This window comes from Cottoperca gobio, chromosome 8 (assembly GCF_900634415.1).
Source record: "Cottoperca gobio chromosome 8, fCotGob3.1, whole genome shotgun sequence".
NCBI lineage: Eukaryota > Metazoa > Chordata > Actinopteri > Perciformes > Bovichtidae > Cottoperca > Cottoperca gobio.
In genome coordinates, this window is record NC_041362.1 from 19714581 (window position 1) to 19786669 (window position 72089).

Below are 72089 nucleotides of genomic sequence, written 5' to 3' on the forward strand. Positions count from 1 at the left end.
CTCTCTTCTCCATCCTCCTCGATCCTCCCAGCCCCCACCTCCTTCTTCCCTCCTACCGTCCCACTACTTTAGAAAAAAAGATAGATGATATACGCTCTACATTTTCTGACTAACCGATTAACATCAACTATTCACCATCCACATCACTTCCCCCCACTCTTACTTCTTTCCCCCCCTCTCTTCAAATTAAGTTATATCTCTCGTTACCTCTGCCCTCTACCTACCACCTATCTCCTCTCACCTTCTCCAGTCTATTGCTCCTGACCTCCTACCTTTTCTCACCCATCTCATCAACACTTCCTTAACAACTGGTTGCTTTCCTAACATACATTAAGAAGGCAAGAGTGAACCCTCTCTTAAAGAAACCCTCACTCGACCCCTCTGAAGTTAACAACTACAGACCTGTCTCTCTTCTTTCTTTTCTTTCCAAAACACTTGAGCGTGCAGTCTTTAACCAACTCTCGTCTTACCTTCACCAGAACAACTTTCTCGATCCGCACCAATCTGGTTTCAAGGCAGGCCACTCAACTGAGACTGCCCCCGTCGCTGTCACTGAGGAACTTCACGCTGCTAGAGCAGCCTCCCTCTCCTCTGTTGTCATCTGATAGGAAAATACAGGTAATACTGATTACAGCCTGGTAAGTTAGCACGTGAGTTTTATTGATCATCCTTTGTATGAAATAAAACTCGGCTTCTTCTTATAAGAATATTGATCAAGACTTTTATTTGATTTGAATCCTGACTTTGTGGCGTTATTAAGAATATTTTTCTAACATATTGGTCCTTCGAGCCGGATCTCAACACCTCTGTCTGCTCTTCATCGGAAGCCTGAAACCGTACAGGGGAAGTCTGAGACTTCCTGATCAAAAGCCCTCTGCCTCGGTATGTTACTTTAGATCGATTTGGACAATTGAGAGGCCAGTTTATCCCTGAAGAGTGGACAGAGTGACGAGATCTGAAAAAGAATGAATCAGTGATCAACTCAAATAACAGGTGAAGTAGGTTAACCGTTAATTGTTTGTTTTGTTTGTTTTTATATGTGCATATATATGTGTTATGTTGATGTTCGTATTATCGATGATATTTGCAAGTGGTAGACTCATATATGTGTATGTAACGAGGGCAGTAAGTTAGTTTCTAAATGAGAACTGTTGCTTTATCAGAGACAATTATGAATAGTTGATTCATATATGTGGGACGTTTGTAATATCAGGGATATTAACAAATAGTCGGGTTTGTTTTGCAATATCAGAGATATTGTAAACTGTCGAATTTAATTTGGATTTGCAATACAAGATATTGGCAAATAGTCGAATTTGCAATATCAGAGGTATTGGCAAATAGTCGAATTGTATTATGTGTGACGTTTGTAATATTAAGAATATTAACAAATAGTTGAGGGCGTTTGCAATAGATTGTGTGCATGTGACATCACACTTACGTCCCAACCCGTAAATCAGCCATGTTGGTTGGATTACACAACCAAGACGCCGCCCGTTCACGTGGGAGTTGCTGCAACGCTTCCTAATTTTCTTTGTATTTAAACGTCTAAGATTGAAAGAAAATGCCAATCGTGTGCGCAGTGTATAATTGTGGTCATAACGCTACTCGTGACCCAGAGAAACGGTTCTTTAGATTTCCTACAATCATCACAAACAACGATCCACAAAAGAGGGATGAACTGCTGTCTACCGAACGCCATAAGCTGGTTTAGCAACATAACTCGTGAGGATTTAACAGAAGAAAAAGCACAATTCACCCGTGTGTGTGGCGTCCACTTTATATCTGGTAAGAGCTCATGCTAAAGCTATGTTTTCAATGTTTACGTTAAACATTTGTGTTTATGATATACCCGAACACTGTAAGACCTTACTTCTCCATATCGCTAACTGGTAAATAAGGCACTATCTTTACATGTGATGGCAGCCATTTGCTCTTTTCTTCTGTGCATGTTTTTGTTTGGCTTATTCTTGAGACTACTTCACTTGCGAAAAGCAAAGCACCAATGTGAGAACATGCTTCGCTTAATCCAGCCATACAATCACAGTGTGCGAGGATAACATCGCCGCTCTTCTCACTCACAAACCACGGCTTGAGCGATGTATCTCGAGCCCTTTGAGAGTGATTTACACGGGCATGGACGAGCACCCTGTCATCTTTCACTGGTTTGGTAAGAAGACTACCAACCCAGCCAGAAACAAAGACATTATAAGCATCTAAGCTCTTGTATGCCTTCATTTGTGCGTTGGTTGCCCACGACGTTTGTAGCACAAGGTAGTTCACAATATCCGGATATTCAATCGGTGGTAATGACTCTAAATCCTCAATATAATCCGACGGCTTTAGCGTGTACGGGTCACGGCTGCAAATTTGGACTTTGTACTCTGAATCTTGCCTTTGCAGAGGACTCCAGAGAGTCGGAATACTTTGAAGAAGTCGGAGTTGTATTGCTGTTGTTGTTCGCTTTAGACGCCATTGTTGATTTGTTATCCATCCAACATGGCGTCGCACGCATACGTCACACAGTTTTGTCACGTATCTACATCAGGTATATTTTCAAATAGTCGGGGGCGTTTGCAATATCAGAGGAATATTGACAAATAGTCGATTGTATAATCAGAGATAATACGGAGTACTCCTAGAATTTTATCTAAGCTGAGATAATAACAAGGAGTCCCAAAGGACTTAATTTAATTCATAGACATGGGAAGCCAAGGCAATAAGAAGGTTTGTGACGACAAATCAGAAAATGTGGAACATTTGAAGTACATGAGAGGAAAAGATATATGGGAAAATGTATGAGAGAGAAGAATGAGTTAAAATATTATTTAAAGATGAATAATTTGCAGTTACAAAAGTGCAGAGCCAACAGGGCACAGTTGGAGATGCTGCAGCTGCTGCATGCATTTCTCCCCCTCCCTAGGAGAGGTGTGAAAGAGGTGTGAAAGAGATTTACAAGTCTCACACAAGCAATCCTTATCAGGACAAACAAGTCTGAAGACAAACAGTCTGAGAGATAAGAGACATGTTTAAGTTTAAGTTTAGAAGTGTTGAATATCAATATAGAGCAGGAGAAGTTAATAATTAATAATGCCACAGAATATATAATAGGCAATACTCCACAGCAAGATATAGGAGTATTTGAGAGAAGCATTAGATAGATAGATAGATAGATAGATACTTTATTAAACCCGAGGGAAATTCAGGTCAATTAAGTCAAGATGTAAAAAGAAAAAGAGCGAGGATCCATTAGGGGGCAGCACCCCGCAGCAGAGACATTTTATGACGGGAGCAGTGAAACCAGAAGAAGCCAGGATAGACGGAATCGGAGTTTCGGGCTTCCAGTGGAATCGCATTGCATGCTGGTGTGGCAAGCCTAGAAAAGTGAGCTCCAACTCTACAAGGGCTGCCATATTGGATTTCTTCTCTACGTGTTTACATTGTATTTAGCTTATTCTTCAAGCGTGTTTACATTGTATTTGGCTAGTTTTTAGTGTGTAATCATCGCTCTTCTAGTTATGGGATTTGGACACCGACATTGTGTGGTGAAAGGATGTTCAAACAGTGGGAGAAAGCTAAATAAATGGGCATAATCTCATTGTGAGCTTCACGATTGCAAAAATTGCGACTACAAGCCCCCGTTCAAACTATTTCCATTTCTAACAGCACTAAAGAACAATGATAGAAGGCTAGCATGGACCAAAGCTGTAAAGAGACAGGATTACAATGGGAAGTCTTGGGAGCCCAAGAAATCTTCGCGGATTTGCAGTGAGCATTTCATGCAAGGAAAACCAACAAATGAATTCCCTGATCCTGAACTCGACCTGGGGTATGTAGTCTATCTACTTGATTTATATATTGACAAATGTACTTTCTATATATTGAGTTTTATAATAATTAATAAACACAAATTAGGTATATATTTATAATAGCTTACCCTGCAACACAACTGCAATAAGCACTTATGATATCGCCAGTGTTCTTGACTGCGCAAATCCGTGCCGAATGTGGCGTATGGGAAATTTTCATTGAATGAGTACATTTTGCTGCGAGAGGATTGAAAGATATTTGTTTCAACCAGCCAGAGTCAAACAGTCTAAATGCTTTGCCTTCTTTGTATTCGTTCAAAGTGTGTTTATGAAACTCGACATCGTTCCCTGGGTGGTCAGACATTAAAAATAATGTTATATCGCTGAGGTATATTTTGTTCCTGAAACCTTCGAATTCTGCTTGCGGCAAAATACTTAGCTTCGACTTTCCACATCTGAACCTCATCATAAGAAAGGAGTTCAGAACTCATTGTAGAGTAGTAGGTTTGTTTTCAACACGCTTGAAGAATAAGCTAAATACAATGTAGAGAAGAAATCCAATATGGCGGCCCTTGTAGAGTTGGTGCTCACTTTTCTAGGCTTGCCACACCAGCATGCATTGCGATTCCACCGGAAGCCCGAAACTCCGATTTCGTCTATAAGAGTAGAAGGAAAGGTCAAGACAGAAGCAGAGTGGGATGTTTTAGGGACAGAACAGGTAGAGGTGTCAGATCAGGCAGAGAGAGAGAGTGTCATAACTGTGGTAAACCAGGACACTGGGCAAGAGAGTGCAGATCCAGACGTCAGAGAAATGATGGACAGGAAGACCGTAGTCGAGTGAGGAGCTACGAAAACAATAGATTCCCAGCATGATGACCCACTCCACCGGAATCAGGTCCTATAATTTCACCCATACACTTACACACTTACAGAACCCATAGAAGAGGAGACAGAACTGTTATAACTGAAAATTGTAGAACTATGTTTCCTACTTGAAGAGAAACCATGGTTCACTGTGCGTGTGGTTGACAGATATGTAGACATTTTGTGTGATTCCGGAGCCTGTAGAACAGTGAATATAGCAGATACATACCATAGAATAATCAGAATAAGGAGCGTAAAATAAAACAATAGAATAAGTTTAGAGAAAATTGTAAGAAGACATTAGCAACGGACCATATTAGAGCGTGTCTAATTGTCTGAGGAAATTAGACCAATAGGCTGTAATTGAGTCAGGAGTAATAATTTAATGTCCTGACTTACCTTACAATATTATTTCCATTAGGGAAAACAGCGCCATCTATAGGATGGAGAATGGTACAAAGATTTACAAACAGTAAATAAGGCAGTAGTACCAAGAGCATCCACAGTCCCAGACACATTTACGTTTTTAAAAAGACATGGCTCCAGAGAGAAAATTCTTTTTAGTGAAATGAACTGACTTAGCAAACGCATTATTTTCCATTCCAGTGGAAAAGAAAAAGTCAGTTTTAGTTTGATTTCCAATATGAGGGAAAGTAGAACAGTTACACAAGAATCCCATAAGGATATTGTAAGAGCACCTACTATATTTTCACAGACAGATAGCAGTTAATTTAGCTAAATTTGACCCTCCAAGAAATAGTGATATATTATTGTATGTAGATGACATTTTGATTTGTTCAAAAATAGAACAAGATTGTAAGGAAGATACACATGCATTGTTAACATGTTTTTATGTCAGCAAGGACACAAAGTTAGACCAACAGAAAAGACGGAGAACCACATGACTGTGACAGAGACGGACAAGAAGACTTAGATCATGTCTCAACAGGAGGGAAGGTTACATTGATAGAAAGTATATTCATAGCAGTTGGCTTTACAAACTAAATACATTTTTTTTGTTTAACGATAATAGACATAGATAAATTGGGTTGAAGTAGTTTCAACACATACAGTAGATGCTATGACAGTAGAGAAAGTGTTTACAGATAAATGAACTGTGAAATAAGGTAATGTTAGGAATAAGGATAAGAATAAGAATAAGCTTTATTTAAGAGCTTCACTGCAAAAACGTATAAATTAGACAGAATAAGAGCATCTACAACACAGTAATCACAGTGTTGATGTAAATTAATGTGAAATAGCATTAATAATAGTATAAAACAGCATAAACTGGATGAAGTGCTTAACACCAATATTATTAAAAATGCACATTGTGCAAGAGGTTTATCGCCATTTGAGTTGTATTATATTCTAGCTATGAGAGAACTTATGCAAAAACAACACTTTCTAAAGAACAGGCTCTCAGCCTGGTAAATTAGCATGTCTGATAGCGGAGACTATTGAATTAGCAAGTCTGAGACCTGGTCCTGTGAATATGTATAAATACGGAGGCTGGGACAGTTGCTTCTCTGAGCAGCACAGCAGATCATCCTTTGTATGAAATAAAACTTGGCTTCTTATAAGAATATTGATCAAGACTTTTATTTGATTTGAATCCTGACTTCGTGGCGTTATTAAGAATATTAACATCATCCTTCTGGACCTTTCTGCTGCGTTTGACACAGTGAACCACCAAATCAAATGTATTTATATAGCCCAATATCACAAATTATACATTTGTCTCAGTGTGCTTTACATACTGTACAGGTTACGACACCCTCTGTCCTTAGACCCTCACATCGCACAAGGAAAAACTTCCTAAAAGAAACCCCATAATTAAACGGGGAAAAATGGAAGAAACCTCGGGGAGAGCAACTGAGGAGGGATCCCTCTCCCAGGACGGACAGACGTGCAATAGATGTCGTGTGTACAGAATAAACAACATAGTAAAAATACAACATTTGACAGAAATTATGTTGTGTTGAAAAAGAGAAATTATGGATGAATCCAGGAAAATGTCAAAAAGGCTTCCCGGTGTCCAGCAGGACCAGGTCAGCAGGCGCAGCCACAATTCCTGATCCTGACGTAAACTTTATCAGTGGCAACCTGCCACATGAGAGACACAGAAACTCCGGGGATGATACCCCGGATGATGAGTTAGTAACATACATTTACATAAATGCATACTGATAGAGAGGGAGGGGAGGAGAGAGGAAGAGAATGAGAGCAGGGAGGTGTCCCCCTGTTGTAACGGTACGATCAAGACAGAAGGGAGGTGGGACTCAATTGCACGACACAGAGGCAAATAAATGTTGAATGGAACTGGTCTTTACTGAAAACTTTGCAGTTGCTATGGTACACGCATAGACAGTTGAACATACAAAGTATCAAGGGGTAATCCAGGAGCAGAGTCAGGTCACGGAAACAGGTTTGGTACACGGGCAGATACTCAGCGTAACAGCACAGCAGACAAGGATCAGGCAAGGGCAGAATCGAGTCACGGAAACAAGGTTGAGGAAGCCAGGGAATCAAACGCTTGGGAAACAGGAAACAGGAAGACGGGACTAAAGGGCTCTCCCATCCAAGACCTTACCATCAACATCTGCACCTCTGTTGTTTCCCCGACTGAGACTACAAGGAATCTGGGTGTGACACTGGACAACCAACTGTCCTTCGGTGCCAACATTGCTGCAACAACCCGCTCCTGCAGACACACTCTGTACAACATCAGGAGGATACATCCACTACTGATTCATGTTGTCCAGGCTCTTGTCATCTCACGCCTTGACTACTGCAACTCCCTGCTCGCTGGACTGTGTGTATGTGCCATTCGACCTCTACAGCTCATCCAGAATGCAGCAGACCGACTGGTCTTCAATCTTCTACAAGTTCTCCCACACTACACTGCTTCTCCGCTCACTGCACTGGCTACCAGTGGTGGCCCAAATCTGCTTCAAGACTCTGGTTCTGGCCTACCGTGCCGTGAATGGATCAGCCCGATCCTACATCCAGGCCATGGTTGAACCATACACTCCAGCACGTTCACTTCGCTCTGTATCGGCCAATCAGCTCGCCACTCCCTCACTGCGAGTGGGACCCAGATTCCCTTCAAACAACACCCGCCTGTTTACTATCCTGGCTCCAAAATGGTGGAACGACCTCCCCATTGATGTCAGGACAGCAGATAGTCTTCACACCTTCCGTCGCAGACTGAAAACTCACCTGTTTCCACTATTCTATTATTTCTGTATGTTGCACTCTATTTTGGCTTATTTTAAGCTATTGTTCTGCACTTAAAGGATTGTACCTATTTGAAGCTAATGTACTTGCAAGATTCTTGCTCTTCGGGGTTGTATCCTCATGATGATTGTTTGCACTTATTGTCGCTTAAGTCGCTTTGGACAAAAGCGTCAGCTAAATGAACTGTAATGTAATGTAATCAAATCAGTCTATTGATTTTGGTCTTTGCATTGGACTTGGTAACAGACACAGAATCGTCATAACCGACTTGAGTGGACAAATGCTCACCTTCGATGGCATCTGGCACCGAGAGGTGTTCTCTTCACGGATGAATCCCGGTTTTCCATGTACAGAGCAGATGACAGGCAGCGTGTATGGTGTCATGTGGGTGAGCGGTTTGCTGATGTCAACATTGTAAATTGAGTGGCCCATGGTGGTGGTGGGTTTATGGTATGGGCAGGCATATGTTATGGACAACGTACACAGGTGCATTTTATTTATACCAATTTGAGATACCGTGATGAGATCCTGAGGCCCATTGTTGTGCCATTCATCCACCGCCATCACCTCATGTTACAGCATGATGATACACGGCCCCATGTTGAAAGGATCTGTACACAATTTCCGGAAGCTGAAAACATCCCAGTTATTGCATGGCCTGCATAATCACTGGACATGTCAGCCATTGAGCATGTTTATGATGCTCTGGATCGGCGTATACGACAGCGTGTTCCAGTTCCTGCCAATATCCAGCAACTTCGCACAGCCATTGAAGAGGAGTGGACCAACATTCCACAGGCCACAATCAACAACCTCATCAACTCTATGCGAAGGAGATGTGTTGCACAGCGTGAGGAAAAGTCACACCATTTACTGACTGATTTTCTTTTGTGTACGTAGAACAAGTCTTAGATCTTGGATTTGAGCAAATGAAAAATGGGAGCAAAAACAAAAGTGTTGCGTCTATATTTTTGGTCAGTGTATATACCTGTCTATCCCATTGTTCCATGTCAGTTCGTAAACTTTGTTACATGGTGTATCGTCCTATGGCCCTTGTGCTCCCTCGTGTCATCCTGGTTTGTTCTTTCAGTTTTACTTTTTACCTTTGTGTATTTGTTAAGCTTTATTGATTAAAGCTCTCTTTGTGTTAAACACTTTTCTGTGTGCTGTGTTTGGGTCCTTCCCTTTTTGTACAATCATTACAGTACGAACTGACCAAAGATGGACCCAGCAGATCTTTTCGAGGATGAACTTTTTACCTTAACTTTGTATTTTTTACCTATGCTTTTAATGTGTCAAAACAAAATATTGCAGGCCACCTTCTTTGCAGCTAGCCAGCCCGCCGATCCTCCTGCTCCAGCCCCTGATGCATTCCTGGGTCCTCGTCTGGCCCTGGGAGGTCCTTGGAGTCTCCATAGCACTTCCAGGTTTCAGAGCAAAGGATTCAGACGGTGGCATATCATAACTCCAGTTTCTCCTGTCGAGCTACGGCAACCCCTTGCCTCTCCTGTCGAGCTGCGGCAACCCCTTGCCTCTTCTGTCGAGCTGCGGCAACCCCTTGCCTCTCCTGTCGAGCTGCGGCAACCCCTTGCCTCTCCTGTCGAGCTGCGGCAACCCCTTGCCTCTCCTGTCGAGCTGCGGCAACCCCTTGCCTCTCCTGTCGAGCTGCGGCAACCACTTGCCTCTCCTGTCGAGCTGCGGCAGTCCCTCGTCCTTCCCACTGGTTTCTGCTCTCGTTCCTGATCCTGCCACAGATCCGCAGTTGACCCCAGTTCCTGGTCCCGTTCCCGATCCTGCTGCCGGTAGTATTGTGTTTGTCAATACTGCTTGGTGGACTTCGACTGTCTCAGACCTGCTGGCATCTTAAGTTCTGCACCCCCCCCCGACCCACAGTGCTGCTCAGTTCATACAGTGGGGGTCCCTGCACGACATGATAATCATGATCATGTTGTGCAGGGACGCCCACTGTATGAAAAGATGTGCATGATGAGATGACTCAGTGTGATGATGAGATTTCATGCATCAAAACCACTCAGATGCTTTACTCTACACTAGGCTTGCTCGATATGACGATATTAACGTTTAAACCTGGGTTGTCAAGCTATTAAAAAATGCATCTAATAAATTACATGCTTTGTGATTAATTACATAACCAATTAATACTGTGATATAATTAACTAATAAATGTATTCTCTTGTGTAATAACTGACAAATGCTCGTATTTACATAGCTAATGTGAAGAAATGTTAGGTACTATATGTTTTAAATAAAGCTCATAATTAAACTTGTAAGAAGCTCAACTCATAATTGTCTTATCATATCAGGGATAATTGTGGCTCATCATTGTGATCATAATCACTGTGATATCATTGTGAATGCATAACATGAGAGCGCCCCTGACAGTGTCGTTCGAAGACCCCGTAGGATGTGACGTGATGACGTCAAGCGCCCAACGCGACCAATAGGAGAAGAAACCATCAAAGACAGGAAATTATATATACACGGATGTAACCTGAGAGCGATACCATTCTGTAGAAGCAGTGGAGAGGGCTGTGAAACAAGATGGTCACCCAGCTGGGTATATTTTCCATTCTTGTCTTATCATATTAATAAATGCTTTGTTAAACAAGAAGTTTGTTGATTGATTCACCGCAGATATTTCGTCCTCCAAATTGAACACTAACAATAATCTACAGTGAGAGGCAACTGTAGTGGCATATATGTTACTTAAGCAAAATACTATGTATCAATATCTATAACAATGATTTTGTAACCTCATAATGATGTAAGACAATCAAATGTTTGTGTATCTGGACCAAAGGTCATCTATAAGTGTATCCTAGAGGGAAGGTGGGGTATTGCATCTTCCTGAGGGAGGGGGTGAGTAAGAGGGCAGAACACCTGGTCGCCAAAAGTGCTGAGACAGGAAAAAATAACCCCCACCGAGGGGATAAACACGTGAAAGGCCAGAAAAAGACACACCACCGGATCTGAACAGACTGATGTCAGCTGCCAGGTGGTGTGAAACGTTCAGGAATGAGACAGGAGTGGTCCCATTGTCTGACGAGTTTGATGCACTAAACAAGACTATAAAAGAGGAGACCCAAACTAAATAAGGTCTTTTTTCCTGCCATCCCCGGGGATTTTTGTGATCTGAGAGTTTGTTTGACCTGATGAAATAAACTCTGTTTGTATTTGACGACTTCTCCAGCGACTCCTTTTTCCTTGTTCATTTATTGCACTAAGTGTTTAAACTAGAGATAAGAAATATAATTGGATCGAGGAAAATACGAAAGATTAAGTGTCTTGTGAGCAGAGGCGCCTCCCACTCATCACCTGGCCCGGTGAAGGTCACCTCTTATCACTACACAACACTTTCTTCAATGATAAAACAAATGCTGTTGTCAGGTAAATGAATCCTAAATTGTATTAATCCACATTGGAAAGACTATCATATGTATTTGTTTACCTCAATCAATATTTATTTATATATATATATATATATATATATATATATCTACACTACGAATATGTTTCTGCGCAATTATGTATTTTCTGCACTGAGTGTATTACAAACATAATAGGGGCACTTCCCCTTTAAGAAAACAGGTCAACAAACCATTACTTCCTGACTGCTGACGGAGGAGCGTGTTGGCGCCAAACTGGGACCAATGAGGAGAAGGTCAACGCCTACTCCTTCGATGTAGCCACATGTTTTACGACTCTTTGTACACACTGGAGCGGAGCCGTGAGACAGCAAAATGGGGCTCTTTGAGCCATGCAGTCTGTGGAAACGGCGATGCGAATTGTGTCCTCAGCTGAGAATATTTTCTATGTTTGACTTATCACGTTAATAAATATATCGATTGAACTAGAGGATTGCTGTTTTGATTCGACATTCAAGCTCCGAGTTCTTCTACTTTTTCCACCCTTTACTGTCAATATCAGGCAACACCAAGCTGACATGCTTTAGTTAGCAAACCATCAATTAGCTCGGGAAAAGCTTTCTGCTAATAGTGAAAAAATCCAATTAACGCTATAGGAAACAATGTATTCACTATAGCTTATGTTAACGATCTCACCGTTGATGAACTTGACCTGTGAGTCCGCCAGTCCGAGAGTCCGAACGGTGAACACATAGTTCCCTCCATGCTGAGGGACAGCTCGCTGCAGCCTCTGGAGGTAACCGGCAACCTCGACCAATGCGATCGCGTGGCTACAAGCAACGAACTTCGAGTAATTAATATTTTTTTATGTAGTTCAAGCTAATGCTCTGTGAGTAATAGCATGCATTTTAGCGAGAATAAATTAAGAACTGATCTTGTCGATGACACCGGAACTTATACATGAGCGGGATCATCCAAGGTCACACGTGACATGGTTGATATAAATACTTGACCTGCGCGAGACGGAAGCTATTCAGTGTTAAGCACTGCCTCTGGTGATCAGTAAGGATGAAATAGAACTCCTTGTAAACGAACCGTCCAAACAAGGTGTAGCATACAGGAGCATTTAGCAGATAAAGAGCCTGGTATTAGAGTTGCTAGAGAGCAAAACAGAAAGCTAAAAGAAAGTGAATATTGGACTGAGGCTACATTCGTCTGTTGACCAACTTCGGATAAATGATAATGGAGCTCTGTGTCCACTGGATGTCTAGTTAGTTTGCTACAACGTTCACCAGAAAACTTTATGTGTAATAATGTGTTGGTGTTGCGCTGCCAAGAGTTGCCAAAAATGTATTAATGCAGCTTTGAGAGCAAATTTGAAGCTGTGTGTGACAATGATTAATTGCAGTGAGAACGTTTAATTGCAGTTTAGACTTTAAGGCCAACCCAAAACCAGATTGTGCTCATTTCCTGGTATGACCTATTGACCCATTGCAGAACCTGCTTTTTCCATTCTGAGGAGACAAAGTGCGGAGTGTGAGTGAGTGTGTGTGTGTGTGTGTACTTGTCTGACTGAGAGAGCAAAAATGAAACAAAGGAGAAAAAACCCATGAAGGTAGAGAAAAAGAGAGTGATATATCTTCTGCCCAGAATACATGTTGGTGGTCGTCATCGTCAGACAGCCAGTCAGAGCTATATGTGCTGTTCCTATGCAAGTCTGTCACATGAGGTGAGTGCATGTATGATTCAGTTTATTTTCCTTGGGGAAACCCGAATAAGACACTGGCAATTAGTTTATTGTCATCACATTTGCAGATATGTGTGGTAATATGCTCTATTTACACACTATATGAACTGAACTGGTACAGTTAGGGCTTTGAAGTGACAGTACTGTGTTTTTATCGAATCTTGCTGAGATCCTGTCTTGTAGAGAGGTCCTTACTTTAAAATCTTATTGAACCTGAAACATTACATCACCTATATCACCCATGATAATAATTTGTATATAAAAAGTGGACGGAGTCATTGTGACGTCACCTATTGGTTGGAGATCCAACTGAATGCTGAATTAGACATTTCTAGGCGACCATAACGTTAATATTTTTACTTTCATGAACTGAAAACAGAGTGTGAAAGGGTTAAAGTTCTAAGATGGAAACTGGAACAACATCCAAACCGAACAACACCGTGGCAGTGACCTGTCAATCACAAGGTAGTCCCGCCCTAAAGCAAACCTTGCTTTATTGTCTACTTTACTTTAAATGGGACCATCATTTACAAAATGAACATAATGCTGAATTGAAGAAGACTTGAAATTAGCTATTAAGACCATAAACTCGTCAGGAAAATGTTTACTGTAAGTAATTAAATAGTGAGAAGGTTATTTTCTCATAGACTTCTATTCAATCTGAATTATTTTTGCAACCAGTACAGTCACGCCCTGCTGGCTATTTAAAATAACGCAGGTTTAAGGCGCTTACGCATTGGCTTTACTTTTCAGGTCCGGATGTTCCAGCTTAATCACAAATTAATATTATAATAGGGTCCCCAAAGATGATGTTGTGCGCCCTGTCTGTGGCACATTGACCCAAACCCATTCATTTCTACTGAAGATGTAAGTCTGATGAGTCACAAATATTAAGTTTCAGTTATACAAACTATTTAGTAATTTCCTAAAACTGCTTGACCCTGTAATTTAGTCTATAAAATGTAACCTACATAGGAACAAATTGTGCATTTATTGGGAACTATTTTCAGCTGTGGATTATAAACACTTGATGTGCTAGTGTAGTGGTTCCAAAGGTTTTGTAATCCACAACATCTCTTCATAGAGATTAGTTTTTTTTAAGGCACCTGGTCAACTTCCTGCTCTTCCTCCAGAGCGGCTACGCTCGCTAGTTCGATCTCCTGCCCTTTCCCTAGAGCGGCACCACCGCTTCCATGTTTCATGCCATGTTTCCTGGTCACCCTCCTGGCCAGATATAACTTTTGACCTAACTCCTAGCCATCCCCTTGAGTTTCCCTGCACCCTGTACCTAGACAATCGGCCTGGGAAATCTTGGTCGGCCCCTGTCCAGCTACGACAAACTAAACCTTGCCTTTTCACAGATCTGTGCGTCTGGAATTTGCATTTGCAGTAATATTTTAATCCATTGTTTTACATTTAAAATAATGAAGTCAATATTTTCACTCTGTTGCTCTGTCCTTTCCTCATGGGGATAAACTCTCTCTCGCTTGCTCTCTCTCTCTCCTTCTCTCGCTAGATCCGTCGCTTTCTTTCTCAGTCTGTTTGTCTCTCTTTCACTTTATGGGATGTAGCCTGTTGGGAGAGTAGTGTAATGGGGACTGTGATGGAGTAATTGTTTAAGTTTGGTCAAAGTATTTTACAAACTCAATTTTCTTAGAAAGCGTTGTGTACTTGCTGTCAAGGTTCCTTCCCCGTGACACATGCCTGCCTGGTGTGAGTGTGGTTTTTATTATTTTTCTTCCTTTTAGTATGAGTGACTTGTGCTTAGTGTGTTTTGGTTTTGTCTGTTAGTTTGTTTTCCCTTCCCCCTCTTGTCCTCTCTCCTTCTCACTACTCACCTGCCCAGAATCAGCAATCATCACACCTGCCCACCAATCACTACTTAAACCCTGCTTCAATTGATTCCATTTAAGCGTTATGAAAAGACAGGTGCAAGAGAAAAAGGAGGACGGATGGTGTAGCCTACTTTCCATACAATTATTTCCAGTCTTTGTACGTTTCACACACTGGACAAGAGGGGCGTCGGGAAAAGAAACTGGTATGAACTAATGTTTCTATAATGTAACCAACTGTAATGTTGATAATGAGTGCATAGTAGATCCTAGTAAGGTCACTCTAGCCGACTATATTTGCTATAATTTTTCTACTTTTTCCATTTTCAGTGCAAATTTAATCAATTTAAACACTGTCATATTTTGTACTGACTTCAAGGTAGTTAACTGATGGATATGTGTACTTTAATTTATTCCATTTTCTTTTACAAAGCAAAAACATGCAAAACAAATTAAAAGGCAATGTATTTGTCACAATTACATATTTGGTTTAGTTTTTCAAGATTTTTAGTTTTTTTTCTGATCTTTTATTTCCTGGTGTTTTATAGACATTGTCTCTTGTTTGTCTTCTCTTAAACTGAACTTCCAGTTTTTAGGAACTATGAGCCAAAACATAAAATGCTTTATAAATTAATCACTTGCATCTTTTGACCACGGCCTAATTTGTGTCTTTCTACAGATGGCTGTGTGTAAAAGATTTGAACTTCAGATGGCAACTGTTGTGTGTCTGATGATTACGATATATATGATGGTCTACCATAATGTTCATGGAGAGCTAATCCAAGAGGTTCCCACTCAACAAAAACTGAGGTGTGTGTGTGCATGGGTGACCTTAAAAACTTTACAATGTAAATCCAATGATCTTTTTCACATAAGGCTGACTTCCTGTTATCAGCAGTTTGCACTATGACTAATTTTCAATATGGGGATGTAGATTTGACAATGTAAAGTAAACTTGCAACAGCTTCCTGTATCAATGCGAAACATGCAAATTGCCCTCCTAGCCATGGCAACGCCATTCCACAAAAACATAGAAGCTTCACAATTTGGTATTCTGAAGTTCTTGAGTTTCTACTCATCAAATTTGAGAAGGCTCTGTTCAATCCTGTGGGAGGAGATTCAAAAGGTTTCATACCTGTAATGCAGGGTTATTCAACTTCATTAGCAAGTTGGCCGAATAAGAAAATCACTCAGGGTTTGTGGGCCACACAATACTTTGTCAATTAATCACTACAAATAACTCTTACTTACAGTAGTGTTAATAGTTACTAATGCATACAAAGCCACACAACTCAGCCATCATCAAATAAATTGATATTGACTAATAAATAATGTCTGCAAAATTAATACATACTTTAAATAAACATGTATTTCCTGAATGTGTATATACCCGTCCCTTATGTGTTTACATTTACATTAGATGGGTAGGGTCTGGGGGGGCTGAGAGCTGTTAAAAATATACGCCATTTCCCTTATTTTGAAATCCAATATTGACATTTATGATCAGGCTTTAGTGTGTGTGTACGTGTATATATGTACATGTGTATATATGTATATGTATATGTGTATATGTATATATGTACATATATACGTGTATATATGTATATATGTACATATATACGTGTATGTATGTACATATATACGTGTATATATGTATATATGTACATATATACGTGTATGTATGTACATATATACGTGTATGTATGTATGTACATATATACGTGTATGTATGTACATATATACGTGTATGTATGTACATATATACGTATATATGTACATATATACGTGTATGTATGTACATATATACGTATATATACACGTGCATGTGTGCATGTGTGCATACACGTGTGTGTACACGTGTGTGTGTGTGTGTGTACACGTGTGTGTGTGTGTGTGTGTGCACACGTGTGTGTGTGTATGTATGTACACGTGTATGTATGTACACGTGTATATATGTGTGTCTGTTTCCATCAAACCCAGCGGCTCATTTTCATCCACTTATGAAAATGTATTGGTTCAAATGGCAATGTGCTTAAATAGTACATGTATGTTTTTTTACTATGTTTATTCTGTACACACGGCATCTATTGCACGTCTGTCCGTCCTGGGAGAGGGAACCCTCCTCTGTCTCTCTAACATTTTCCACCTTTGACTGAGGTTTCTTTTAGGGAGTTTTTCCTTGTGCAGTGCGAGGGTCTAAGGACGGAGGGTGCTTTATCCTGTACAGTCTGTAAAGCCCACTGAGCCCAAATGTTTAACTTGTGATATAGGCTGTAAAAATACATTTGCTTTGATTTACTGGCAGGAGTACAAGCTAAATCCCCACCGACTGAGCAAGTGCAGTCCTAATCTAAATCTGATTTTAAAATGATAACTCCATATTCCTGTCATTAACTACAGTATGACTTAAAATAAAATGAACAGACAATAATTTGGCTTCAAAATATTATATTTGTGAAATGATAAAACATCCTTATCCCTAGAGTATAAATAAGTAGTCTGATTTAAAGTACTTCTGTGAAAGCCCTTCAGCAATGTTGGACACATGGACTGTATACAAGTAGTCACCATGATGTCACCTATTGGTTTTGAAGCCCAGAGTTTGGCATCTTTGCTATCGCCATCTTGGTTTTCCTTATGCAGAAGTGACACAAGAGAGTGGACTGTACAACCGAACACTGAATTTTTAGGCAACCAAAATGTTACACTTAACTTCCATGAACTGAAAATGCACTGAAAGGGTTAAAGTTATAAGACGATAACGCCCAAATCTGAAGACTTTGTGTGATGGTGACCTGTCAATCATGAGGTAGCCCTGTCCTAAAGCATACCCTGCTTTGTCTTCTATTTTACTCTAAATGGGACATCATTTACAAAATGAACATCATGCTTTATTGAAGAAGACTTGAAACTAGAGATTGAGACCATAAACTTGTCAGGAAGTGAGAAGTAAGTGGAACCCTACCCTGCTTGACAGTTGAGAGAATAAAAGTTTAGGGCACTTATGCATTGGCTTCACTTTCCAGAACCGGAGGTAGCTGCTTGGTGGGACTATGTAGCTCTTAGGTGATAATAATACAATGATGAAAACCGAATTGACTTCCATATGACTCACACCTTTCCAGGTTGCTACCCGAGTAATCTTCATCCACCTGGTCCGTGCACTTGTCCTTCCGGCGCAGTGCTCCTCAAAGGTGGCCTCCCTAAGGATCAGTATGAGCAGCTGGTGCAACGGCGAGCTAAAGAGTTCAAACAACACAAAGCCAGGTAGTGGATGGCGTGTTGAATGTATGCAGGGGTGAATGGGGTACTTTTATTTAATTACCTTTTTTCTTCAGTCATACTTATACTTGGTAATAACCATCTTGTTGGTGATCCTGGGTCAATTCCCTGATCATTAAAGATAACAACCAGATACTACCTAGGCTAATTGTAGTAATGAACATATTGGTGTTTATTTTTTGTAATGAGGCAAGCACATTTCAATCTAATAAAGGGACGGCATGTCTGTAACAACATACCATCTGCTCCCTTACTGTGTCTATAGTATAGTAATGCGAAACATTTGTTATATGAAGACCATAAAGTGCTTTTCAGCCAAGCTCCATCCACTGTTTCTTTCAACGAGATATTTCGTAACTCACTGATATCATCCCATGAATGTTGTGACTACATTAATGAATAAACCTGTATTATTGGGAGCATATTACCCTTTCTTTTAACCCCAATCTCTGCTTGATTGCACACCCAATTATTACTCAGAGCATATCCGGATGATAAAGTGTGATCATTGTTACCACATTTTTACAATGTGCTTTACTATTATTACTCTCACGTGTTTGCCCATGAAATGGCTACCCTATTTCACAAAGTAAAACCCAATCTTACCAATATTCTTTCTCTAGTTATTATATCTTTTTTTAAACGGTGTTCTTGGGTACAATTGGGGAGGGGGGAAAAAAAACCTCTCGCCTGTCAGGTCTGGTCTTGCTCCTCATTGTCGTATAATTATTATAGTTTTTATTATTAAATTATTGTGTGTAATGATTACATTCATATTTGTATATGTAATTATGACGTTACATCATACATTTATTGTCAAATCAACAGTTTTTTTTCTTTCTCTCCGCCACACATCCCATAGCCTACTCTATACTTCTATCACAGAAGCTCATACATCATCATTACTGCTTTAGTTATCTGTCTGCCCATTAAGTTAATTTAACTTCTCTGTATACGTGTCACCTGCAACAAACAATGTAAATCCCCCCTCTTCTCCCCTACAGGACTACGTCTGTATTATCCAGAATGCTGTTTGCTTCGCCTAACTCTCCTCTGCAGTATCCTATTCAGGGTTTTAAAGTACGGCCTTTGACCTCCACTCTCATACCAGGTATGCTGCACTACACAGTATGAAGGGTTGCGGTTTTTACATTACAATAAAATATGACTCAACAGTTAGTTGGCGAAGGCTGGGTTAGACGAATCATGGCGAAATGCATACTTTGTTACAACAAGTCAACAAAGCCAGAGAGGAATGTGTTTACTTATGTAACTGGAGAGTATGAAAGCTCTAGGTCATTTGAATTTCAGGTTTAGCACTGCATGCAGAACAAAGAAGCAGCTACAAGGTTGGTCTGATCCATTCACACACAAGGCAACCTGTAGTAGCAGGTTTGACTGGTTTTTAGAAGATGGTCGCTGAATGTTTGAAAATGTATAAAAAAAAACTATTTAAAAATGTATACTATGTATTAAAACATGCCACATGTAGAACACTGATGGTTTTACATTATATGGGACAGCAGCTCCAGTAAGGAACCCCTAATCTTCCCTTCTCCGGCCACATCCTCCAGCTCCGACTGGGGGATCCCGAGGCGTTCCCAGGCCAGTGAGGAGATATACAGGACTGTCTCAGAAAATTAGAATATTGTGATAAAGTTCTTTATTTTCTGTAATGCAATTAAAAAAACAAATGTCATGCATTCTGGATTCATTACAAATCAACTGAAATATTGCAAGCCTTTTATTATTTTGATATTGCTGATTATGGCTTACAGCTTAAGAAAACTCAAATATCCTATCTCTAAATATTAGAATATCATGAAAAAGTATACTAGTAGGGTGTTCAACGAATCACTTGAATCGTCTAATTAACTCGAAACACCTGCAAGGGTTTCCTGAGCCTTGAAAAACACTCAGCTTGGTTCAGTAAACTAAATCACAAGTATGGGGAAGACTGCTGATCTGACTGCTGTCCAGAGGACCATCATTGACACCCTCCATCAGGAGGGTAAGACACAAAAAGGAATTTCTCAAAGAGCAAGCTGTTCACAGAGTGCAGTTTCAAAGCACAGCCACAAAAAGTCTGTTGGAAGGGGGAAATGTGGCAGGAAACGCTGCACAACCAAGAGAGATGACCGCAGCCTTAACAGCATTGTGAAGAAGAGTCGCTTCCAGAATTTGGGGGAGCTTCAAAGACAGTGGACTGAAGCTGGAGTCCAGGTATCAAAAGCCACTGTTCACAGACGTGTCCGGGAAATGGGCTACAATAGCCTTATTCCCATGGTCAAGCCACTTCTGAACTCAAGACAACGGAAGAAGCGTCTGACTTGGGCTATGGAAAAGAAGCACTGGACAGTTGCAGAGTGGTCCAAAGTCCTCTTTTCAGACGAAAGCAAGTTTTGTATTTCAGTTTGGAAGTCAAGGCGCCAGAGTCTGGAGAAAAGCTGGAGAGGAGCAAAATCAAAGTTGCTTGAAATCTAGTGTGAAGTTCCCACAGTCAGCGATGGTTTGGGGAGCCATGTCAGCTGCTGGTGTTGGTCCACTGTGTTTCATCAAGCCCAGAGTAAATGCAGCTGTGTACCAAGAGATTTTAGAGCACTACATGCTTCCGTCTGCTGAAAAGCTCTATGGAGATGAGGAATTCATTTTCCAGCATGATCTGGCACCTGCCCACAGTGCCAAAACCACCAGTAACTGGTGTACTGACCATGGCATTACTGTCCTCGATTGGCCTGCCAATTCCCCTGACCTGAACCCCATAGAGAATATGTGGGGTATTGTGAAGAAGAAGCTGAAAGACACCAGACCCAACAATGCTAATGAGCTAAAGGCCGCTATTGAAGCATCCTGGGCATCCATAACACCTCAGCAATGCCACAGGCTGATTGCCTCCATGCCACGCCGCATTGATGCAGTAATCCGTGCAAAAGGATTCCCAACCAAGTACTGAGTGCATTAATGGACATTTTCAAATGTTTTTTGTTTTGCTGTTATAAATCTTTTTTGTTTTACTTGGTCTGAGGAACTATTCTAATTTTTTGAGATAGGATTTTTGAGTTTTCTTAAGCTGTAAGCCATAATCGGCAATATTAAAATAATAAAAGGCTTGCAATATTTCAGTTGACTTGTAATGAATCCAGAATGCATGACATTTTTGTTTTTTTAATTGCATTACAGAAAATAAAGAACTTTATCACAATATTCAAATTTTCTGAGACAGTCCTGTATAACTATATATATATATATATATATCTCTAGATCTCTAGAGATCTCTAGATCTCTAGATCTAGAGATCTCTAGATATCACTAGATAGATATCACATATATATATATATTATATATATATATATCACATATATATATATAGATATCACTAGATAGATATCACATAGATAGATATCTAGTGATATCTATCTAGTGATATCTCTCTATCTATAGAACTATATCAGCTTTTGCTGGCAATTTTCTTTTTCACTTAGTCAAACTAAGAATCAGACTTAAGAATGCTCTTAAGATGCAACTTAATTTAGAGTACTGTAAGTTGCATGATAAATTACAGTGTTGGTTATAGTCCTACTATAATGGGTAAATATATTTAGATGGAGATGAAACGGGAAAATGGCCAAAGTTTAAACGAAAGGAAAATCAAACTGGAGCAGGAAATGCATTTGAGTGACGCGCTGTCACAAGAGGTTGCCACTACACACAAACTGAGGTAAAGCCGTCTGTGTCCATGTGTGTGACTGTTCCCCGGCAGTTAGATACGACATGATTCAGACTGGGTGTTTCCTTTAGTGATGCTAACACATTTGAAAATTAAACCTACAGAAGACAAATCTTATGATGTAATCAAAATAGAAGAATTTGTCTTCATGAAAATAATGCCTTGGTTTTTGCTAATATTGCCAAGCCATATACATTTCTTTGATTTTCTATTGTGCAGCAGCCATCTTGGTGGAAAACCTCACTGAAAATGAAACAGAGTTCAGGCCCTGAAACTGCTTCTAAAGATGCTCATCGGTTTGATTTTTAAAAGCATTACATGAGTTTTATTTTGAATTTGATAAGTTTATATTTAATTTTATACCAAAATATATTTTTTCCAATAATTGCCATAATGTAAGGCAAACATGTGGGCCTAGTCAAAATGTAAAGGTGCTGATCAACATGGCAGAACGTGACCATGAATCAACGTACTCCTGCCTCCGCCCACATCCACTACGTCAAACGTTCCTCGTTCAACACAAGTGGGAACTTTTGATTCTTACAATGTGCTATGTATTTAATTTGCCACATTTTTCTACACAAGACAACAGTTGGGTTTTGCCTTAGAATGTATTTCCAATTAATAAAAAAAGAATTATTATTTACAAATAATAATAAAAATTAATAAAAACCTGCACGTAACTGGAGAAGCAGTGAATTCTCAAAGTAAATTTCTTGCAGTGTTGCTATTTGTTTAAGCGGCGGTTAACGATACGTAACATTTTCTTGTGGACGGCCTGCCCTTGGGCCCAGCAGGAGTTTTATTTTGCCGTGTGTTGTGTACAGTCCACCATGCTGGATGTGGTACCCATGCCATACCTCATTAGAAAGCTTAGAATCTTGTCGACTTTGAGATCACAATCACAACAGCAGGTACAATCAGCTCCTCATAACTTTGAGCCAACTCACCTATGAAGCCTCATAATAATCCTGTAATCTGTAATAATAAAAAAGAACACTCCTGTGTCATTATACAGGTCCAACAGATCGATTCCAGTAAAAACGTATTGATCGTCACGTCCATAAACAGCTGTTGAATAATTTGAAATCAGCTGATCTGTGTGTGATTTTCCGTTTATACTCCGTTTATAAAAAAAGTTATTTGCGTGACTTCAGCGCTGAGCACGTCATTCCAAAATGGAGACTGGACTCTAAGGGTTCGATTGACACCTCATTTGAGCCGATCGGAGTTTCCATGCCTTATCTACAGCCTTCAATAGCCAATGAGTGTCAACTTGATAAGGAGTTTATTTTCTTCAAATTCAGTATAATCAGACTATGACTCAGTGCCACAAGCACTTGGAATAATTCTGTTTTGCAAGAACATTAAGAGTGTTATGTTTTGAATGAGAACAAAACCATGCATATGGTGCAAATGGTTGAAGAGCAGCTTTAATTTACTTTGCGTATGTCGTTTGTAGGTCTTTTCGGATAAATTCCCCCACACTGTAAGAGGTTAATGAGCTCTCTCCAACCGAACTCGGCACAGCAGGAAAGTCAGAAAACCAACCTGCATGTGAATGATTCTTACAGTATCTGATGCCCACTGCTGGTTTATAGTATGAAAAGCCCCTTCAATTCATGAAACCTCTGCAGCATTTGAAGGCAGCAGGAATGAAGCTGATAAAGCTATAAATAAATAAAGCTATGTCAAGTAACGTGGCAGTCTTTCTTGATATTGAAAATTGATATTAATCGTATTATATGGTGCTGGGATTAGAGGGATAATGTTTAATTGGATTTAGAATGTATTATGCAATAGATCAATACAGGTAAGAGCTGGTAATTTGTATCTTTAATATTAATGTGTGCCCTCCAGTCAGTTGTTCTACTGAACAAGGGAAAAAATCAGTTGATGTAGTAAAGAAAGTTCTGACTCATTTGCAACTAGAATGGAGGTCCTATCTACACATTATACAAAATTCACAGAGCAGGATGTGAGGTGGGTTTTATGTGGGTGTAGAGGGAAATGAGGAAGCAGATTACTTGACAAAGAATGCTAAACTAGAACTCAATGGAAACTATACTACAATATAGACCATGAGAATACACTTCAAGTCTGTAAAAGAAATGTGGCAGAATACGTGGGAAAAGGGGACGTCTTATTTTACCAAGCAGGAACATTTTGGAAAAAGCCAAAAATAATTGTGCCTGCAATAGAAAATACTTGGACATTGTGGGCTTAGGTGTGGTCTGACTCTGATTGGGAAACACCCCGATGGCGAGTGTGGAGACTCAGAAACTGTAAGAAATGTCCTCATCCAGTGCAAGAATCCAGCCTTCAGAAAACCAAGAGGTCTACGAAATGAGACGGTCCGGTCCACGGGGGAATTCCCTGGTTATCAAGCGCAGTTGAAGGCCTACTTTGGCATTTTTTTTCCCAGTGAATGGAGCCAGAGATGATACTGTTTCTTATTTTCACTTTCAATCTTTATTGAAGATATGCTTTATCACCAGCACATGATATATTTTAGACAGTGGAGGTCACCATAGATACAATATATACAACACTTGCAGTCATCTTTTTTTTAATCAAAATACTAATTACCAAATCTTTGTCCTTAGCTTATACAAAAACTGTAAGAAAAACTTTTAGAACCATAAAAACAAAGTAGAACAATATAATCAACTTTGGATAATTATTCCCCAACAAGTACACTTTTTCATCTTCACATCCAGCGCCATCATCAGGTCAACAATTAAATTTGTCAATATTTTGGTTTATAACCAAATACCTGAAAAGAATGATGAAAGATCAGCCACAGATATACTTTTGTTAAGTGTTAATTAGCTTATCTTCTCCCCTAGTTTCTTAGCATTTGATGGACATTATTTTTAACTAGGTTCAATGTCATTTCCTTTAGTTATAAAATCACATCAAAGAAACATACAGTAATAACACAAAAGTTGAGTCTACACACACACATTTTGTATTAAGTCCTCCGAATATATTCTTAGCACACTGAGTTTGATATTTGAAGGGACTTTGACCCTGGTATTAAACATCTCAGACACATTTAATAACATCTTTCAAGAGGTTTTGAATCTATGGACATTCCCATCAAAATACCTTTCTCGTTCGAACATCTTAAATATTAGCAGACATGTATAAACTGTTGACATGAGGGTAACACTCTGGCTAGTGTATTACTAATATCTCAGAGTCGCAAGACACTTCTTTATGACATGATGTCCAGCTTGGAAGAGTCAAATTAGGTGAAATCAACATGCTATCCTGTTAAAAGTTCAACTCGGCTGGGATTCTAACCCACAACCTTTGGATCACTTCTTAAGTGTTTGACTAGAAATGAATGTGATATCCATTGCGCCACAGAGCCTGCTGTGAGTTGTTCTCACACGCAACACTACATTTTTCTACATTGTTCTATTGATTAAGTTTGACTCCACAACTAACTTTTGACAACAGCTCCTTAAATATGGCAACATTGACGGGTGAAAACTCATGTGTTTTTATATTTATTGTGTAATTACAATATGCTTGCACTTTAAAAACAATAACAAATACTTTCTAGTTATTTCAATTTTGATCAGTTTCATGTACATTTGTTGTCTGTATGTGATCTTCCGTTGACAAAAGATAAATAAATAAAGACGTTAGAACTGTTTCCAGAAGTAGTTATTTAGCAACAGTTAGCTAAAGCTAGCCGCGTAATTTGTGTTGTACGTTAATTAAAGGACACTAAAAACCAAAATGTCAGGGCAAACGATAACAGTGACCGTTGCATACGGTAATACGATTTGTGCATGATGTGACACGATTGTTACCAGATAATAGATATGAAAATGTAAGTTTACTAACCATCGCTCAAGTAGCTAGGAAATAGTTAGCGAATGTAGCTATAGTTAGTTGTTACCAAATATGTTACTTTGGTAAAGTTAGTTAGCTTTAAATCCTGACTGAAACATTGCCTTTGAATATTAACTTTACTCATTTTATCTTGTAAGTCTCACATCTGAATATTTGTTCTACAGCTGCATAACGTGATGTATCAAGAAAGAAAAGTGTATTTGTAGATGAATTAATTATCTTCACACACCGACTGTTTCGGATGAACTTCACGATCCCCTAATCCGTAAAATGTTGTGGTTCACTAACCAAATATAGTTTAAGATTGTTTATTTAATTTTTCATACGTGCGTGCATCCTTTTGGCTTAAATTTATTTAGACTTTAATATTTAGACCGATTTTGTAGTTACTTTACAGTCATAAATCTTTAGGGTAACATTTTCTAATTTGTCCTTCAGTTTAACTACATTCAGTTTAAAACAATCAAAATTAAAGGTAGTTAGGAACTGTACAAAAAGTACAATATGCAAACTCTGCAAACATAAGACAAATGTACAAATTCAGTGAGCGGTGGGGTCAAAACGATACATCTGTTCGTTCCAGATAAACAATCTCCCACAGTTTAGGGACTCACTCAGGGAAGTGCTCATGCTAATATTTATACATTTTTTTTTCTCCTACTCCAGGATCTACTAAACACAGCATCACATTAACTGACCAAAACCTAAATGTTCTGATGCCTAACTCAACAGTGACTGTTGTTTCAGAGTTGGATGCACTGGGTGATGAGCTGCTGTTGGCCTCGTCTATCCCGTAATCCCCAGTGACAAACAAGGTAAAAGTCTTCAGAGCACTGTGCTCACTGTACCTTACATTATACTCAAGCTACGGATTGGATAATTACAGTATTGAAAGTATATGATAGTAAATTAGAAATAATCATGCTAGTGTTTAGCATGCTTTACATTTACAACATGTCTGCTCTACATGTCTGTAAAGTAAAACATGTTGTAGTAAATGGGCTAAATTTTCTTTTCTTCAGTCTAATACCTCTTCATCAGTCTAGTTCATCAACAGTATTACAAAGCTTATTTTAATTTGTCTTATTTGTATTCTAGTTTTATGTTGTTCGGTCATTACTGTTTTGTTTTCAAAAAGGTTCTCAGAAGTGGAGATAACTCCCGCTGAGCCTGTTCAAATGTCTATAGGTTATTTTAAACATGCAAAATAAATTATGTATTTTAACTTAACCTTGAATTCTTAGCTTAATTATTATTTGTAAAGGTTAAACTATTTATGTGAAACAGTAATCAGTGCAACTTGAGGTTTTCACTTCAACACAATTTTACTATGGCTTATACATCACATACAGGACTGTCTCAGAAAATTAGAATATTGTGATAAAGTTCTTTATTTTCTGTAATGCAATTTAAAAAAAAAAAAAAAAAAAAAAAAAAAAAAAAAAAAAAAAAAAAAAAAAATGTCATGCATTCTGGATTCATTACAAATCAACTGAAATATTGCAAGCCTTTTATTATTTTAATATTGCTGATTATGGCTTACAGCTTAAGAAAACTCAAAAATCCTATCTCAAAAAATTTGAATAGTTCCTCAGACCAAGTAAAAAAAAAAAGATTTATAACAGCAAAACAAAATCAAACATTTGAAAATGTCCATTAATGCACTCAGTACTTGGTTGGGAATCCTTTTGCACGGATTACTGCATCAATGCGGCGTGGCATGGAGGCAATCAGCCTGTGGCATTGCTGAGGTGTTATGGATGCCCAGGATGCTTCAATAGCGGCCTTTAGCTCATTAGCATTGTTGGGTCTGGTGTCTTTCAGCTTCTTCACAATACCCCACATATTCTCTATGGGGTTCAGGTCAGGGGAATTGGCAGGCCAATCGAGGACAGTAATGCCATGGTCAGTACACCAGTTACTGGTGGTTTTGGCACTGTGGGCAGGTGCCAGATCATGCTGGAAAATTAATTCCTCATCTCCATAGAGCTTTTCAGCAGACGGAAGCATGTAGTGCTCTAAAATCTCTTGGTACACAGCTGCATTTACTCTGGGCTTGATGAAACACAGTGGACCAACACCAGCAGCTGACATGGCTCCCCAAACCATCGCTGACTGTGGGAACTTCACACTGGATTTCAAGCAACTTGGATTTTGCTCCTCTCCAGCCTTTCTCCAGACTCTGGCGCCTTGACTTCCAAATGAAATACAAAACTTGCTTTCGTCTGAAAAGAGGACTTTGGACCACTCTGCAACTGTCCAGTGCTTCTTTTCCATAGCCCAAGTCAGACGCTTCTTCCGTTGTCTTGAGTTCAGAAGTGGCTTGACCATGGGAATACGGCTATTGTAGCCCATTTCCCGGACACGTCTGTGAACAGTGGCTTTTGATACCTGGACTCCAGCTTCAGTCCACTGTCTTTGAAGCTCCCCCAAATTCTGGAAGCGACTCTTCTTCACAATGCTGTTAAGGCTGCGGTCATCTCTCTTGGTTGTGCAGCGTTTCCTGCCACATTTCCCCCTTCCAACAGACTTTTTGTGGATGTGCTTTGAAACTGCACTCTGTGAACAGCTTGCTCTTTGAGACATTTCTTTTTGTGTCTTACCCTCCTGATGGAGGGTGTCAATGATGGTCCTCTGGACAGCAGTCAGATCAGCAGTCTTCCCCATACTTGTGATTTAGTTTACTGAACCAAGCTGAGTGTTTTTCAAGGCTCAGGAAACCCTTGCAGGTGTTTCGAGTTAATTAGACGATTCAAGTGATTCGTTGAACACCCTACTAGTATACTTTTTCATGATATTCTAATATTTAGAGATAGGATATTTGAGTTTTCTTAAGCTGTATGCCATAATCAGCAATATTAAAATAATAAAAGGCTTGCAATATTTCAGTTGATTTGTAATGAATCCAGAATGCATGACATTTTTGTTTTTTTAATTGCATTACAGAAAATAAAGAACTTTATCACAATATTCTAATTTTCTGAGACAGTCCTGTATACCGTCCTCTGGGGGAGTTTCTGGAGGAAATGGACGTTCTCCTTTCTAACATCCTTGAGAATGGCCCTCTGCTCGTACTTCTCGGTGACTTCAACATCCAGTCAGAGAAGTCAACAGGCTTACTATCTCTCCTATCTTCTTTTGCTCTCTCCCTGTGTCCATCCCCACCTACTCACAAAGCTGCCAACCACCTCGACCTCATATTCACCAGAAATTGCTCTACCTCGAACCTCTCTGTAACCCCGCTTCACTTCTCTGATCACTTTTTCATATCCTACTCTCTCCCCCTTTCCTAATCTAGCAAATCTATCTCCCTGAAAACTGCACCTTTTTGCCGTAACCTCCACTCCCACTCTCCCTCTTCTCTTGCCTCAGCTGTCCTCTCGGCCCTTCCTTCACCTGACTCCTTCTCACTCATGCTTGCCAACTCTTCCACAAACACTCTCCTCTCTACTCTGTCCTCCTCTCTGGACTCTGTTCTCTAACCTTGCAGCAAGTTTTCCAGTCCCCTCCAGCTCCCTGGTTAGATGACTGTGAGTGCTAACAGAACCATCCTACGGGGATCTGAAAGAAAATGGCTGAAATCAAAACACCCTGACAACCTCCTTGCCTTTCAGACTCTTCTCTCCTCATTCTCTTCCTCCATTTCCGAAGCAAAAAGCACTTTCTTCCAACAAAAAATTAAATCCTCTTTCTGCAACCCCAAAAAACATTTCTCTATCTTCTCCACCCTCCTTGATCCTCCCACTCCCCCACTTATTTTTTGCCTCCTACCGTCCTACTTTGTCAACTACTTTGAACCATATCCCCTCTCACCTTCTCCAGTCCATTGCTCCTGACCTCCTTCCTTTTCTCATCCATCTCATCAACAGTTCCTGAACAACTGGTTGCTTTCCTAACAATCTTAAGGAGGCAAAAGTGAACCCTCTCTTCAAGAAACCCTCACTCAACCCGTCTGAGGTGAGCAACTACAGACCTGTCTCGCTTCACTTGAGTGTGCAGTCCTTAATCAACTGCCGTCTTATCTTCACCAGAACAACCTTCTCGATCCGCACCAATCTGGTTTCAAGGCAGGCCACTCAACGGAGATAGCCTCCTCGCTGTCACTGAGGAACTTCACGCTGCAAGATCAGCCTCCCTCTCCTCTGTTGTCATCCTTCTGGACTTTTCTGCTGCGTTTGACAGTGAACCACCAGATCCTCCTCTACACCCTCCAAGAACTGGAAGTCTCAGGCTCTGCTCTCTCCCTGCAGCGGTCTCCAACCTTTTTTGTGGCACGGACCTGTTTCATGTCAGAAAATATCTTACATGAAACCGATGCATGAGAATCACCTGTATCGATAAACACGTATTTTAACTGACTCCTGATATTGTCATTTAAATGCATCCTCATTGGGTCTTTTCCCTTTTCCAAAAAAGCTCTTTAAAGACATTTGTTTCCCAGTCATTGTTGCGTGTGGGCTTAATTTTTTTTAAAGTAAAGTATCTCTTGACTGAGAAGAATGTCTTGACATGTGTCAAGAGACACAGAAGCACAGACAGATGTATCCGGTGATTTTTTCAAAATAAAACCTCTTTCAAAATAAAATATTTTTTTATTCAATCTTTCTACCCCTTTCAACTCCCCACCGGGGCACCTCAGGGCTCCGTCCTGGGTCCCCTCCTCTTTTCTCTGTCCACCAACTCAATTGGCTCCTTTATTCACTCTCATGGCTTCTACCACAGCTACGCAGATGACAGTCAACTGATTCTATCTTTTCCCATATCTGAAACCCAGGTGGAGGCACGGATCTCGGCTTGTCTGGCTGATATCTCTGTGGATGGCTGCACATCACTTGAAACTCAACCTTGACAAGACCAAGTTCCTTTTCCTTCCGGGAAAGGGCTCTCCCATCCAAGACCTTACCTTTAACATTGGCACCTCTGTTGTGTCCCGACTCGGACTGCAAGGAATCTGGGTGTGACACTGGACGGCCAACTGTCCTTCAGTACCAACATTGCTGCAACAACCCGCTCATACAGACACACTCTGTACAACATCAGGAGGATACAACTACTACTGACTCAAAAGGTGACGAAGGTTCTTGTCATCTCACGTCTTGACTACTGCAACTCCCTCCTTGCTGGACTGCCTGCATGTGCCATTCGACCTCTACAGCTCATCTAGAATGCAGCAGCCCGACTGGTCTTTAACCTACCAAAGTTCTCCTACACTACAACGCTTCTCCGTTCCCTTCAATGGCTACCAGTGGCAGTCCGAATCTGCTTCAAGACTCTGGTGCTCGCCTACCGTGCTGTGAATGGATTAGCCCTACATCCAGACGTAGGTCAAACCGTACACCCCAGCGCGTTCACTTCGCTCTGCATCGGCCAATCAGCTCAATACTCCATCGCTGTAAGTGGGACCCAGATTCCCCTAAAACAAAACCCGCCTGTTTGCTATCCTGGCTCCAAAATGGTGGAACGACCTCCCCATTGACAGAAGGTTTAAAACAGTACGTATGAAAAAATCCAAAAACTAAGTTATTGTTCACTATAGTACTTTGTTAACTATCATTTTGGATTCCACAATCAATTCAACCTGACTTGATTTCAGTCCTTAAATTTGTCTCAGCCTTGTTTTCTTCTTTTACTCACAGTTCAAATGAAGTTATTCTTCTTGGTTCTTATTTTCTCTAATCCCAACACCATCACAAGCTATTTCTTGGTACTGGTTCTTCCACCTTCACTACCTCAGTGGAGACGGACACAATATGCTGCTGTGAGGTCAGAGGAGAGACAGCGGCTGATGGATGAGTCAGAAGAGGGGCAGGAGAAATCCACCTCAGGTACATCTCACAAACTCAGTGTAACAGCACTAGAACATCATAAAAACATCAGAAATGTATATGATTGAAAATCTTTTGACATTTAAAAAACCACACATTGATACACTGTTTTGCTGCTTGGTGAGTTTAACATTAGCTGCAATTGTAATTATAGTACATTCATTAGGAAGGCCCAGTAGTGCATTTCTGTAATCTAAATGGATAATAATTCAAAATGTGTGTTTCTTTTGTGGGGGAAAAGTTTGATCTTAAATTTTCTTTGAAAGTTCAAAAAATCAGTTTTAGTTTCATTCTATATATGCACACTTCAAACTTTAAATGACTCATTACATTAAATAAGGGACACCAGGACTGTGAAAACACAATGTTATCTTGGTTTGGTTGGAGGATGTTGCGTCAGTCAGACAGTGTTCACACCTTCCGTCGCAGACTGAAAACTCACCTGTTTCGACTGCACCTTGACAAATGAAAAAAACAAAAACAATTATGTTCTTTGAATGTTGCACTTACATTGGTTTGGCTTATTGTAGCTAATGGTTGAATTTGTATTCTATTGTTTGTGTATGTTGCACTTTTGTTTGGCTTATTTGAAGCTATTGTTCTGCACTTAAAGGATTTCACCTATTTGAAGCTGATGTACTTGCAATATTCTTGCTGTTCGAAGTTGTATCCTAATGATTGTTTGCACTTATTGTAAGTCGCTTTGGACAAAAGCATCAGCTAAATGAACTGTAATGTAATGTAATGTAAAAACAAAGAAACGCAGTGTGGTGGTGCAGTGTGGTCATTGCGCCGCCTGCTGGAGAGAGTCGAGAGTGGCTCAGCTGGGGATCAGACAGCTGGACAGAATCAGGTCATCAGCGACACTATACAAGCATGATGGTAACCTGGTTCTGTTCTCTTGCAGGAGACTGAGTCCTAGAGGGTCGATGAGAGAGGCTCACAGCCACACCACCCTGAAAACAACCAAGCTCCTCCCGTGTGGAGAATTGTTGTTTTTAGCAACTTGAAAAGGCTAAGCATTTTTTACTCTTCCACAAGTGTGGCAAGAGTCCTGTCCACAGCCACAGGAGTCTTCTACAAGTGGATAGTTGTGGAAGACTCCTGGTTGTAAATGCAGTTTCAAGAGTTTGTATATAAATGTAAAAAATGATGCTTTTGATGAAAATTTCAAATACTTTTAAAAACATTTAAAAATGGATTTCTATTACGTTTATTTAAAATGCATCTGCATCAGAAATACTATTTGTGAACATTTTGTCCAAAGGTTACGTCTGACAGTATTCTGCCTTCAGACATATTGCTACACACACGCACGCATGCACGCACGCACACGCACACACATACAGAAAGACACAGATTTTGTCAGAGGACAAAAAGCTGAGTGAGTTAATTTGATAGTTAAATACAATGTTTTGTCTAGTACTGAGGTGTGGACGTACATTATTTGAATGTGTGGGTGTGTACAATCAAACCTGTTTTGAGCACAGGTACAGTATGTCTGGTATATTTTCAAGTGGTGTCTAAAAAATCCAATTCCTGTCACTCAAAAATAATAATAAAAAGAAAATGGACTTAATGAATAGGTGCTTGCACATACAAAATGCACAATGCACACTCCCTTTCAGAGAGCTCGAACCAGTACATCTAATTTCACACACCTGTGCCAAGGTGTACACATTCATGCATAACCAGTAACCATCAAGATTCAAGGTATTTATTGTCATATGCACAGTTAAACAGACAGTTGTACCGTACAATGAAAAACTTACTTTGCTAATTCACCGTCACCTTTTAGCTCTAGTGACGTGGCTCTTGGGATGACGATGTTGGTCTGTTGAATGCATTTCCCCCTTTCCACTGATGTTTCCTCTACAGCCCCCAGTAAGTCAAAGTTTTCAGTTAACAGATGAAATGTCTCAAATTCCTGGTTCCATATGGACACATCCTGATGAATGATGATTTGTGCTTATCAAACTGCTTGGTGGACTTCAATTCGACTGTGGCATCTTAAGATTTGCACACCCCCCACCCACAGTGTCGCTCAGTTCATACAGTGGGGGGACACGACACGATCATGATTATCATGTCGTGCAGGATCTGAAACGATGTGCATGATGAGATGACTCAGTGTGATGATGAGATTGGGTTGTTCATGCATCAAAACCACTCAGATGCTTTACTCTACACTAGGCTTGTGTGATATGACGATATTAACGTTTAAACACGATATTGGTTGGTGGTCCTGACATGGTTGTTTTTTCTTAAGACAAAAGAAGATAAAAGTTTACTTAAAATGAAATACAAACAAACTAGTTACAATGTCAGTGCAGAGGAATGGAAGGATTATGATACACACCTTCACATTTGGGGTTTGATTTTGCAGCAAAGAAGAGATGGAGCTGTTGTCTTTGTCAGGCACACTGTCCATTTTTTTCTCTTCAACCCAGTTGTTGTGCAGAGTTTTCTTTTTCATGTCAGCTGACTTGGGGTCAGAGGGCAGGCTCTCTGGGTAGACTTTGTCTCCCATCAAAGGGCAGAGCTCAGCAGAGCTTAGCTTACTCTCTTGCTCTTTTTTCAGAGCACTCAAACTACAAGTGGGGCTTGTGACCTCCTTCACCATAATCATGTTTTGCCACTGAAGCCTTTCTGTTTTCAGTTGGTTCTGCTGTTTTTCAACCAGGAACTCCTGCCTCCTAGTCTTCTCCACTTTTACTTTCAGTGCCCTTTCGGTCACCTTTTTCTCTCTTCTCTCTGTCCCTTTTGCACTTATGCAGGATCTACAGAGCGACTGTATGTTTGCGCGTCATCTCCATTACTTTCAGCTCAATGTACATTTGTCGTCTGACCTCCACTCTTTTCTCCTCCAGGGTCAGTTTTGTCATGCTTTTAGTAAGATCCATTTCAGCAAAGTGTTGGTTTGCAATCATCTTTTCGTTCATTGTTTGTACTCTTTATCTCTCTGTTAGTTTTGTGGGGAATGAACAGTTCTTTGTTGGATTTTGTATGTGAGATAATAATTTTTATGACATGACATTTTTCAACACTCTGGAATTGGTATGTGTTCATAGAATTCCATTATATTCCATATAAGGCAATACACTTTAAAACTACTGTATGTACTACTGTACTGTTTGCGTCTCTTTGTGGCTGTTTTCACCTTTATGTAGTCATTTTGTGTCTGTTGCAGTTTTCCCCTTCTTGAAATCATTTTGTGTCTCTTTGTGGCTCTTTTGTTATTTTGCAGTTTGTGTTTTGCAGTTGCTTTGCGTGTCTTTGTAGTCGTTTTAAATGTCTTTAGTCATTTGTAAGTTACTTACTGACTTTGGTGATCCCATCAACTTACCCCTAGTGCCACCATGAGGTTTTTTGGGTTTTAATAAAATGTTGTGACAACTCTTGGATGGATTGCTATGAAATTGAACACACTGATCTGTCATGTAATCGATACATGGGCATCCCATACACACTCTGGAGACCACCCCAGAGGATGCCCACCATCAGAAGACACCAGGGTATTGTGGCTGCCCATCTAAGTCCAGCAGCACCACCAGGGACTCCGTACGCAGCCAAACTTTATCTGTATATAGTGTAACTGTTGTAATATTGTTTATTAATTTTCTTTGTTAGATAATTCATTTTCATTCATTAATAGTTCATTTTCTAAATGAAATAATCTTTTTAATAAATCATATATACTAAATAAATGCTTCTTGAACCTTGAAACCATATATATTATTTATTTCAATTAATTTACATTTTATTTATCTACAAGTTTCTCCAGCAGAGAGAAGAGCCTGTCCATCCTCTCCCTGCTCTCCTCTCTTCTGCCTCTGTCTCCTTCTCCCTAAAACAAAACAAAATGTTAGAGCAAGTTTAGCTATACACCACTAAACAAAAGCACATTAAGTTGCAAAATAAGTACACATATTATAAATAATAAAATATGTATAATCAATCCGAACGATTGCACAGGACTTTAAGTGATATTCAACAGTCAGAAAACTAAGCAGGTAATATGAAGTATAAATTATCTATATAATCGCCACAATCTATGTGCTATGAAATGTAAATTAATTTAAATAAATTTAAATTTATATAAATAATATCTATAATGATGAATATATTGTGTATTTGATTTACATGAACTACAAATGAAGATGAATGAACACTTAGCAAATTATTGATTTATTGGTTTTAAGGTTCAAGAAGAATTTATTTAGTACATTTGATTTATTAATTTAGAAAGAGATTATTTAATTTAGAAAATTACCTATCAATGAATGGAAATGAATGATCGAAAAATGATTAAATGATTATTATGAGCAGAAAAGTATTATAAAACAATATAACAACATTTACATTATACAGTTTGTGCTGAACTTGGATGGGCTACCACAATAAAGCCCCTGGTGTCTCCTGATGGGGGGCATCATCTGGGGTGGTCTCCAGAGTGTGTATGAGATACCCCTCCAGGCCTCCACCGTCTAAAATACATTATGTACTGATGATAATAATATTATCTCTGGCTCCATTCTCTGGGAAACAATGCTAAAGTAAGCTGACAACTGCGCTTGATAACTTCAGAGAGTTGCTAGGCAATGGGAGCGGCAAAAGGTAGGGACGTGAACAGCTGGTGACGTACCAGGAAATCCCCCGTAGACCCAACCGTCTCATTTCGTAGACTGCTCGGTTTAAGCCTTCGCGGTCTACGGAGGACCCGGCCTCCAAAGACCGCGAAGGCTGCGTCCTTCGAAGGATGCAGCCCCTAAATTGAGACACAGCTGTAACAATTAACGTTAGAGGGCAGCACTACGCCATTGTTGCGAGTAAAAGAAGAAGAAGAAGAAGAAGAAGAAGAAGAAGAAGAAGAAGAAGAAGAAGAGGATTTCACTTCCGGTTTATTCGACACCAAGCAGCTGATTATCCAAACAAGTCATGCCGGAGAAAGGAGCAGAATTATCCGCTAAACCTGCACTTACAGCGGCAGAGAAACAACTATTCCACCGCCGACAGGAGCTCAACTACTGGAAGAATAACGCTTCCCGGCTCCGCAGTCGGAACCTTCTGACCGGCCTGGCTATCGGGGCGTTTGTGGTCGGCATGTGTATCCTTCACTCAGGGTTTCCTGGCCAGATAGATGTCATAAGCTAACACGAAGTATATAACTGTGTCCTTCATTCAGGGGCTTGAACGATATAAGAAAATATGTTAAAGTCTACATAAAATGATGAGCTGTGAAGTAGTTTCAAGTACTGTCAAGTCATGTTTGCTTGTCTACTCTACTACCAAGTAAATATTGGTATTTCATGCTAACTCACACAAGTTGTGTGGTCAAAATACCAAATGTAGAGTTCAAATTATTTATTTTTAATTAAATTATTTGCGCTTTTTCTCACAGTGTAACCTGACAATTATTCAGAGATGAAAGCTTGAAATTGGCAAAAGTTCTGCACAAGAAAGTAACATTAATACTCAGAAATAATCTTGTGTTACTCACCGAAGCAAGATTTGTGAAGTTGTCACCAGGAATTTTACTCAGCAATTTGCTGTCTATATTTTGACCACATGTCATTTATAATTAACATGTTTTTGTTATTTTTGAAATTGAGTAAATTATTTCTTTGCATTATAACTGTTTGTCACCAGAGGCCAGAATATCCCATGGTGATAGTAATATATGACACACAGAGCATCTTGTTGATACAATAACCCCTCTGCCGTGTAACATATTGTAAAAACAGGCATTGTTCTGCTGTAATATTTTCAACCTTAATATGAACTAATTTAATTAAAAGTCCTAATAATAAGACTTGATATCTGCCGTTGTAAGTAATTACGAAGCAGTTGTCCGGCCCTCTTATCAGGAAACTTTTTTTAATGGTCCCTTTCAAATAATATATCAAATGCATATAGGTAAAGCAGATTTGTGAAATTAATTTACTACCATATCCACAATCAAGCACCCTTGTTCAGAAAGAGATCTGGATCCTCATTCTTTGATTTCAGGCAAGAGCTGCATTTTTATTTCTATATCCTGAATGCTTGTTACTAACGTGAAACTTCAAACTGTACTCATCACGTTACTATATAAATAAATATTAAGTATTTATTTCCCATGCTTGTTGATGATCCATGTGACTTATGATGTGTTTTGTTTTTGTACACATTAGGCGAGTTCTGATCTAGTCCAGTAATGATTCAGTGAATGAAATAAAAAAATTTACATCTCCACATCCAACAAGGTACCTGCCTAATTTTCCAAAGTGTTACCGTGCTTTCCTTTGACCTGTAGTTCTCCAGTTAGCTACACCATCCTATCCGTCAAACAGGAGAGAATCCTGGAGGAGCTGGATGATGAAGCCAAGATCCACATGATCAGAGGGCCACGGACCAGCGCCAACTCCTGATGAGCCTCACTGACCATGAACGGTCCTGGACTTTTCCCTGGCCCCTCACCACGGGGCGGTGGGGTCTAATGTGTGGCATGTGAGGAGTCATGTCTGCTGAGCTTCTCATACTTAAGACACTTGCATACCACCTGCCACTCCAATTCATATGAGGAAAATGTTTTCTGTTTGTAAATACATAAAGTATATTGTTGAAATTGTTGGTTTCTGAACTATCTTCTGCGTTAATATAAATCTTCTTTGTGGTCATAACATATTGTGGGGAAAAACAGGTCCCTAATTTACAAATACGTTCCTATTTATTTTAAGACATTTCATAAAAAAGAAATGCATTATGGCAAATATAAACATTGTTATTTTGGTACATTTACAATCAATTCATCCACATGAAATGCTCGAGTAACCTAAAAAGTTATTTAGTCTGCACAGTAGAACATGCAAAAATGTGAAATCTGTCGACAGGCAAGCATTCGATTGCCTCTGTAGAGACACTAAATTCTGTTACTGACAAACTTTGCACCAAACTCCATTCACTGGAATGCAATTCAATGTCATCTCGCATGTCAGCAAAAATGCAGAAGTACCTCGAACAACAGTCTCTTTTTATACAAATATTTTAAATTGGCCCATTTTCAATTCCATTAAGCAGCTCTCATTAAACAATATCAGATCTTCAGATTAATTCTCACCATTGGTCTCTGGCAGAAAACAGCTAAACCTATTGAAACATTTGAAATGTTAGTACTTCTTGGCAGATTATACGTGTGGTGTGATGGATTAAATAGTTCAAATCTATATAAATTATTATTGTGAGACAAACAGTAAGTACACTATAATTCTCCAATAGACTGGAATCATGTCACACTGTAAATATTAAGGATGATATCTGCACGTCATCCATATCAGCAGATACAGGCTTTAAAATGAAATATTGGCATCGGCCAGAAAAGAAGGTTTCCTCTTTATGACAGTATGATAAGACGACGCATATGGGCATGTTATGACGTTGACGCAAGGATCTGCAAAAATCTAATGTGCGTTCATAATTAAATTCATATTGATAATTAGTTCATGTTTCACTTACACTTGAAGGCCACGCATGTTGAGGGTTGAGCTCAAGGCAGGTGTTGGACATTCGTCCTCTCCTCGTGTTCTAATTCATAATTGCGGACTGCACAGATGTAATGTTATGTGAAGACATTAAATTACACCCTAAAAAAATCCATGCTTATGTGATTGGTCTAAAATGGAAGAAGACATCTGATTGGCTAGAGAGAATTCCCTTTTGAAACAGCATTTGTGAATCGAGCCAAGTGCAGTGAAGTGTTCACATGACAAGCAGTTTGTAAATGCAGTTTCAACAGTTTGTATATAAATGGAAAAAACATCCAAAATGATGCTTTTGATGAAAATTTCAAATACTTTAAAAAACATATATTTGTGGAATTCTATTACATTTATTTAAAATAAGAAATATTTGAAGTATTTGTCTGCGTCAGAAATACTAATTGTGAACATTTTGTCCAAAGTTTACGTCTGACAGTATTCTGCCTTCACAGATGTATTGCTACACAAACACACACACACACGCAGACACACACACACACACACACACACACACACACACACACACACACACACACACACACATACAGAAAGACACAGATTTTGTCAGAGGACAAAAAGCTGAGTGAGTTAATTTGATAGTTAAATACAATGTTTTGTCTAGTACTGAGGTGTGGACGTACATTATTTGAATGTGTGGGTAGGTACAATAAAACCTGTTTTGAGCACAGGTACAGTATGTCTGGTAGAGTTTAAAGTGGTTAAAAAACCCAATTCCTGTCACTCAAAAGAATAATAAAAAGAAAATGGACTTAATGAATAGGTGCTTGCACATACAAAATGCACAATGCATATCTGCACACTCCCTTTCAGGGAGCTCGAACCTGTTATATATTTACAGTTTTCATAGGGATTCTTTCTTTGCTACAGTGAAAACTGCTTGCATCTATACAATTGTATGATTGACAATTGAGTCAGTTAGCATTTATGAGCCCTGATCAAAATATTACTTTTGTATACGTTATCACTTATATACTGATCTGTCAAGAGAAGTCAAATTTGAGTCCTGAAACAGTGTATCTCTGATAATGGATTTAATGCAGTTTAGTTTTCAAACTGATTTTCTTATTTCTTGATTGTGGATTGAGTTTTAGTGATTCATATAAGCTTTAAAATATTATTTTGAGATAGCACTTCACAAAATAAGTCAAACACACTACATCATAAAAGGTCCAGCTTTACAAGCCAGCTACATCAATTCAAAAGAAATGTGCATGTGACTGCAGGTATCTGGAATCCTTCCTGTGGAAAACATGATGAGGAAAATCTGTGTTCTAGTCCCTCTGCTGCTCCTCCTGGCTGTGTGTGGGCAGGTGTCAGTCCTGAGGACTGAGAACTTTCTACATTACCGTTCAAATTTCTGGTCCTGGAAAGGCGCACAGGCCCACTGCAGACAGAAACATACTGACCTGGTTACCATCGGAGGTGAAAAGGAGAATCAGGACTTTCTTTACAGCCAGGGATGGATCGGTTTGTACCGAGAGAATTCAACCTCTAACTGGAAATGGTCCAGAAGAGACGAGATAGCCGTTTTCACCAACTGGGAGAGCGGTAAGTAGGGCTGGCACGTAACTGACTATGGCTTAACAAGGCTATCAGGCTTTTAGTACAGAAACCTTCATTTGCTTTTTAGATTTTTTAGATTTTATCATGCAATGTTAATATTTGTGCCATCCAATTATTCATTAAGCAGGACACATCATTTTGCATCATTTTGGTACTTCAAATTTCTGACTGGTATATTTGTAATGTGATTTCACTCAAGTGCCCCCACTTCTGCTACTTCTTGCAGGTTTTCCAAAACCTGATCAGAACTGTGCTTTTAAGTACAATATAACAGACAAATGGGAGAGCCATCCCTGTGACCATAAACACAGTTTCATGTGTTACAATGAGAAGCTGGTTCTGGTGAAGAAGAATAAGACGTGGGAGCAGGCATTAGAGCACTGCAGGAATCTGGAGGCAGTGAACTCAAGTGAGCCAGCCACTGCTTTTCGGAACCACCGGTATGACCTGGCCACCCTGCTCACTTTAGATGACCACGTCTATGCACGAGAGAAGGCGAAAGGGGCTACCACTAATGAGGTAAGGCGGTTTTCTACAGTGCATTTGTGATTTTGAGCAACTTTTCTGTGTTTACATCTCTCTGCTAAATGTTGGTAGGTGTGGACGGGCCTGCGTTACCTTGCTGGTCAGTGGTTGTGGGTAAGTGGACAAGGAGTAGTGACATACAAGGACATCAAAAGTTGCCAGACTCAGAGGTACTGTGGCATCCTGGTGAAAAATGGCACCACTCTCTTTGAGACAAGTCACTGCAAGAGGAAGATAAACTTCCTCTGTTCCAGGAAACCTTAAACGCATCAATCTCATTCTTTCAAAAAAGGTCTTCTTCTTCCTCCCCAGTTCATGTTTCATTTATGTGATTACTGTAAGCTCTCTCAATGAAGGCAGTGGATTGTCCTTTCTACTGTGCAATGATATTTCAAGACCTGAAAAAAAGGTTTTTGATGATGTAGGAAAATGTACTTTTTACATAAACAAAACACTAAAAAAAAAAAAGTGCATATTTTTGCACTGAGCTTTTAACTTTTGTCTATGATCTGTTGAGTAAATGATGTACAAATGTTCAAATATTGTATGAAATATTGAGAAAATGGTTATTAGTTAATACATTTAACAATGTGCTTTAACTTAATATATTATATTAAATATTTGAGGGTGAAAAATGTTTGCATTAAACATTAAAGCTGCTCTACACAGCAGGAAGGTCCCATTACCACAATGTCTGGAGAGCTAATATATGGACTTTCAGTAGACAATTTAAAAATAAAGCATTTTGCTGGAAAACAGTCAAAATACAGTAAAGAGTTGAATTTGTTTGGCGCACCATCCTTGTCATCCTTGCAATTCCAAAACTCACATGCCACACTCTGACATAGACATCTGTCAGCACTGGCTATCTGACATGACACATAATGTATGTCACAGTGACAAACGGCTTACAATATGTTTGTTAATTTATTTAAGTTACAGATGTAAACTAAAATAAGCCGATGTTGACTTTTGTTTTTACACGGGACACAAACAGCGTTCTCCTGGGGAAAAGTTTTGTCTGTGAACGCAGACTTTCATTAGAAATGTATTTGTGGTATGTCAAAAACAAACGTAATCAGTGAGAAAATACATTATATCACATACTTAAACTTTAAACACATGTCAAATTGATCACCAAAGCATTGATCATAGGGCAACAATATTACAAATAATTAAATAATAATGAATTCTCGGCCCCATGTAATCATGCATCTCACTGATGAAGTTGCTTGGAAATCTGTGTATACCAGAAAACAACCTCTGGGTCTGAAAAGTGAAGCCAATGTGGAAGTACCTTAAACCTGCATTCTTTCTAATATCACTGGTTGCAAAAGTAAGTCAGATCGAATTCTACCTAATTCTACCTACTTCTCACTTTATTCATTACCTCAGTAATTCTTTTTCTGATGAGTTTATGGTCTCGATTACTAGTTTCAAGTCTTTATCAGTACAGCATGATGGATGATGCTAAAGGACAATCCCACTTTACGTTAGCAACATAGTGGAGCATTTAGCAGATACAGAGCAAGATATTTCTCTCAAGAGTTTGTGGAGACCAAATAGGAGCTAAAAGGAGAGTCATAACTTGACTTACGTGTGAATTGGCAAGTGTTTGCTAACATGTTAGCCATAACAATATCATAAGAAGAAGTATCTCTCTCTCTCTCTCTCTCTCTCTCTCTCTCTCTCTCTCTCTCTCTCTCTCTATATATATATATATATATATATATATATATATATATATATATATATATAATAAATAAAATACAACAAAAGGAAAATGAAGGCACCAGGCAAGTGTGTGTCCAAAAGATCATCTTAGTTCACATATAATTAGAATGGGAAATTCTATATTCTGTTATTTTCTCCCCTTGAGTTTAGTGGGTTTATAATTTTTTTAATGGCACAGTTAATACTTTTGCTATATATTTTTACATTATGTACATTTAAACCGATTCTACATTATCATCTTACACTTTGTGTCGGAGCAGTGTGACTTTGTCTGTCAGGGCAGCTGTGCTGGAACCATATGGTAACTTTCCAACATGGCCACCAGGGGACGCTAGGATGCTTCAGCAAATCATTCATCAGTGGGATGAGACACATTTTTTCAGTTTTAGACTGCTCTCTGCTTCATAGAGATTCCATGCTCTGCAGCTTTCAATATACTGCTACATAATAACTAAGTGGTTGTTCAGTATAATAACTTAATGCCAAATAATTACGTTAAATATTCCAATATGAAATACATTGTAAACATTTTAACAGCCATGTATAAACAGGCAGCCCACCCCTCCTACATTTGTGTTTTGTTTGTCTTTGTTATAACTTTGTGTCTTTTTCTGGTAATTGTTTTGTCTCTTTGTAGTCAATTCATGTTTTGTTTCTCTTTGTAATCATTAATTTTCTCTTTGCAGTAGTTTTATGTCTGCAGTTGTTCTTTTTCTGTTTGTAGTTATTTTTCATGCATGTGTAGTTATTTTGCGTATCTTTGTAGACCTTTAAGGTCTCTTTGTAACTGTTTTATGTCCCTTTGTTGTCGTTTTGTTTCTCTCTGTAGTTGTTTTACATCTCTTTGTAGTCATTTGAATCAGATTCCAACAATAAATCACTTAATGCAGAGGTTCTGATACAAATATACCAACTATTTTCTTTTGACTCTGTCACCCCTCTGGCCCTGCCTCTGCCTGAGTCTATGTTTGGACCACATCTGACTTACAGCTGAGTTAGTTAGTTAAAGATCCTCTCTAGTCAAATATGTGTTGTTCTTATGTTTATGTTCCCTTAAATGTCTGACCTTGACTATACTGACTTGTTTTTCACTAGAGATGTGTTTTCACATTCCTCAAACGTGCCCTTAGCAAGCTAGATTTTGTACATCACACATTCGAAAGCCAATTGCTGTCTAAGACACAAATGCAGACACATATTGACAGGGAAAAGTCTTCGACACAAACGCAAGGAAACCTGAAACCAGTGCAGGGCGGACTTGTCAGTGCAGAGAGTGAGAGTTTGCATTACCATGAAAGTTTTGACAGCAAACATGGGAGAGTGTGCAGTTTTTGGATATAAACCGGACCGAACAGCTTCCTTCCTCTTGCTACGGAAAAACTGCTAATCAATATTGCTCTTTCACAACCAGTTCAGTTGTGTAACGCATCACTTCCAGAATTTCTCATTAAGGGAAAAAGAGTAGATGAGCTTCCAGAGTTTTTTTCTATTTATGTTGGGAACCCATAATAAACACAATATTACTCATAATATAATTACGCACATAACGTGCCTGAAAGCAGATTTCAATAATAACAAATTGAATTCACTCAAAACAACTCTCACATGGCCACACTAATCGAAACAATCTCTGATATATCCAATGCTATATCGAACTTTTAAAGCCAACTTATCCTGTGATCTGGTGTCAAGCTCACAGCTCAACATCTTAGACAGCAAGGACATGAAATGAAAACATAGGTATGATGATGCCTTCCATATGCCAGTGATGACCATCCAACCTTTTTCTATAACTCAGTGGTAAGTAATAGCTATCTTTTGTAATAACTTGATGGGACTTTGATAGACAGGCTCCAATATTAATAGTAGTTGCAGCAGCATTAGAATGCATGTTATCTCCACAATCCAATATTGACAGTATGGTAAATCTATTGTGTAAAGTTTATTTTTATTAATTTTTTCAAAGGAGAAACAAGCTCTGGGTCGGGATGAGAATCCAATTAGAATTTTTTAGATGAGTTGAACATGAGTTTTGTGGGAAAATCTGTTGTCTAAACAAATGTGTAAGTATTTATAATGCTCTACTGTATCACTTAAATCTCAATTCAAAGCATGCATAGGATTGGAAACAATAATGGTTAGCAAAAGAAAAAAGCAGGGAAAATAAAAAGATTGAAATATACGCAATCCTGAAAAAGGAACTCAAAAGTAATGCCCAATGTGTGTGTGTGTGTGTGTGTGTGTGTGTGTGTGTGTGTGTGTGTGTGTGTGTGTGTGTGCGCGTGTGTGCGTGTTTGTATGTGTGTGGGTGTGTGCGTGTGCGTGTGCGTGTGTTTATGTGTTTCTGTGTGTGTTTATGTGGGTGCATTTGCCTACTTTGGTTTGGCTGTAGAATAAAGCTAGAAAGACAGAGTTAAGAGTTAAAACTCAGCCATGTGCGGAAAACCACCGTACTGAAAGTAGACTTCCCTGTGTGTGTGATTACTGCAACATAGAATTACATGAGGCTGGTCTGGTGTTGGATGGGTTTAGATGGCTGAGGTCAACAACACATCCAATTAAAACATTGTCGAGCTTCAGCCAAGTGACTTGATTGGTCAGAGTCTGGCCCACGCCATGATGAGAGCTCCCATAATGCACAACTAGTTTGCCAACACTGCTGCTTTCTGCTTCCCGACTAGAGAAATCAGTACACGTGTAGAACCAGTGGGTACAAGCAATACTCCACTAGAGGGAGCTTTTCATTGAGATTGATGGAGAGAGATCCAGCTGCTAAAAGATGCTGCTTTAGGAAACACTCACTCAGAGACATGCTCACCAAACTCTCAAGTTCCAAAATGAACAATAGAAAACACAGCCATGAAACAGTACACGGCTTGTAATTTGTATCACATAAAGTTTATGTATAAAGCACAGTTCACAAAGTGAGACAACTAACGTTTACACATATACGAAGCAAGATAAAGGAATAAAGACATAGAAACGACATTAAAAAGATTTGGAGAGGAACTACATGAAGCTCCAAATATGACAAATGATCAGGATTCATGTAAGGAAGACACTTAGTATAACACTTGACTAGAATTCATTACAGAGATATGATATTGGATGATAATCATTATTTACTGATTTCTAAGGCTTAGATAGCCGAAGATAGACAGCAAAGGGGGTTTTACATTGTTTAAATGAAAAATGCAGATGTTATGCGTATCTTGTTAAAGGGGCACACCAGCAGTTTAGCATTGCACTTCCATAAAGCACAAGGAGACGGATAGGCCTATAGGAGGGAAGCAGCTAGGTCATATAAACAGGCACAATTAGAGCCTTAAAAGTTATCAACACAAGTTTCTAGTAGATGTTGTTTGTCTTTGTTCTGGTTGAAATCCTAGAAGCAGAGTTTTGAACAAGAGAGGTTGTTTTGCTTATGCTAGTAGACAAGGAATTACACTGCAATAGTCAAGACGTGAAGTAATGAACGCATGAATGACAGTTTACAGGTTTTAATATTAAAATGTTCCTGAGCGGATAGAAACAAGCCTCAACAACTGATTGAGTATCAACAGAATCAATCTTCTTATCTCTGCCAGAAAGGGAATAAGCGTGTTTCCTAACATTATGTATTTACTATATGTGTTTGGAGATAGTAGCTCCTGTGAACATCCCTATATTTGTTTTAATTTGTTGTCTTTTACCTTCATTACTGGAGCACGTATGGCCATTGACAGAGATACACTCATCAACATCGGAGAAAGAAGCATGGGGATTGGATAAAGTGCAGCAGACTTGGAGACGATCACCGCCAACAGCATCTTACGACCACCCAGCCAGACCTGCTGGATCGAACGGCACAGAGGACGGTGGTCTTCATCTAAAAATGAAAATGGAGGATTTTGAATGCAGCACACAGTGAAATTCAGACTCTTCATTTAACCCATCCTAGTATTAGGAGCAGTGGGCAGCTACAATACAGCAGCCGGGGTACTTTGAGAGGTACCATCAACTGGTACCAGTACAAACGGGTACTGGGACACACTCGTCCTAGTCAGCGTGCCTAGAGTAGCTACTAGTGATGGGGAGAAGAAGCGTCATGAAGAATTGAAGCTTTCCAGCAAATGGATTTGCAAAAGGGTTCATTTGTCATCTCTAAACCATGTGATCTTTGATAAACTGTAATAATATTAGTGTTTCGGCATTGGTTTAACCCATCTGATCCGTGGGATCAACTGCAGCGAAGCTTCGGATCGATACGTGCTTCACAGAAAACTTCTCGGATTACTCGAAACACGCTCCGATGCCTCGGCACAGCACGTAACATCACTAGTAGCTACACAAGGATCAATCATGAGCAGATGCATTTATTTTCTATATCTATAGATATTGTAATGTGGGCATGACTAGGCCACTCTGAGGACTTGAACTGTTCTCTGTGTTTATAATATACATGATCTTATTCATGTCAGGATGTCCTGCACAAATGTGTGAAGATCCACATCAGAAGGCCTGTCCAGGCTCGTCTCTATATGTTTGTATAGGCCGAGGTCAAACTACTTAATGGGCCTACAGGTGTGTGTGTGTGTATGTATGTGTGTGTGTGTGTGTGTGTGTGTGTGTGTGTGTATGTGTGTGTGAGTGTGTGTGTGTGTGTGTGTGTGTGTGTGTGTGTGTGTGTGTGTGTGTGTATGTGTGTGTGTGTGTGTGTGTGTGTGTGTGTGTGTGTGTGTATGCGTGTGTGTGTGTGTGTGTGTGTGTGTGTGTGTGTGTGTGTGTGTGTGTGTGAGAGAGTGTTTTAAAGCTTGGGTGGTCATAGAGTTTAAACAAGTTTAAATGAACACAAATGTAGAACTGTAGCGTTTTGGTATAACTAAAACTCCTTTTGCTCCTGAATTGAATGAAGGCAGGAGAAGGGTTGAAAAGAAAAAGGGACACTCACAGGAATGAAAGAAGAAGCTCTGAGAAAAAAAGGAAGGGAGAGAGGAGGAAACTCTTCGAAGAAATGGGCTGGAACTTGAGGTATGCTGGAGGCAGGCACAGACAGGCTGACAGAGAGGCAGACAGAGAGAGAGGGAGGCAGAGAGGTGATAAGGGTAGTAAAAGAAGCAGACGGCAGTGTGAATAGAGGGGTGTGCTGCATTTAAATAAAAACTAATAAAATATTTTCTAGTAACTTTCTAACTACCTCACATTCCCCTGAGCTTCAGTGATGGAACAAGTGTAAAGATATGAATACACTGAACCAAACATGGACTTTTGGTCAGAATGTATCCGACTGTAAATGTCATTATTGATTGTTTACTATGGACAAACTCTGCAGTTTGTTCAAAGCCCTGTTTTAAAATTAGAGTTGTACTCCAGATTTATTTTTCTCTAACATTCTGGAATGATGAACAATATTTTTTTTCTGATAATGTAACATGTCTTACTTAGTGTTCTTCAAAACTATGTTTGGGCCAGTACGGTAAGTACATTTACTAAATGATCGTATTTGTATTTACGCATACATTTGAGGTACTAGTACTCATGCCACTATACTTTTACTGCACTAGAATTTAGGGGGAACTATAATAACTATTATATGACACACTTATAAAATACAGAACATTGTTTAAGATTAAACCAGTGGTTCCAAACCTTTTTGGCTAGTGACCCCTCACAGAAAACAGTGTGTAGTTAGGGCCTGTTGTCATGTTGCAGATGTCTATGAGTTGTTAGCAGTTGCACCAAAGACACATTTGAAGTCTTAACTTCTCAGATGTTTTCATTTAAAAATAATCGCAGGTTGCAAACTGGTTACTAAAAGAATAAAGATTTGATATGCAAAACATATGATAGGCTCATAAAATAATACTTACATAGTTTTACCTAAAGTAATACTTCATCCACAAAATGATAATTTATATATCAATCACTCACATCGTGTTTCCTTAAAATTCTTGGAGAAAGGTTTTGATGAATTGAATTAAATGGGGGCCGTGTTTAACAACAGCATAACTATATTTAAAAAATCGAGTATTGCGCCTTCCGAGTAAATATTAAGGTTTTAATGAAAAGTCATGTGTTTGTGAAGTAGTGAGCATACAGCTGGATAAATGAGACTTGGATTATAGTGCATGAGTTGTGTGAGAGTGTGTAAATTGATGTTTTGATAGCGGCCCCCATTTGCTTCAATTTATCAGGAATTCTGTCTGTTTTTGGATCCTTCATTCATCGTGGAGGCATGTGAAAAGTTTTCTTAACAAATTCAAGCTAAAACTGGGTGAGCAATTTTTTACAGTGTGCTATTGCTACTTCTTCCACCACTGGTCTGGGATCTTGGAGGAATGATGACTCAATCTTTCCAGTTAGATGATTGGTTAGTGGCTGGCTGTTCAGTATTCAGCAGGTTAGACATCAGAAAGCTACTTTACTATTTCGAGTACTTTTCCTCATATGTCTGTCTGTGTATGTGTTGGCTTAGGGCTTTATGTTGGAGCATATTTAAAGTGTGATTTAGAAAACAAAAGTCTAAAATCATTCATTTGACATGAAAACACACACACACACACACACACACACACACACACACACACACACACACATAAAATAATATGTTGTGCTTTTTCTGCTTTGACACATGCAAACACACACAAAGTTAGATAAAGTACACAACAATAGAAACACATTAAAAGCTTGTGAAGCCATTTGGCTGTCTCTCTTCATCCCACATTCCAGGGAGTTCTCTCGCTCGGGGTGAAAAGACACACCCTGTGAGAAAGGAGGAGAGAGGGAGGGAGGGAGGGAGGAGGTGTACGTCAGCCTCCACTTTAACACTGTGGTTCATGACTGAAACGTTTTCCTCATCTGAACTGAGGAGGAGGAGCGAGAGGACATGTTGCTTTACTGACTAATATACAGGCTTTTCGTCTTTTGAAAACAGCTGTTTTTAATGAGTTGGAGCGGTGCTGATGGTGCTGGTGGATACATGCTCGGCACTGGATATATTAGGTTGTTCTGTTTGCTACACACATTTGGCCTTATGCAGCAACATTCTCTTAAACTTCTCTTATGTTTCCTGAAAGATGAATCCTACATGATTATAAATTGGATGTGTGTGGCCGATTGTTTATTTATCAGCAGAGGTAACGCTCCCTGAATACTATATGAGGGCACTTGTTGTGACGGGTGAAAATACCCAAGAAGTGTCATCTCAAGAAGACATCGAACTTCAGCAGAAGTGAAATGGGGGAACTGAAACATGTGATTTTTCAGCTTAAGTTCTGGTGTTACAGGAAAATCAAAAAGCATCTAAGAGCTGAACACACGTAATATCATACTCCAAGGGTTTTTCTAGTCTTAATTGGTATCAATAATAGTATTTCTTTAATTACCCTTTTATTATAACTCTAAAATATCTAAATGCCATTTTTTCTGTTCAAATTCAAAACTTTGTGAAAACAAGATGCTTTTTCTCATCTTGGTGAGAGGGCTCTCGCTCATTCGTAAAATGTTCTCTTAGCTGAGAGAAGAACAGAAATACGAGGATTTCTTTTCTTATATGGCTTTCTGCATGAGGCCATTGGCATGTAGGCATGGAGCCTCATGAGGTGTGTGGTCAGGATGTTTTTCTAACAGGAGAAGTTTCTTATAAAGATTGAATAAGTTGGTATCTACTGTAGTAACGAGAAAATATATTGTAATGAAATGAAAAATATCTTGTTATGATGGGAATAGGATTTTGGAAAAATGAGTTTGTTATGGTGGCAGCAATACACCTTGTTTCTAGCAACTCTATTAAACTCCCTGTACACAAGCCGTCCAGCACCAGGTGACAAACAAGGTGTAGCTAGCTGGTGAACATACAGGAGCATTTAACAGATAAAGAGCCTGGTATTCTCTCAGGAGCTGGTAGAGAGCTAACAGCTAAAATAACTAAAAGAAAAGTGAATATTGGACTGAGTCAGTTGAGTCAGATGAATGATAATGGAGCTTTGTGTCCACTGGATGTCTAGTTAGTTTGCTACAACGTTCACTAGAAAACTTTATGTGTAATCATTTGTTGGTGTAATTAATGCAGCTTTGAGAGCAAATTTGAAGCTGTGTGTGACAACGTTTAATTGCAGAGAACGTTTAATTGAAGTTTAGACTTTAAGGAAGCACAACCCAGAACTAGCTTGTGCTCATTTCCTGGTATGACCTGATGGTGAATCTGCTTTTTCCATTCTGATGAGACAAAGTGGGGAGTGTGAGTGTGTGTGTGTGAGTATGTGTGTGTGTGTGTGTGTGTGTGTGTGTGTGTGTGTGTGTGTGTGTGTGTGTGTGTGTGTGTGTGTGTGTGTGTGCGTGTGTGTGCGTGCGCGTGTGCGTGTGCGTGCGTGTACACTTTTCTAACTGAGAGAGGAAAAATTAAAGAAAAGAGAAAAAATCCATGAAGGTGAAAAGGAGAGAGAGAGATATCTTCTGCCCAGAATGCATGTCAGTGACTAACCTCGTCATCTACAGACAGCCAATCAGAGAAGACCTTCCCTGCCTTTGGCTCAACCCACCTCACCCAAATATACACACACTTGCACATCTGGCCTGCCACATCTTATGTGTTGATCCACAAAAGAGAAACATTTTTAGTCATAGCTCCCCACTCCAAACGATGGCCCCTCTGAATTCAAGCCTGAGAGACTGTGCAGACCAGCAGAGAGCACACACACACACACACACACACACACACACACACACACACACACACACACACACACACACACACACACACACACACATACGCACACTGCTAAGCCTCCAGCTTGTGATCTCTCTTCTCTCTCTCTCTCTTCGACACACACATATTTTAACATAAACTATCATGCTGAGTCCTGTGTTGGTCCAATAAACACTTGTTCTGTCTTGGAGTTGAGGGCAGGGGGATATTTCTGCACTGCAAAACAAACTCTGCTTGAAGCCTTTTCACAGTCGCACATTTTTTGTAATGAGTAAAAAGTGAATCCTGCTGTATGTGCTGTTCATATACAAGTCTGTCACATGAGGTGAGTGCAGGTATGATTCAGTTTATTTTCTTTGGGGAAACCCTAATAAGGCCCCATGCTCACTGGCAATTAGTTCATGGTCATCACATTTGAAGATATGTGTATACTATATGAACTTAACTGGTACAGTTGGGGCTTTGAAGTGACAGTACTGTGTGTTGAAGTTGAACCTGAAACATTACGTCACCTATATCACCCATGATAATATTCTGTATATAAAAAGTGGACGGAGTCACTGTGACGTCACCCATTGGTTTTTGGACTACAATGTAGCCTATGGATTGGTATTGTGGCCGTGATACGAGAGGGTGGAGCTCCAACTGAATGCTGAATTAGACATTTCTATGCGACCATAACGTTAATATTAACTTTCATGAATTGAAAACAGAGTGTGAAAGGGTTAAAGACGGAAACTGGAACAACATCCAAACCGGACAACACCGTGGCAGTGACCTGTCAATCACAAGGTAGCTCCGCCCTAAAGCAAACCTTGCTTTATTGTCTACTTTACTTTAAATGGGATCATCATTTACAAAATGAACATAATGCTGAATTGAAGAAGACTTGAAATGAGCTATTAAGACCATAAACTCGTCAGGAAAATGTTTACTGTAAGTAATTAAATAGTGATTCTCATAGACTTCTATACAATCTGAATTATTTTTGCAACCAGTCGCGCCCTGCTGGCTCTTTGAAATAACGCAGGTTTAAGGCGCTTACGCATTGGCTTTACTTTTCAGGTCCAGATGTTCCAGCTTGGTCACAAACTAATTTAGGAGCAGGGGTTGGGGGAAGTAGGGTCCCCAAAGATAATGTTGTGTGCCCTGTCTGTGGCACATAGACCCAAACCCATTCATTTCTACTGAAGATGTAAGTCTGATGAATTTGTGTTAATGGCTCTTCTTCTTCACTCTCGGATGTTTTCTTTCGGTTTCGCACTGCGATACCATGACCAGCTGTATTCACACACTGGCTCAATCAGACAATAAACTGACTTTGTACTAGGGATGCTGGCAGGGTAAAGTTTGATTAATTTGTGTTCTAACATATAGCTCAGTCAGGGCAATGTCTAGATCATTTCAGAGTTGCAATGCATGTGTGAAAGGGGCTTCTGTATCCCTCCCCTACAGCTGGCATCCAACCTGCATCATTGTCTTTTGGTATTGCACCTTCAACACCTCGGATGCACGGATGACACACACATGCCCTGCTTTCATTGCTGACATTGCTGATCTACCCACTCTGTTGTTTGTTTTATGTTAAATGTATTTGTTCATATACATGTGTAGTTCCTTGTGTGTTTGTGTGTGTGTGTGTGTGTGTGTGTGTGTGTGTGTGTGTGTGTGTGTGTGTGTGTGTGTGTGTGTGTGTGTTGGTACATGAGGGTAACAGACAAGCATCTTGAAGTGTTTGGTTTCGCCTCCTTTTGCCTTGCATCAGGAAACAGGACACCTCTTTCCTTTTCTTTCACGCCGCCCTTCCTCTTAAAGGGCACGCCCCCTGTTTGCTCCATGGTTCGACCCTCAGCAGCCCCTCCCTCTCTCCCCCTACACCCCAAATCTGCATTGTTTTCCCACATATAGTGATTACTCATGTTAGCCGAGTAATCCAGTGTGTTGTTCATTCATGTTCCACCACCAGTAAACTGGTCCACCAGTAAGACCAGTAGTGGACTAGTAAGAGTAGAACCGCAGCTTGGAGGAGCTGCAGGGATCCAGGGTCTGTGTGTGTGAATGGGAGTTCTGGTTGTGGGAGTGCAGTCACCCAGTTTGACCACGAGGGGACGCCAGGACAATTCTGTCAAAGTAGCTGCTGAGATCCAAGGTGCTGTTTAAACTACAGACAGTCTTATCATTGCTTACCACTGTAAAAGTCATGAACACACATCTTATGGCTGACAAATAACAGAAGGCTTGTTCAAAAGCTTATGTTAAAAGAACGTGTTTAGGTACTGTAGTGTTGGGTAAGAGCCCTCAGGGATCACTTTAAAGGCATTTTGACCTCAGGCCTCTACTGAACTTACTACTGCAAGTGTATATCATCTGCACAGTTGCGGTAATTTTTGCTCAATACAGCTAAAAGGTAAAACAACAAGATTAAAGTGCAACTCGTTTAAACATTTAGTATGGAGGGAAAGGAGTGTTTCACAGATCTAGACTGGTTCCAGACCTTTAAGTCACTGCCCACATCTGAGACTTTTTTTCAGCGATTCAAAGATGTCTGGTATTGTGTTAACTGACAGTTGATCAAAACTACTGAGCCAATCACAGCTTTGCAGGCGGGACTAAGAATGAGTATGTCATACTCCTGTGCCAGACCAATACATGTGGATGAAGTAGAAGTAGCTGTACAGGTTGTTGTTCGTCAATTTACAGAAATAAGTGGTGTCTGACATTACATAAACACACTGCACAATTATTGAACTATCATCCAATATGTGACAATTAAATCTAGGGTGGGTTAGGGTCATTTAGAATTATTTGTTGTACTTGTTGAAATTCTCTTTACATCACGATAGCAATATATAAATTAAATGCTCTGATAAAAAAAAAAATCTGATGTCTGTGGCTGTCGCAGGACTGTAATAAATATGCCCAATCTTTTTATTCAGCCCGCAATGATTGGCTGCACGTCACCGGAGTTTTCCACAAGCTGCTAGCTTGATAGCCGTGAGTGCTAACAACAACCATGTGTGTTGTTTACGTTCATTATGATAATTTTGGGGAGTGGCTTTGGAGTGATGCCTGAAGGGACGGGCTGTTAGTGTTGCCAAGTTGCCAAGTTTCTCCCTAGATTTAGCGACGTTTGGAGCTAGTGCTGCTAGCTGTTTTCATTGGAAAAGAGTTGGAAACATTGGGCTGGGTTCTTCGGTTGTATCATTTTTAAAAAGTTTCTCCAATGTTACCTACCCAAGTTTTATATGGGAAAAGTCAAACAAAAATGAAACACTTTCCAAAAGCAGAAAACACACCCTACAGCAAACTATTATAGGAAAGGAAAGTGCACGTTAGAGATAATTGCAGTGTAATAAAAGAGGCCCAGGTGTATCAGAACTTTACTAATATTACAACAATGAGCTTTACTTTCAGAATAAAAGGTTACTGGGATATTGTATGTCTTGGATATTGTGAGCATGCACCATTTCTGTCGGAAGGAAAATCTCTGATAGGGAAGAATAAACAGTGAAGATTAAAGGGACAGACGTAGATAAACACAGAGAAGCAACCGAGAGGAAACCAGGCCACATAACTGTTACAGTGTAGGCAGTGATGAGTAATGCGTTGGCTGTATGTGTGTGTGTGTGTGTGTGTGTGTGTGTGTGTGTGTGTGTGTGTGTGTGTGTGTGTGTGTGTGTGTGCGTGTGTGTGCTGGTCCTCTGCAGATCTCATCAGCTAACTTAGATTCCAGCAGATCCAATGTCTCAGTACCACAGCAGCAGCAGTATGCGACCTACCTTGGTATTGACCAATCACTACCTGTCAGCTTGACGGTGATTGGTCACTATCTGAGCTCCACCCAGTGGCTGCAGGGCTCTTGCTGTCATCTGCTGCAGCACCATGGCTTCTTTTCTAAAGGACTTTCTCTCAAAATAAAAAACTTCTAGCAGTTTCCACTGAAAATCAAACCTCCTTGATATTTCTTCATAAGGAAAATAACGTTTTTGTTGAACCACACAGGCTTGAAATCATAAAGATGTACAAAAATAAAAGGAAGTCAGATAGCACCTTTTAGTTAAAAATGCAATGCATTTATTCCCAACACACAGTAACATTGTACTAAAGTCTAGCTCAACCAATGAAGATGCTGAGTTCAAGGATTTCTGGAAATGCTGGACTGAATAATAATAATAATAATAATAATAATAATAATAATAATAATACATTTATTATATATAGCGCTTTTCTAGATACACAAAGTTGCTTGAATAGGGATGTGGGTTTAGGGAATAGGGACTAAGACTTTTAGTTTTTTTTCAGCAGGATACTGGACTGTACACCAGAGAGGAAGAACAATGCGAAGCAAAGCCTTCAGTAGCTTTGATGCACACAGTAATGCACAACAAGGCGATCCCAAAATCGTGGAAGTTACTGAGCATTATGGGTTTAACTGTTATGTAATTAATGAATTTCACATTAACAATCCCGTACAGTACTTGTAAAAGTAATCACATGACTGTAATGTGTAACTAATGTATTACTGTCAACACTTATTGTAATGTACTGATACATTACAATAACACTAGGAGCTCAATAAGAATGTTTCCTTTGATTTGGAGATATTGGCTTGAAATCCATTGACAAGAAAATCTAATTTTATTTTAGTAAAATGAGAGTTTAGAACTTTTGGAATGGTTGGAAAATCAAAGTATCCATCCATCCATCGTCTACCGCTTATCCGGAATCGGGTCGCGGGGGCAGCAGCTCCAGTAAGGAACCCCAATCTTCCCTTCTCCGGGCCACATCCTCCAGCTCCAACTGGGGGATCCTGAGGCGTTCCCAGGCCAGTGAGGAGATATAATCTCTCCACCGAGTCCTGGGTCTTCCCCGGGGTCTCCTCCCAGCTGGACGTGCCTGGAACACCTCCCTAGGGAGGCGCCCAGGTGGCATCCTTACTAGATGCCCGAACCACCTCAACTGGCTCCTTTCAACGTAAAGGAGCAGCGGCTCTACTCCGAGTCTCTCACGGATGGCTGAGCTTCTCACCCTATCTCTAAGGGAGACGCCAGCCACCCGTCTGAGAAAACCCATTTCGGCCGCTTGTACCCGTGATCTCGTTCTTTCGGTCATGACCCAGCCTTCATGACCATAGGTGAGGGTAGGAACGAAGATCGACCGGTATATTGAGAGCTTTGCCTTCTGGCTCAGCTCTCTTTTCGTCACAACGGTGCGGTAAAGTGACTGTAATACCGCCCCCCGCTGCTCCGATTCTCCGGCCAATCTCTCGCTCCATTGTCCCCTCACTCGCGAACAAGACCCCGAGGTACTTGAACTCCTTCACTTGGGGTAATGGCTCATTCCCTACCCGGAGTAGGCAATCCACCGGTTTCCTGCTGAGAGCCATGGCCTCAGATTTGGAGGTGCTGATCCTCATCCCAACCGCTTCACACTCGGCTGCGAACCGATCCAGTGACTGTTGAAGGTCACAGACCGATGATGCCATAAGGACCACATCATCTGCAAAGAGCAGCGATGAGATCCTCAGGTCACCGAACTGCAACCCCTCTCCTCCACGACTACGCCTCGATATCCTATCCATGAAAATCACGAACAGGATTGGTGATAAAGCGCAGCCCTGGCGGAGGCCAACATTCACGGGAAACGAGTCCGACTTACTGCCGAGTATCCGGACACAACTCTCGCTTTGGGCGTACAGGGATTGGATGGCCCTCAAAAGTGACCCCCTCACCCCATACTCCCGCAGCACCTCCCACAGTATCACCCGGGGGACCCGGTCATACGCCTTCTCCAGATCCACAAAACACATGTAGACCGGATGGGCGTACTCCCAGGCCCCCTCCAGGATCCTTGCGAGAGTGAAGAGTTGGTCCGTTGTTCCACGACCAGGACGGAATCCGCATTGTTCCTCTTCAATCAGAGGTTCGACTACCGGCCGAACCCTCCTTTCCAGTACCTTGGAGTAGACTTTACCAGGGAGGCTAAGAAGTGTGATACCCCTGTAGTTGGCACACACTCTCTGGTCCCCCTTTTTAAATAGGGGAACCACCACCCCGGTCTGCCAACCCCTAGGCACTGTCCCAGACTTCCACGCAATGTTGACGAGGCGTGTCAACCAAGACAGCCCCTCAACACCCAAAGCCTTCAGCATTTCTGGACGGATCTCATCAACCCCTGCGGCTTTGCCACTGTGGAGTTGTTTGACTACCTCAGTGACTTCCATCAGGGAAATTGACGATGATCCCCCATCAGCTTCCAGCTCTGCCTCAACCATAGAGGGCGTGTTAGTCGGATTCAGGAGTTCCTCAAAGTGCTCCTTCCACCCGCCGATAACCTTCTCAGTTGAAGTCAGCAGGGTCCCACCCTTGCTGTACACAGCTTGGATGGTTCCTCGCTTCCCCCTCCTGAGGTGCCGGATGGTTTTCCAGAAGCACCTTGGTGCCGACCGAAAGTCCTTCTCCATAGCTTCTCCGAACTTCTCCCACACCCGCTGCTTTGCCTCTGACACGGCAGAAGCTGCCGCCCTTCTAGTCCTTCGATACCCTGCAACTGTTTCCGGAGTCCTCCCGGATAACATAACCCGGAAGGACTCCTTCTTCAGTCGGACGGCTTCCCTGACCACCGGGGTCCACCACGGTGTTCGAGGGTTACCGCCCCTTGAGGCACCTAAGACCTTGAGACCACAGCTCATCACCGCAGCTTCAGCAATAGAGGTTTTGAACATCGCCCACTCAGGTTCAATGCCCCCAACCTCCACAGGGATGGCTGAAAAGCTCCGCCGGAGGTGTGAGTTAAAGATCCCCAGGACAGGGGCTTCCTCCAGACGTTCCCAGTTCACCCGCACTACCCGTTTGGGTTTACCAGGTCTGTCCAGAGTCTTCCCCCACCCCTTGATCCAACTCACCACCAGATGGTGATCAGTCGACAGCTCCGCCCCTCTCTTCACCCGAGTGTCCAAAACATGCGGCCTCAGGTCAGATGATACGATTACGAAATCGATCATTGACCTTTGGCCTAGGGTGCTCTGGTACCACGTGCACTTATGAGCATCCTTATGTTCGAACATGGTGTTTGTTATGGCCATTCCATGGCTAGCACAGAAGTCCAACAACAAACGACCGTTCGGGTTTAGATCAGGGAGGCCCTTCCTCCCAATCACGCCTCTCCAGGTGTCTCCATCGTTTCCCACGTGTGCGTTGAAGTCTCCCAGCAAGACTACGGAGTCCCCTACTGGAGCCCCCTGCAGGGCTCCATTCAGGGTCTCTAAGAAGGCCGAATACTCAGAACTGCGGTTTGGGGCATAGGCACAAACAACAGTCAGAGTTTTCCCCCCCATAACCCGAAGGCGTAGGGAGGCGACTCTCTCGTCCACCGGGATAAACTCCAACGTAGCGGCGCTCAGCCGGGGGCTAGTGAGTATCCCCACCCCGGCCCGACGCCTCACACCTTGGGCAACTCCGGAGAAGAATAGAGTCCAACCCCTATCCAGGAGTACGGTTCCAGAGCCAAGACTGTGCGTGGAGGTAAGCCCCACCAGATCCAACTGGTAGCGATCCACCTCCCGCACTAGTTCCGGCTCCTTCCCCCACAGAGAGGTGACGTTCCACGTCCCCAGAGCCAGCCTCTGCTGCCCGGGTCTGGTCCGTCGAGGTCCCTGACCATCACTGCCACCCATGTGACAGCGCACCCGACCCCAGCGGTTTTTCCCATGAGTGGTGGGCCCACAGGATGGATGGATGGGAGGCACCACGTAGCTTCTTCGGGCTGTGCCCGACCGGGCTCCGTGGCAAACCCGGCCACCAGGCGCTCGCTGTCGGGCCCTCCCTCTGGGCCTGGCTCCAGACGGGGGCCCCGGGCTTCCTCCGGGCAGGGTCTCTCCTTTCCTTTCCCTTTCTTTCATGAAGTCGTTTTTGAACCATTCTTAGTCTGGCCCCTCACCTGAGACCAATTTGCCTTGGGAGACCCTACCAGGAGCACTAGGCTCCAGACAACACAGCTCTCAGGTTCATAGGGACACACAAACCTCTCCACCACGATAAGGTGATGGTTCCTAGAGAGGAAAATCAAGTATGTAATCAAAGTATGAAAAGCAGAAATTATAAAGAAACAGATCAAAACTAGTTTTTGGGAAATAATGGGAACAATGACTTTGTAAAGTCTTGTCAGCAAAGAGAGGTTTCTAGGCAACCAACAGAGACGCTGCTCCTGGCTAAGAAATAGTCCTGCATCCTCTGCAAAATCACGATTTTACACCTCCGTTATTAATTAAACCAATGAGATATCACTTAGTGAGCTTTAGAGTCGCTATGTTACCAAGCTAAGCTAACCAGCTGCTGACAGTAGCTTCATATTTACAATTCAGATATGAGAGTAGTATCCATGTTTTTATCTAACTCTTGTCAAAAAAGTAAATAAGTGTATTTCCAAAATCTTTTCCTTATGTAGTTCACTTTTGACAATTAGATCAGCATTGGACTGAGCTTGGCTGATAGACTTCCAGTCATTGAAGCTTAAATGTAACACACATTGGCTTAAGCACAAAGAGTCACACCTGACATGTGACCCCTATACACGACGCACTCTACAGACAGAAGAATGGATTATTGTATGGTAGCTAAAATGTGACAATCTAGGGTGCACACAGTAAGATGCGATGATGGTGGTGCTGTAAAGCCTTCAGACGTATCTACTACTCGCCCACACCAATACACTCCCACCCCTCGTGCTGTTTCAAAGCAGTGTTACAATCTTAACAGTCTGCTAATCTGCAGCAACAAACACACATTGTGTCAGATTGCAGAATGACATGATTTCTCAAAGCTGATGAAAGTGGAACTATGTTGGCTTTCTGGCTGGAGTGGAAAAGGCAAGGTAAAAAGTAAATTGCCCCACAATGAACAAGGCAGAATGAGGCAGCTATAAACATTTGTAACGTAAAGCCCCAGAAATCCAATTTAAAACACCACAATAAAACTTCAAAAACGTGTAGGTCCAATCTAAGCAGTTCCTTCTCTTTGTCCCTACAGCCTTTTTATCCACAACCCCCCTGCTAACGTGGCTAAGTGCTAACAGAAAACAGCAGTGGGTTTAGAGGTGTGCAGGAGTGGGGGGTTAGTTAATAGCCTTTCAACGCAGCTAATATGGAAAAAAGGACTATTTAAAAATTGCTGAGAGGGAGAGAAGGAGGGACATGAAAAGAGGAGAAGAAAGGAGAGGAAGAGGGGACCTGTGGCCCCCCGATGTCATACTGGAAAGCGCCAGAGGGGGGCCATTTTAAAACCCCTCCATAAAGATATTTAGGAGTTTGGGGGGTGCCAGCGTGGCAACCAGGTAGCTGCTGATGTTTCAGCTCGTGCGTATGTGTGTGTGATTGTGTTTGTCCAGGTACTTTAAGCTGCATTCAAAGATGGCCGTCTTCTGGCCTTGTGACAAGAGGACAGACTTCAGCAGGTGAGCCTGGAAGCTGGTCAAGTCGAACAAGCCGAACTGGTGTCTACAAAGTCTCCACAGCTGAGGCCGATGTTGTTTCTATCTACTTATTATTGTTGTTGTGTCCTTTATTCATTGCATCTAAAATATGACGCAGAACTCTTCCTCCACTTAGCAAGCACAACACGCTAACATGGAGCAGCATTAGCATGCATTTGTAATGTTTCTGGCCTCCTTGCAGCTCTTTTTTGGTCTCCTCCTCCTACAGAGTTGGGGGATTATTCTCTGTGGGTTCATCACTACGAGCCATCAGTTTCTTATTACACATGGTCTTTTGATCTCTTTTGACTGTTTTACTGTTTTGTTGACAGCTAAGTAAGACTAAATTTGGTTTGTTGCAAATTGGATCCTATTTTCTGAGTTTTGGCTGTTTCATTTGGGTATGATAAAATCAAATATAAACTAATCCCAAAGATCTTGGAATACAGCGACATCACAATAACAAGCTTATTTATATTATCTAAACCATCTAGTTTGATGGTCAAAACACACCTGAAATGTTAATAATCCTTCAGGAAATGTGTGTGTGTGCACATAACTACAGTAAGTACGATAGGTCAAAGTTTAAACAGAAAGTCGTACTGTGATGGATCTTTACATTGGACAATTTGAGTAATAATTGTATTATTCTCTTTTATTTTTCCTTTACTTTTGTTTTATGACTTCTTTTTCTGTACATGTACAAACATTAGTACAAATGTAGGGCTGCGACGAGTAGTCCATTGACAGAAAAATATTAAAGAAAAGCTATTTTGATAACCAAATTAGCGTTAAAGTAATTTTTCATGCAAATAAACCTCTCATAAAGATGTCCTGCTTTTCTCTGTTTTATGTTATATTGAAGTGAATATCTTCAAGACATTTAATGACATCACCTTGGACATTTTTCACTTTATTCTGACATTTCATAGACCTAACGTATAATCTAGAATATAATCAGAAGATTTGTCTATAATGAAAATACTTGTTTGTTGCAGCCTAGTCTTAAAAGTAAGACCCCAGTCTCCTGTCTGTCTGTCTGTCTGTCTGTCTGTCTGTCTGTCTGTCTGTCTGTCTGTCTGTCTGTCTTGTACTCTTTGCTGTCCAAAGCAGAACATCGTGTAAATAAGAAGGGGTGAGAGGAAGTGTCAGGAAGGGAAACAAGAAGAGTATGATAAGATAGGAAGCAAACATGAACAAAGAAGGGAAGAAGTGAACATGAGGAAGGAAGAAAGGGAAGTTAATAGAAGTATTCAGAAGCTCATTAAGGGAGATTCATTCTGGACTCAGGAACCCAGGAAATTCCTTTATAATGTTCTTTGAGATTAAGCTGATTCTGACTGCCTCTCTCTCTCTCTCTCTCTCTCTCTCTCTCTCTCTCTCTCTCTCTCTCTCTCTCTCTCTCTCTCTCTCTCTCTCTCTCTCTCTCGCTGACTTTACACAAACACAGTAACAGCCCAATAAGAGGTTCTGGTTTCTAAGGAAGCAGTAAACACACCAGGGATCCCACCATGCTCACAGCTCTTCCTCCTTGATCTTTTGACGTGTAAAAACCTGCTGCCGCCAGCAACACCAGGCACAGTGAGAGTGCACACACACGTGCACACTTCAGTAGTAAAATCTGTCCCAGTGTATTTTAATGGATGTGTAGTGCTAACATTGACAGAATGGCAGCAGTCGCAGTAATAATGAGAACTTTTATCTTCTTGCACTGCTGGATGCATCTTTTTGTGATGTTCAGCACACTTTTACATTTTCCAGAATGCCTTTCATCAACGAGCAGCATAGAGAGCCACGTCTCAACATCAGTCTGCAGAACTTTGATTGGAAACCTTTTTAAAGTTATAATCCTTAAAATATTCCAAAAATAGAATCCCGTTTTTGATTTGATGTATGGTCGTCAATTTGTATGCATTACATAAGAGCAAGAAATTAACAGGAAATTATACATACGTGTAATACAGAATTACTGTTCACTCCTTTAACGCGGTGTTAGAGCAATGTTAAGTTACTGCTAATGCTATCCCAACATTTCCTACTGCCGCTTTACATTCAAAGAAATCAAATATCAAAAACACAAGGTGGATTTTATTGTGTAGTAGTCACAGGAAGTACAATGAATTTTTCCCCGAGGTTAAAGCTGATATGATTGTCTAGATAACATGACAACAATAATATTTGGCCTTTTTGGACGGCAGATTTAAAGTTTTAAATATTGCATGGAGTAATAAAACAGTCAGGAGCTGTTGGATGAAGGTGACAGGATGCACACCTCCAACTCCTTGCAATTATTTCTGACTGACTTCTTTTTTAAGAGTCTGATTTCTCACTGAATCTGTTTTATAAACTGACTCACCGGCTACTTTTCGATTGTTTTTCTTACAAAGAAGCCTCTCAAAAAAACTGCACTTATCATTCCTGCAATTATTCAGGGGTGTCACCAAATCAACCAGGACTGAAACCTTGAGGACTACAACTTCAAAAAAGTTAAATATGTTTTAAAAACATAACTAAAACTACACTTCCCATGGATTGTCCTTTCAGCAGTGTATGTATTATACTTCAACTTAACTATCCATGATATCCACTGTGGCTCTCTTCTGATGTCATCTTCTTGTGTAGTGTAAACCTGGAGTTTATGGGGACTTTTAGATTGCGACCTTTATCACCATCCCAAACACCTGCTCCCGGCAAGAAACCACGTAAGTTTTTGTAACTGAAAAGTAGTTACAAAAAACTAGCAAAACAAGAGCAAAACATTGGCATGGCTTTCTACTTTCCACTTGCAACGTTTCTTTTAGACTGATAAGTAACTTCTAACATTGACTATTTGTAGAAACTTATCTTTAGGGCAATTAATGACAACAAAAATCGTACCGAAACAGTCCAAATGGCGTTGGTATATGGTTGGGAAGTGGCTGTTTTCTTGCGACTATGGTCTCGCATAAACAGCGCTAAGCAAGCTATAAAGTAAACTCCGCACTATAGACATAAATTAATAGTGTTATTTGGACCAGCTCTCAGAGTTTCAGCAGTTTGGACAATTGTTTGCGTATTTTTGCCACGTTGTTAGTAAGTTGTTGGTTAGTTGGTTAGTAGTTCTTAGTAGTTTGTGGTAGGAAGACGTTAAATGCTCTTAACTGTTTGAAACATGTGGCTAGGCATTACATATTGCACATTTAAATACTTTTTAGGGTCCTGAACAGATCAAATGATCCAGTAGTTCATTAGAAAATGCTAAATTTGTAAAGAGAAACATAATTTTGTTTACCAGAACTATGCATTTTGTTTTTCTATCCTGTTAATCATCTCAAGACCCCCCCCCCCAGACTTATCTTGTAATCCTTGTGGGAGATGATGTCCTTCATAGGTCACTAAAAACAGATATATTAAATTAAGAACTTAGAAAAAAATTATTTTTGACTATACTAAACTACACTTATATATACTTACACATATTTCACATGTGACCAGTAACATTTCCTCAAATATTAAAGCTGTTGCTGCTGCTGCTGTTAATTTGAGGATACATGTATGCTTGGTATGTTTAGGATCCATAAAAGCTTTTCCGCTCTTAGACTCCATGTGAGCGTCTGGAAATATCTGCATATGATGTCATGTAATATATGTCCACTTACCCACAGGCTGAGAAAATATACACAAAACTACAAAATGCAGCCAGGAATGAAAAAAACATAGCTGACAGCTGTTTTGAGCTGAGTTACAGTGTTTTAGTGAAGTTTTCTTTTAATAGAAGAGCTCGAGTGGTAGTAATGTTAATAGTAGCGCGGTGAGCGGCTGCTTAAACACACACAGCGTCACTTCTCTCTTCACTGTGCCACTAAATGAAAAGGTTGGAGGCTTTTAAACTCCTCATCACACCTGCAGTCAAACACAAAGTATGTTAAGAGCAGAGCAGAGGAGGAAAAGAAGGAAGCTGTGTTGACGGACATTTTGAGGTTTATTTCTCAATGGAGCGGTTGACAGGGCAGCCACGTCATTTCAGAATGAAAAAGAAATTCACTGCTTAAGTTTTCTTTAGATATTGTCATTATACTGTACATCTGCCAAACAGTGAAGACAAAGATTTGGAATATGAAAGAAAGAAGGAAAGTAATAAAGAAAGAGACCAGTGTTCAGTCCGCAGATGCAAACATTGTGATCTACACACGCAAATACACAACTGTTCACGATCTCTCAACCAAAGGACCATTAGTTCACACACACACACACACACACACGCACACACACACACACACACACACACACACACACACACACACACACACACACACACACAAAGGGAGTCTCTAATTTGACGTGTATTTATGGCAGTCTGAGTGGCCTGGACGCCACAGTGGATGGAGGAAAATGTAGAGGCGTGATTACACACTACTATTCCCAGCCCTCCCCCTCCCTTCCTGACCAAATCTTTACTGTTGTAGCTTTTATTCTGAAAGATTAAGAAGTAAGAACTATACGAAACTGTAAAATAGCAGTACTAGCCGTAGAACTTACATTGGTAACAATATTTTAGTATTATTAGTAATGTCAGTTAGTAACATCACTACTAGTAATAGTCTTAAAGGCACAGTTCCAATTTAGAGAAAATAAAGTGGTCATTATTCAGCCTAGGTGACAAAATGTGACGAGTAGGGATGAGATCACGTTGTGTACACATCCACCGTCCTGCTGCCGAGCCTTTTTTTTTTTTAAGTGAAAGTATATATTTGTGGAATCTGCCACTGTTTAGATCGGGGAAGAGAGGTGAGTTAACAGATGAGGATGGTAAGCGCAAGGGCAGAACTACCAAGTGTGCACCCTTGTCGATCTATTACGCTGTCAGGGTACATAATGGAGTTTACCTACTGTGCGTACCAACACAGTGGAATGGGGGATGAGTGAATGTGTGGTGCAAGTGTGTATGTGTTCTAACATACTTGGGAGAACTTCTACTTTGTATTCTGGGGTTTTCAGTCTTCTTTTCCATCTCTACAGGGCTCCTTATCATTCATCAGTAAATACAAAGAACAGGATGACTTTGCCTAAGCTTCAGCTAGTTCTTCAGATGCGGTGCAAAAGCAGTAATGCGCAAACAGGGGTTTGCGGGAGGGGTTTGGACATCCAGAGGAAGCTCGGAGTAGAGCTGCTGCTCCTTTGTGTTGAAAGGAGCCAGTTGAGGTGGTTGGGGCATAGAATTAGGATGCTTTCCTGTCCAACTGGGAGAACACCATGGGGAAGACCCAGAACATGCATATCCTACTCGGCCTGGTAACATCTCCTCATCCCCAAAGAAGAGCTAGAGGAAGCACTTAGGGAGAAGGATATCTGGGCCACTTTGCTTAGCCTGTTACCACCGTGACCTGGCCCTGAATAAGCAGCAGATAATGGATGGATGAAAAGTTGTAATGATGCAGTGAGTCCAATGTAGCAAGTTCAACACATTGTGCCAAGGTCATTAGGAATTCAGGTGGATGGGAGGTAGAGGTTTGGGCCAAAATGCAGGTTGGATGCTGACTCAGATGGATGAGTGGAGTGGCACTGTTGGCTTTAGACGATAAAAGAAGTGTTTATGTTTCTGTATTAGAGCATATTTGCTCAAATATATTTTAAAGGATTAAAAAGACCGATCATTCGTCCATCTGTAACCGCTTATCCATTACAGAGTCGCGGGAAAATACAAAGAGACAAATTTAAAATACTGGAACTAGTAAGAGACGGTTAGCTTTCTAGATAATTGTATTACACATATACAGTATAGTATATACTGTATATGTGTGTGTGCGTGAGTGTACGTGTATAATGCATTGAAACACCTGGTCTTTCCCGAAAACCTGGAGGGAAGGAGTGGAAAAGGCGTGGTTTCAGTTGGTGACAGTACACCTGCAGTACAAAAATTCACAGTTATGACTTCCTTCCATGTGTTCATATCATCACAGAAAAGGACATACACACGCATATGCACACACTCCCCTTAGGCTATCATCTACAGAAAGAAAGCCTTGCATTTATGGCTTACCAGGTCTCTGTTCCTCTTGCTGAACACCAATGACAAGAGTACTCTTGCTCTTGCGTGTCCATCATCTTCTCTTTCCAGAGGACTGTAGGATTCATCTTTTTCTTTCATTTTTCATTTTTCTTTTTCTTGTTTATATTTTTTATTCTGTTTAAAGGCTTGCTCACACCAGAAAGTGGCACTGTGAAATTCATCTGCGTCTTTGTACCATCAACTCCAGTCTCATACCTGTATAACTGTCTGCACAGTCCTCTTTTGTGGAGCATTTTATGCCCGACAAGGCGATTAAATAAAAGTAGATGGTGCAACATGTAGCTTCTTCCATTTCCATTTTAAGTTTACCAAAATTGACACCAAAGAAATGCGTGAATTTACTCATTTCTGCAAGAGAATCCACTAATATGGGTAATTCCATTAGAATTAATTGATGATTGCCGTTTTAATAGCTGGTATGACCTTTAATAATATGAAAACAAATTCTTAAACATATAGAGTATACACATAAATACACATACAGTACATAAGCACATGGTTAAACACAAGTCCACCCATACTCAGCTCCAGTGAACTGGTGGAAAAACAGCAGCAGGTTTTTCAATCAGGCAGCCAGCTCACAAACACACACGCACACACACACACACACACACACACACACACACACACTCACACACACACACACACAAACCTCTCCCTTTCTTTTTTTGTTCTGGGACAAATACTTGTGTGTGACCGTGAAATGTGTGTGTGTGTGTGTGTGTGTGTGTGTGTGTGTGTGTGTGTGTGTGTGTGTGTGTGTGTGTGTGCGTGTGCGTGTGTGTGTGTGTGTGTGTGTTCTTTCCCAGGAACAGGAAGTGATTGAAAAGAGGATAATGTGGAAGAAAACTTTAGGATCCTGCCAAACATGCACAGTGTTGCAAAGAGACTAATTCCTTTACCGATAGTGTTTTCATTGTTTCACTTGGAAGTGTGGGTAACTTCACTGAAACAGCTGGCTGCCTTTTTGTTTTTGGTGGCACTTTTAAATTAAAATGCTATGTTGTTGGCAAATCGTTGAAGAGATGAATGCATATTTATGTCAGCATGTGCACTGTATCAGGCGTTCACATCTCTTCATATACAAATAGTGGTATTAGAATAAGACGACCACTCTTACATAATAATCAATATAACATATATTCTGTTTTAAATAGTACTTCGCCGATTTAGCACATTCTCCTGACGCCTGCATTCTCCTCAATGTAACTCCCCGCAGACAGTTTAGTCTGAGATTCAGGTGTGTTATGCTAGTTGCAGCTAATGTAGCCTCAGGCAGAGATGAGTAGTGGGCTACAGGGGTTATTTTTGGTCACAACTCTACACCCCAGATTTCTTTCATTTTCAAACTTGTAGTCTTCAGACCCAACCAACACCGAGTCAAGTGACATCACTTGAGTTAACATGTACTGTTACTCTTCGATATCAGCAAACAGACTTTGCCGTCTAAAATCAGTGGAGTTACAACTAAATTGTAGTTGTTTGGCTCCCAGATTGCAGCATGCAATTGCAGAATAAGGTCACAAACAATTACATTGGCCAATATTTGCCCCCCGCTCACTTCCATTTTATGTGAGCAAAGAGGCAAATAAAACATGACGTTTCCGGTGGCAAAGCAAATTTGCATCTCTGCATCAGATTTCAAAGGAGGTGAACTTTGATCAGCAAACATTGTGATTGATTCTGTTATCGCATTGCTGGAATTTCACTTTGGCAGGTGATAGCCAACCGCCTGTATTCGCGCATGTGTGACCGTGCCTTAAGTCTGACTTTATTCTGTGTTTTTCTAATTGTCAAAACCAAATCCAACAATGTGTTAGACCGTCTCTCAATATTTTCTGATTTCCGTACCCTTTTAGCAGCCCCATTTGTTCATAATTAAGAAAATATTTTTTTTAAACGGCCTCAGTAATTTCCTAAAAAGCTGGTCACTGTAGTTTTTAGCTAATATCTTTCAAACCAGAAGAAATAGTGCATTTGTTGAGGACTATTTTCAGTCATAGATTAATACATATTTTCATGAGTATTTCTGGCACCAGGACAGTGTATGTAGAAATAAAAAATAAACTACAGTATGTGTGTTCATGGTAATGAAGGAACATGTCACTCATTGATGAGCTTTTAATAGTTGTTGGGCGACAATAGAGCTCTAGGCGCAGAGAAGATATATCAGTCTTCGGATACACACTTAATACTCCAACCTCATCATTCCATTTTCAAATCGTGAGTGAAGTTAACGGTTAATTTAAGCCCAAAGTCATTTCTGAAATTCACATGCATGTGAGCAGCCTTCTGTTTCCCCGTGTGGATGTGTGGTTTTCTGAAGTCCACCCTAAAAGAAAGGCTGCAAATCGACTGAACTCTCTGTTAAGAAGTTATTATTGTCCTCTGTGTGTCTTTCTCTTTCTCCCTGTTTCTCCCTTTTTTTCCTGGTCTGCTTGAGGCGTCCTTTAATCGGTGAAACCCGACAATGCATAATCACAGGGCAAGGCTGTTTTGTGTGTTTGTATTGGGGTTGACCTTGTGACACCTGAAGCCACGATGGGATAAACAAAAATAGCCTCCTCACCTTTAATGCTTGTGTCTGATGGTTCTTCTCATCTTCATCCTCCTCACTAGCACACACACACACACACACACACACACACACACTCACACACACACACACTCACACTCACACACACACACACACACACACACACACACACACACACACACAGTATTCAGTAGGCAAACCTCTAATCAAAAGAAAATAACCGGAGTGTCCGGGTGATCATAAAAACTCACATATTTCTCCCTTCTGCTTCCATAATGTCACATATTACAGACCAAATGGCATCATGGGAAACACCTGCTTCACAGCAGACAGGTGGTACGATGAGAGAGAGACAGAGCGAGAGGGGAGAGACTTATAGACAGGGGTTCTTTGGGGGATGTGTAGAAACATGTAATTTGAAGTGTTTTAAGAGGACAGGTGATGCCTAGTTGAGGAATGTGTTTAAAACAGTATAATTATGTGTGTTCAGGCAATATAGTTTCCATCAGTGTGTCTTGATGGTCAGCTTAGATGTTCAGAGTTGACACAAAAATCATACAGCACCTGCATTCAATATTTTAGCATTTGTTGACGGTTGGATCCATGTTCCTGCTTTAGTGCGGAGATAGTAAGTTGCATTTTTTGACTTGAACTTCTTCACTTTATATACGGCCTTCATAGAGAAAAAAAGTTTGAAGCATTGGTACATTTTTTAAATGATATTTCGTTTCTAAACTTAATAAATCTACCAACAAGTCCTCCCACCTAAACGACAAAGTTGTTAATTTCTCATTGCCTTCTGGAAGAACCATATGACTGTTTTGTTATCTGCCACTTCTCTCGAAGCCAGACAACTACCGTGGCATAAGTCTGACTTGTGTCATTGCAAAAATGTACAACCGCATGATACTGAACCGGATACGGAGCACCATCGACCCTCACCTGAGAGAGAACCACAACGGTTTCCGAGAGAAGAGGACCACTGTGACCCAGATCTTGGCCTTGAGGAGAATCATCGAGGAGGTTAAGAAGAACAACCTGACAGCGGTACAGTGCTTCATCGATTTCAAAAAGGCATTTCACTCGATACACAGAGGCGTGATGATGAAGATACTCAAGGCCTACGGTGTCCCTTCCAATTTACTCCAGGCCATAGGGACCATGTATAAGGGTACAAGAGGAAAGGTGGTAACCCCAGATGGCAACAGTGAAGAGTTTGATATCCTGGCTGGGGTGTTGCAAGGGGACACCCTTGCCCCCTTCCTCTTCATCATAGTCCTAGACAATGCGCTCAGGAAGGCCATCAGTGGACGAGAGCTAGAACTTGGCCTCACAATAACACCTAGGAGGTCGAGACGACACCCCGTTCTAGTCCTAACGGACCTGGACTATGCGGATGACATCAGTCTGCTCTCTGACCGCGTAGAGCAAGCACAGGAACTCCTGGGCAGAGTGGAGACGCCAAGGTTGGCCTTCACCTAAATACCAAGAAAACTGAGTTCATAACATATAACATCCCCCCGGACCATCCACCTCTAAAAACAACAGGAGGCACTACTCTAAAGGAAGTCAATGATTTCAAATACCTGGGCTCGTGGGTCAACTCTTCCGAGCAAGACCTTAAAGTGAGGAAGGCGCTTGCATGGAGGGCCCTGAATGGCATGACCTGTGTGTGGAACTCCAACCTCCCCCGACAAATGAAACTCAGCTTCTTCCATGCAACAGTGTCTGTTCTCCTGTATGGCAGTGAATACTGGACCCTGAAGCCCAACCTGCAGAAATCCCTAGATGGGTGCTACACGAGAATGCTGCGTGTGATACTTGGCATCAACAAGGATGAGCATGTCACCGACATGCACTTGTATGGGAGGGCGCTAAGGGTGGGTGAGAAAACAGCAGTGAGGAGAATGAGGCTGGCAGGTCACTGCCAGAGACACCAAGAGCTGCCAGCCAGCAAACTTGTGCTGTGGGAGCCAACACACGGGCACCGATCACGAGGGCGTCCCACAATAACATACGTGGATGTACTCAGGAAGGATGCAGGAGCAGAAAATACTGGCGAGCTAGCCAGATGCATGGAGGATCGGGAGGACTGGAAGCACCGATGGAGGGCCCGTCTGAGGACGACCTAGTAGTAGTACTTCTAAGGTTACGCTGCCAGCCAAAATCCGTTTTTGTCATATCACGATTGTATTCAGATTGATTTTAGAAAGTCTGAACGGTAAACAAAGCACATGACATTTTTCAAGTCTGATTCAAACCACATTCGGAGGTGGTTTGCGTCACTCGCAACACGACACACAACAACTCCCTTCAAATCCAGAGTGACTGTTACTAGCAGAGAGCTATTAGAAAACACCAATCCGTGGACACCAAAATATCCACGAATGCTCCGTGACTTGACACCA

At 40.6% G+C, this 72089-nt stretch overlaps 2 protein-coding genes and 1 long non-coding RNA gene across 6 annotated transcripts; all 3 read left to right on the plus strand.

The window, feature by feature from the left end:
* Positions 1-14959: 14959 nt before the first annotated feature.
* Positions 14960-32887, plus strand: LOC115012450 (uncharacterized). Of its 4 annotated transcripts, XR_003832686.1 has the most exons (7): positions 14960-15084; positions 15558-15688; positions 18004-18145; positions 19165-19271; positions 26505-26572; positions 31452-31582; positions 32490-32887. It is a non-coding gene; the product is annotated as an uncharacterized LOC115012450 (long non-coding RNA). The 4 variants fall into 4 exon arrangements; XR_003832685.1 differs by lacking the exons at positions 26505-26572; positions 31452-31582; positions 32490-32887 and adding an exon at positions 23350-23547; XR_003832687.1 differs by lacking the exons at positions 26505-26572; positions 31452-31582; positions 32490-32887 and adding an exon at positions 19687-19736.
* A 3558-nt stretch (positions 32888-36445) lies between these two features.
* On the plus strand, positions 36446-38358 carry coa3b (cytochrome C oxidase assembly factor 3b). Its single transcript, XM_029436814.1, has 2 exons — positions 36446-36689; positions 37886-38358. Exons 1-2 carry the CDS (start codon positions 36521-36523, stop codon positions 37990-37992), a joined length of 276 nt encoding a protein of 91 aa, XP_029292674.1. The 5' UTR covers positions 36446-36520; the 3' UTR covers positions 37993-38358.
* A 2012-nt stretch (positions 38359-40370) lies between these two features.
* On the plus strand, positions 40371-41472 carry LOC115011846 (lymphocyte antigen 75-like). The gene is made up of 3 exons (XM_029437091.1): positions 40371-40668; positions 40910-41202; positions 41281-41472. The coding sequence occupies exons 1-3, from the start codon at positions 40371-40373 to the stop codon at positions 41470-41472; spliced, it is 783 nt and encodes a 260-aa protein (XP_029292951.1).
* The last annotated feature ends 30617 nt before the right edge of the window (positions 41473-72089 follow it).

What these genes read in the sequence shown, in the direction of transcription:
- coa3b (XM_029436814.1), top strand. Translation starts at nt 36,521, where the DNA reads ATGCCGGAGAAAGGAGCAGAATTATCCGCTAAACCTGCACTTACAGCG. An exon ending in GGCGTTTGTGGTCGGCATGT is followed by an intron (nt 36,690 to 37,885) that starts GTATCCTTCACT and finishes GTAGTTCTCCAG; the next exon opens with TTAGCTACACCATCCTATCC.
- LOC115011846 (XM_029437091.1), top strand. Translation starts at nt 40,371, where the DNA reads ATGATGAGGAAAATCTGTGTTCTAGTCCCTCTGCTGCTCCTCCTGGCT. An exon ending in TTTCACCAACTGGGAGAGCG is followed by an intron (nt 40,669 to 40,909) that starts GTAAGTAGGGCT and finishes TACTTCTTGCAG; the next exon opens with GTTTTCCAAAACCTGATCAG. An exon ending in AAGGGGCTACCACTAATGAG is followed by an intron (nt 41,203 to 41,280) that starts GTAAGGCGGTTT and finishes AAATGTTGGTAG; the next exon opens with GTGTGGACGGGCCTGCGTTA.